This window comes from Ahaetulla prasina, chromosome 2 (genome assembly GCF_028640845.1).
Source record: "Ahaetulla prasina isolate Xishuangbanna chromosome 2, ASM2864084v1, whole genome shotgun sequence".
In the NCBI taxonomy this organism is placed as follows: Eukaryota; Metazoa; Chordata; class Lepidosauria; order Squamata; family Colubridae; genus Ahaetulla; species Ahaetulla prasina.
This window is the reverse complement of record NC_080540.1, coordinates 16,436,985-16,507,938: the sequence shown is the minus strand read 5'-3', so window position 1 is coordinate 16,507,938 and position 70,954 is coordinate 16,436,985. Positions and strand designations below refer to the sequence as shown.

Genomic DNA, 70,954 nt, shown 5'->3' with positions numbered 1-70,954 from the left:
TTGACTTTGCTTGGCAGAAGGTCACAAAAGGGGATCACATGACCCTGGTACATTACAACTGCCATAAATACTTGCCAGTTGCCAAGCTTCCAAATATCGATCACGTGACACAGTAATGCTGCGACGACAGTGCGGAAAACGGTCGTGTCACTTTTTCCAGTGCCGTTGTAACTTTAGATGGTCACTAAATGAATGGTTATAAGTCGAGGACTATCTGTATTCTCTAGATTAGAGTCCCTAGCTTAAATAGAGTAGAATGGGCATATTGGGTAACATTAGCTTTGTTGCTTTTATGGCAACAAAGGCCATACTAGCTGAATACCTGTGCTCTGCTACGAAACTAAGGGATCGGGCTTGATAAATCGACACTTAAGAGTTTGAAAATTAATGAGTGGTTACCATCGGCCTCTCCTCTCCCCTTGTCTCCCTCAGGCTTGCCCCACAGAAGCCTCTCCTCTCTATCCCCTTCTCTTTCTCAGGCTGGCCCCATAGATCCTTTCCTACCCCCTTCTCTCCCTCAGGCTGCCCCCACAGAAGCATCTCCACTCTATCCCCTTCTCTTTCTCAGGCTTGCCCCACAGAAGCCTCTCCTCTCTATCCTCTCCCTCAGGCTTGCCCCATAGATCCTCTCTTCTCCCCTTCTCTCCCTCAGGCTGGCTCCACAGAAGCCTCTCTTCTCCCCTTCTCTCCCTCAGCCTTACCCCACAGAAACATCTCCTATATTATCCCCTTCTCTCTCTCAGGCTTTCTAGCCCCTTCTCTCCATGAGGCTTGCCTCACAGAAGCCTGTCCTATGCTATCCCATTCTCTCCAGAGTTATTTTCAAGTTGGGAGGGGGAGTAGAACATCTAACTAATTAGCATCAGAGCATGTTATAATAATATAGGAAATACTAATGCTCTGATGGTCATTTCAAAAAATCCTTTCTTAGTGGGCACCTAGAAGCCAAGAGGAACATACATGGCAAATTTCAAGTTTGTAGGCTTTATGGTTCTGGAGATTTCATGATTAATGCGTGAGTGGTTTTCACTTTTACATATAAAAGGTAAATGTTCCCCTCGCACATAGTTGCTAGTCGTTCGCGACTCTAGGGGGCAGTGCTTATCTCCGTTTCAAATCCGAAGAGCCAGCATTGTCCGAAGATGTCTCCGTGGTCATGTGGCCAGCATGACTCAACGCCAGAGGCACACAGAACGCTGTTACCTTCCCACCAAAGGTGGTCCCTATTTTTCTACTTGCATTTTTTACGTGCTTTCGAACTGCTAGGTTGGCAGAAGCTGAGACAAGTAACTGTCGTGTCCCACTCCTCCGCTGACGGCCGGGTCAGGGAAATCCAAATCAGGCGTGCCTCTGCAGCTCTGCCAAAGTCCTAGCAAAGTTCTCAAGGCAGGCAGGAGACCAGAAAGTGATTTCAGAAAGATAAGGTAGACTTTGCCTGACTCAGAGAATGCCAGAAAGCAGATCCTTTATATAGGCCATGGGGTGTGGCTCCATGACTCAGCACTTATCCCAGCCTGCCCCTCCCTTCTGTTGACGCCGCTTATCAATTCTCCTGAAGCGAGGGTCACTCCAGTCTGCAGCTGTTGGTAATTGACCTTCCTTAGGCTCACATGCTGTGGGGGAGGGGGAGGGGTCTAGTTGCTCCGTTTGCCTGGGCATGGAGCCAGGGCTGGGGGCTGGAGGCGCTTCTTCCTCAGCCTGTCTGGGCATGGAGCCAGGGCTGGGGCCAGAGGTATGCTAGGACATTCCTCAGCGTTCGGAAGCAGATAAGAAGGCCCCGGCTGCGGGGAAAGCGGACGAGGCACAATAGTAACGGGAGCTCACCCCATTACACGGCACTAGGGATTTGAACCGCTGAACTGCCGACCTTTCGATCAACAAGCTCAGTCTTAGCCACTTTAACACTAGCAAGGAATGTTACATAAGGCATGGGAATGACTAAGGCCGAAAACAAAGGCTTTGTTTAAAAGCATTATCTGAAAACCTTGAGGGACCAAAATCATGGTGGGCAGCTCAGAGGCATAATTTTGGGCTGAGTTGGTAAAGACTATGACATATGGAAGCCTACAATGTGGAATGTAAAAAAGGATTACCGTATATACTCGAGTATAAGCCGATCCGAATATAAGCCGAGGTACCTAATTTTACCACAAAAACTGGGAAAAACTATTGACTCGAGTATAAGCCGAGGGTGGGAAATGAGGCAGCTACTGGTCAATGTAAAAAATAAAGATAGAGCCAAGTAAAATAACATGAATATTTATTTGAACGAAAAACAATAAAAGTGCAAAAGGGGGTCCCCAAAAAGAATATGGTATCAAAAATACAGTATCTTTAAAAGTAACAGCAACCAAGCTAACGAGAGCTAAAATCCCTCAAAACTGGAGTTCTCCTCCTCATCATCTGTTTGTCCAAACAGAGCTTCAGCTACTTCAGCTTCTGTGATGTTATCCGCATATACGTTGTCGTCATCACTGAGTTCACAGTCGTCATCATCACTGCTGTCACTCTCATACAATGCGCTGTCTTCACTGCCATCCATAGCATTACTAATGCCACATTTCTTGAAGGCACGTTGCACCATGTCCTCTGGAATATCTTCCCATGCATCACGAACCCACTGTGCTATTAGTTCTATGTCTGGCTTTCTCAGATTTCCAACTTTTGTCAGACGAGCTTGACCAGATGTCATCCATTCATGCCACATCCTTCGCACATGGTCCTTGAAAGGTTTATTTAAACTGACATCTAGGGGCTGCAATACAGATGTAAGCCCACCTGGAATAACGGCCAAAGTGACTTGAGATGACTTTGCCAATTTTTTTATGTCATCAGATGTGTGGGCTCTGAACATATCCCAAACTAACAGTGATCTTCTAGTCCAGTCCCCACTCCTCAAGCAAGAGATCCTATACTGTTTCAGACAAAGGATTGTCCAGTCTGTTCTTTAAAAACCCTCCAGGAATGAAGTGTCCAATAAGGTTCAAATTGCAAGTACCGGTAGTCCTCAATTTAAGACTGCAATTGAGCCCAAAACATTGTTTTGTTATTTTCCCTAACCGTGTATGTATCCCCTGCCCCCATTTCGTCAGGCTGCCATCAAAGCGAAGCACGGCTGAATATTATTATTATTATTATTATTATTATTATTATTATTATTATTATTATTATTATTATTATTATTATTATCATTATCATTATCATCATCATCATCATCATTATTATTATTATTATTATTATTATCATTATCATTATTATCATTATTATCATCATCATCATTATTATTATTATATTATTATCATTATCATTATCATCATCATCATTATCATTATCATTATCATTATCATTATCATTATCATTATTATTATTATTATTATTATTATTATTATTATCATTATCATTATTATCATTATCATCATCATTATTATTATTATTATCATTATTATTATTATTATTATATGATGATGATGATTTTTTTGCATTGGACAGAGCGAGCTTCAGTTTACCAAACTTTGTATCTTTTAATGAAACGTGTTAGTCTGGAAGGGACTGTTTGAACTCACAAAACACTTGCAACTTTTAGTTCCGTGCTGAGGATTTTTGGAAAGCAGCCCAGCAATATTTATTTATTGCTCGGACTGCTCTTATTTTCACTCCCCCTTTTCTTTCTTTTCCTTCCTCCCTCCTTCTCTGCCTCTCTTTCGTCCCCCACCTCCCGGGATCCTTGCGGGTCGAAGGTTCTGCCCTGCCTTACACCAGCCGCCCACCTATGCCAAGGTCTCCCTGGCTCTTTCGCTCTCTGTAAGCAGCGGCTTCTCGGCAGCGTCGCCCCCCTCCCCTCCATGGATCGGCTCCTTCCCCAGCACTGAAGGCATCCTTAGGAATACACCTCCACCTCCAGGAAAATAAAAAAGGCAGAGAAGGTAAATCGCCCGCCCCGTTCGGAAAGGAAGGGGAGAGGACTCCAATGGAAGAAGGGAGAGGAGAATTACCAATAACAAACACAAAGCGCTGGGTTAGAGGTGCCTTGTCATGTACAAGGAGATCAGAGAGGGCAACCACCGCGAAACAATAATCAGACTCAAAACGGGCTGCTTATTTGCCATTTGCTCTGGGTAGAACGGGTTTTTTTTTAAAAAAAAATTGGTTTGGAGAAGGAAAGCTAATTTGCTGATCTGCGAGGTCGGTTTCTTTTGCCTCCCTTCTTCTTCCTCCTCCTTCTTCCCACCCTAGCTTGCAATGCCCCCATCTCTCCTCCTCCTCCTCCTCCTGCCCCCCTCTCGGGGGGAGAAATTGTTTGTTCTTGCCGTATTTCTCCGCTTTCCAAGAGGCTTTTCTTTTTCACCTCTTTCTCCCCACCTCCCCAATTTCCATAGGGGGGAAAAAAAACCCTAGGAAAACTTGGCAAAAATAAAATAAAATAAAAAGTACTGAGTGCAAATGTTTTTTTTATACTGTAGTTGGAGTTTTCCACGTTTCTTTTCACATTCAAGGCAGCATTCTCCCCCATCCTCGCTGCTTTTCCAAAACATGCTTTGAAACCTTTGCATTTTATTGGGATGTATTCAGTGACAACGCCCCTCCGCCCCTCCGAGGCGAGAGGAGGCAGTAAGAGGAGGCGAGTGACAAACAAATAAAGAGAGTTCTTCTCGCCTTGGCGTTTGACACACTCGCCGTCCTCTCTCCGGCGAAATTGAGTGCGGCGGCAGTGGGGGTGGGTGGGTGGGTGGGGAGGCCGCCGTGAAGTGCCGGCTGGGGAGCCGGGATTGAAGTGCCGGCATGCTTTGCCAGCTCGGCCGGCTCGTTTTGGCGGCGGCTGGCCTCCGGCGTTTTCTTCCGCCGCTTTTGATGGCGGCGGCGGTGGTCGGCGGAGGCGGAGGGCGTTGACATTTCGCCTCTCACTCGTCCTCCTCTTGCCCGCGGTGGGGGCGGAGGGCGTTGTCACCTCGCCCTCCTCTCCGAAATTGAGTGCGGCGGCAGTGGGGGTGGGTGGGGAGGCCGCCGTGAAGTGCCGGCTGGGGGCCAGGGCCAATCCCGGGCTCCCCAGCCGGCACTTCACGGCGGCCTCCCCACCCCCACTGCCGCCGCACTCAATTTCGGCTGGAGAGGAGGCGAGTGACAAACGCCAAGCGAAGAACTCTATTTGTTTGTCACTCTCGCCCAGCGGAGGCGTTGTCACCTCGCCCTCCTCTCCGGCGAAATTGAGTGCGGCGGCAGGCCGCCGTGAAGTGCGGCTGGGGGCCGGGATTGGCTCCCGGGCTCCCCAGCCGGCACTTCACGGCGGCCTCCCCACCCCCACTGCCGCCGCACTCAATTTCGCTTTTGAGGCGAGGTGACAACGCCCCTCCGCCCACCGCGGGCAAGAGGAGGGCGAGAGTGACAAACAAATAAAGAGAGTTCTTCTCGCCTTGGCGTTTGACACACTCGCCGTCCTCTCCGAAATTGAGTGCGGCGGCAGTGGGGGTGGGGGGGGGGGGGGGGGGAGCCCGCCGTGAAGTGCCGGCTGGGGGAGCCCGGGATTGAAGTGCCGGCATGCTTTGCCAGCTCGGCCGGCTCGTTTTGGCGGCGGCTGGCCTCGGCGTTTTCTTCCGCCGCTTTTGATGGCGGCGGTGGTCGGCGGAGGCGGAGGGGCGTTCGACATTTCGCCCCTCTCACTGCCTCCTCTTGCCCGCGGTGGGCGGAGGGCGTTGTCACCCTCGCCCTCCTCTCCGAAAAGCCGAAATTGAGTGCGAAGCGGCAGGGGGGGGGAGGCCGCCGTGAAGTGCCGGCTGGGGGAGCCCAGGAGCCAATCCCGGGCTCCCCCAGCCGGCACTTCACGGCGGCCTCCCCACCCCCACTGCCGCCGCACTCAATTTCGCTGGAGAGGAGGGCGGGGGTGACAAACGCCAAGGGGCGAGAAGAACTCTATTTGTTTGTCACTCTCGCCCGCGGAGGGGGCGTTTGTCACCCTCGCCCTCCTCTCCGAAAAGCCGAAATTGAGTGCGAAGCGGCAGGGGGGGGGGGAGGCCGCCGTGAAGTGCCGGCTGGGGGAGCCCGGGATTGGCTCCCGGGCTCCCCCAGCCGGCACTTCACGGCGGCCTCCCCACCCACCCACCCCCACTGCCGCCGCACTCAATTTCGCTGGAGAGGAGGGCGAGGTGACAACGCCCTCCGCCCCCACCGCGGGCAAGAGGAGGACGAGTGAGAGGGGGCGAAATGTCGAACGCCCTCCGCCCCGCCCCTCCGCCGACCACCGCCGCCGCCATCAAAAGCGGCGGAAGAAAACGCCGGAGGCCAGCCGCCTAAAACGAGCCGGCCGAGCTGGCAAAGCATGCCGGCAGCATTTGGGCTCGTCCTGCCGGCCCAGCTGTTCCCGAGGGCAAAAAACCCTCTCCCTGGGTCGGCTCTGCAAGGGTAGACTCGAGTATAAGCCGAGGGGGCGTTTTTCAGCACAAAAAACGTGCCGAAAAACTCGGCTTATACTCGAGTATATACGGTAAATGACAAGATGTTTCAATGAATGAATAAATGAAAACTAGAATGTTGTATTTTGCAAGAAATAAATGACAGAAGAAAAAAATTGAGAAGATGAAATAATTGGAGAAAATAGTCTCTTCCTCCAAACTGAATGGAGAGCAGACAGGAAGGAAGAGGACAAAACTGGTTGAAACAGGGAAAGAATTGTGTTAGAACTCCAGGGATGCTTGGTGGAGGAGCCAAGAGTGCTGCAAATAACGAAGATAGGAAAAATACATGGATATATATAAGAGCTGCAAAGAATATAATTTGAGAGTAAGAAATGGTTAAGATTCAAAGAAACCTATATTTTTTTTTGCAATTTTGTAGGACATAAGGTAGATAAAGTCTAAACCAGGAGCCTTTAGCCAAGTGAACCGTGTTAAAAATAAATGGTGAAATAACTTGGGGTGAAAATGAAATGAAGGGATGCTGGAAGGAGTATATTTATTGATAAAATTTATAGGCCGCCCATTTTCCCTTAAGGTAACTCTAGGCAGCTTACAATCATAACAATATTTTGATATTGATATGGGAATAATAGCAATATGTCAAAGAAATGGGATTAAAACGGTTCCTACAAAAGCTAGTGCCCCAGGGAAGAAAATATTGGAAGTCACAAATGTGAGAATGGTGAAAACTGGAGGATATGACTGGGGAAATGTTAAAATGGGTGCGGTTTGCAAAATGAGAAGGGTACAATTTTAGTTTATTGTCATTGCACCTCGTACAACAAAATTAAATGCCATCTTCATGGCACGTACATTATAAGTATAATAATAAAACACAAACATACTTCCTTCACATTCTTATACCAGGGGTCTCCAACCTTGGCAACTTTAAGACTTGTGGACTTCAACTCCCAGAGTTCCTCAGCCAGCAAAGCTGGCTGAGGAATTCTGGGAGTTGAAGTCCACAAGTCTTAAAGTTGCCACGGTTGGAGACCCCTGTTCTATACAATTGAATTGAAAACCCCTAATATTGCATTAATATTGCACTATACAGTAGAATTTATTTTATTTATTTTATTTTATTAAATTTTTATACCGCCCTTCTCCCGAAGGACTCAGGGCGGTGTACAGCCGAAATAAAATACAGAGTATATACAATTAAAAGAAATTAAAATAAACTATTACTAAATGGCCGATAATTAAAAGATTTAAAAATTTAAAATATTATTAAAACCCCAATTTAAAAACCACTATTTATGCCAGTCCTGCTTGAATGAATAAATATGTTTTTAGCTCACGACGAAAGGTCCGAAGATCAGGCACTTGACATAAGCCAGGGGGGAGTTCGTTCCAGAGCGTCGGTGCTCCCACAGAGAAGGCCCTACTCCTGGGGGCCGCCAGCCGACATTGTTTGGCGGACGGCACCCTGAGAAGGCCCTCTCTGTGGGAGCGTACGTGTCGATGGGAGGCATAAGGTAACAGCAGGCGGTCTCGTAAGTACCCGGGTCCTAAGCCATGGAGTGCTTTAAAGGTGGTAACCAGGATCTTGAAGCGCACCCGAAAGACTACAGGAAGCCAGTGCAGACTACGGAGCAGTGGTGTTACATGGGAGCCACGAGCGGCTCCCATTACCACTTGCGCAGCTGCATTCTGGACTAACTGGATTCAATTATGGTTCTGGACTAACATTCTGGATTCAATTATGGTTACTGCCCTGGGATACTGCCCTGTTTTTCAGCCTATATTGTCCTTGTTTTTATTATCCTGAACCGTCTGCCAGATGGTAATAGTTCAAAAAAAGGGTGCCCAGAATGAGATGGATCTTTAAGGATATTTTGAACTTTCTTAAGGCAGCGGGAGCTATAAAGCTCTTCCAAAGAGGGGAGAGGGCAACCAATGATCCTCTGGACAATAATGTTGACCCTCTGGAGTGCTGTCCTATCTGCCACTGTGCAATTGGCAAACCACACACAGGTGCAGTAAGTTAAAACACTCTTTATGGTGCAACAGCAGAAGGTTGTCAGCAGTTTTATATTCAGTTGTTGTTTCCCCGAGGACATTAAATTTCTTTCATGTGGGCATGAAGACCCAATTGTTGCTGGCTTTAGGAAGAATTTTCTTTGCAAAGGGAAAGGTAGCAACAAGTCATTACATAGCAATTAGTTTGACAAGTGCTTGGGAAGATGTTTAGCAGAATCCTGGTCAACAGGGGACAAGTGGGGACAAGGGAGGACAATGCAGCTTTACGAGAGCCAGTTTGGTGCAGTGGTTAAGGTCAAGGTTCAGGAGACCCGTGATTTCTTATCCTGCAGGAGGCAAAGCCAGCTGGGGTGTCCTTGGGCCAGTCCCTCCCTCTTAGCTCTAGGAAGGAAGAAGCCAAGGCAAACCGCTTCTGAAATCTTGCCAAGAAAACTGCAAGGACTTGTTCAGGGAACCATTGACGTAAAAGCTCTCTCTCCCTGTAACCCCTGCAAATAAGTAAGATAAAATAAAATCAAGCAGTTTTATGCTGGGGTTGAATTGTCAAAACAGTCTGTTTCTAGTGAAGGAGGAGCCAAGAGGGTTGCAAATAATGAGGATAGGAAAAATACATGGATATGTATATGTATGTTTTCTGAGGTTTTCGCGGGTGTTTGTATGTAGGTCTTTGGTTATTCGGGTTTTCTCCTGCGTAAAATTGGAAGTGTCTTGGCAACATTTCGACGAAGTCTCAATCGTCATCTTCAGGCTTCAGCTTCGTGCTTCTGGGAGCAATGTGTGATTGCTCCCAGAAGCACGAAGAGGAGAAAACGGGAGAAAACCCGAATAACCAGAGACCTACATACAAACACCCGCGAAAACCTCAGAAAACAAATACATACATACATATATACATATATATGTATATGTGTATGTATATGTGTGTATGCATGGAGAGCTGCAAAGAATATAATTTGAGAGTAAGAAATGGTTAAGATTCAAAGAAACATATTTTTTTTGCAATTTTGTAGGAAATAAGGTAGATAAAAGTCTAAACCAGGAGCCTTTAGCCAAGGACAGTGTTAAAAATAAATGGTAAAATAACTTGGGGTGAAAATGAAATGAAGGGATGCTGGAAGGAGTATATTTATTTATTAATAAAATTGATAGGCCACCCATCTTCCCTTCACCTGAACAGGGGTGTCAAACTCAAGGTTCGGGGGCCAGATCTGGCCCATGGGGTGCCTAGATCTGGCCCATGGGGCCACCCTGGAAACAACGGACTAGCCCGCGGTGCCTCTGCCAGTGAAAATGGAGCTAGGGACAGCTGCACACGGCCCCCCCAAGGTCCATTTTTGCTAGCAGGGGGTTGCAGGAGGCTGTCGCAGCCAAAAATGGAGCTTGTGAGCTTGTTTTCTCTGGCAGAGTGCTTGGGCCACCACAGGTGCCCCCAGCATGAGTGACGTCATGCTGGCCACGCCCACTCCAGCCCCCCCTCCCCCAGGTCAAACACAACCCTAATATGGCCCTCAATGAAATCAGGTTTGACACTCCTCCCCTAGAGCCCTTAGTCTTTATAGGAATTTGAGTTAAAACATCTTTAATAAAAATGATTTTTCAGTGGAAGCTGGCATACACCCATATTTCTTTGCAGATGGCAGCACAAAGTTAATCTTCGAAAGAGTCATAAGAAGCCTTGAGGATTTTTTGACCGAACAACAGAAAAAGAAATATTTCTAAAACTCAAATCGAAATGTGAACGGCTTACTAATAAAAGCCTAGGAAGGGGCAAACTAAAGCTGGCGTACTGTCTTATTATTTCTTTCTCTCTGCAAGCCGTCTTTGGTCAAATGAGTGAGCTGTGGGTGGTGCTGTTTCAACACTCAGAGCCATTTTATGGTCTCCCATCAGGATGTCTTGGGAATGAGCAGATTGCTATAAAAAGCCCTTTCTGAACAGTTAAAGTCATATTTGATTGCATGGATCCTTTCCCGGCAATTTAAGTGCATTACTGCAGGGGTCTCCAACCTTAGTAACTTTAAGGCTTGTGGACTTCAACTCCCAGAGTTCCTCAGCCAGCTTTGCTGGCTGAGGAACTCTGGGAGTTGAAGTCCACAAACCTTAAAGTTACTAAGGTTGGAGACCCCTGCATTACTGATAGAAATCTCTTCCCCACTCGGAACATGCTGTCTTGTAGGAGTTTATGCATGCAAAGTGGGCTAACTTTTCATTGATGGCTTTTCCACAATCTATCATCTCCAGCTTGCAGGAATTTGTTTGTGCACAAGGATGTACAATTGACACCCTAAGTAAGCTCTGCAGCCAGAAGAGATTCTGGGTTTTAGTTTTGTACAAATCATGTTTTAAATGATGGCTGAGCATTTCCTAGAGTTTAAATACTTATGCGTTGTATAACTCCACTCATGTTGGATGACGTAATCTCTGGTTAAAGTAATGTGTCTTCACCTCTTCACTGTTAAACCGTGTAGACTTCAACTCCCAGAATTCCTCCAGCTAGCAAGGCGGGTTGGCTGGGAGAATTCTGGGAATTGATGTCTGCAAAAACACTGGGTTAAAACATTTCATGTTAGCACTCTGAAGATTTCTGCTACCTCAAGGAGTTTTGAGAGCCAGTTTAGTGTAGCTAACTAAAAACCAAGAGACTGAATTTTAGGCCTCTCAGGCATTCAAGCCAGCTGGAGTGGTTTTGGCCCAGTCACATTTTCTCAACTCAATTCTCCTCCCAGGATTGTTGTTATGGGAAAAATAAGAGGTACAATTAGGTATGCTCGCTGCCTTGAACTGTGTACAAAAAAAGTGGGATAAAAATATCTTTCTTTCAGTTCAGATTGACAGATTGATTACTGTCCAGCTCCTCTTTTCAATAATCAACAATTCTTCAGTTCCCACAACTCTATGGGTTTTTGTTTTCTACTTTCAGGATTTCTCATTTCCGTGAATCAAAGACAATAGTTCCCCATAAGAATTTTTCTCCATAGAGATACGGCATTGCAGCATTACAAAGGATTCTCTGTCATCATGAATATCGTTTTAATTTCCAACTCCAATACTGGGTTTTCTCAATTAGTTTATTCCTCTTCATTCTGCTAACGATTATGCTTCTTTAAAATAGCCAACATTTTCAGTATTGCCAACCAGGATACAACCAGCCAAAGGTGGGCTAGTTCACTTTGCACCATAATTGGGAGTTGTACTTTATCATGTCTGAAAGTTTTTCTCGAGGATGAGACTTATAGTCTAACACAACCATGGAGCACTAGCTCCGCGGATGATAGTAGCTGTAGTCCAGAGCCGCTCGACACCATCAGATTCAGGATGATGGGAATTGCACCTACAGATCAACTCACTTGTTCAGTTCTTCGATTCAAGAGTTGCAATACTTTACTCCCACCACTAGAAGGCAGTCGACTGTTCCCTGTGCAGGGAATGTCCTCGGTCACAGGCGGGAGTGTTAACTCGGTTGCCAAAACGCAGCTGCAAGCAGTTGTGCTTTCTGCTGTCCAATATATGGACCCACAACTGTGGAGTTATGCATCGCAATCGCAACTCCGTACTGTAATTTAAATCTGAATGGACCTCCAAAGAAGGACTTCGCCGGAAGTCCTATCGAGTTTCTCGGCTTACCGGAAGTTCAAGTGCGAAACCTTCTATTGACGTCGAAGCGGCTTTTGATGCTCTCTATGATCATTCGAGAGGGTTGCTCGATTTAAGAAAGAGGACCCTTTTGGGGTTTGCCTAATCAAGTGCCTGTGTAAACTTGGTTAAACTGCCTGTGGTGAACGCTCTGAAGCATGTTGATGGTAACTTTGTGCAGGAAGAGTATTTATTTATGCATTTATTATTTCAGTTGATATAGTTACCATGACTCTGGGAGGCTCACTGCAACCAAAAAATATAAAACATCCTCAGCCAGAACATGATATGATGTATAAAACCCATTTAAAAAAAAAAACCCTAATACAATCAATAGCAATTCTTTAGATGCAGGTGGGAAGATGTGATTTAAAAAGAGATGGGTGAATAAGGAGGAAAGAAATAAGTAGGATATTTTTAACAAGATTGTGTAGTATGTGGGATACGGTCCTGACTCATTCATAGAAGTCCCAGATCTCCTGCATAAATTAAATTTGCTTTGGAAGAACTTTACCCTCCAAATATCCTCCTGTTTGCTGTCTTTTGTAGGTATCTGTCAAGTAGTTGGAAACAGAATAACAAACTCTGGTTATAATCCTGTTACTGCATTCACACAATGTTGTCATTATTTGGGTCTAATGCACATAAGCATTTTTTTTAAATCGGCAATTTTTTAAAATTAATATCTTTAATACTTCATCACAACCTGACTCTTGGAATCTTTTATTGCTCTTATGAATCTTTTGAGTTCTTAAATCTTATTTGCCAATAAGATTTTTAGTTTATTTTTTCTAATCAATGGTTGGCCGATATTTAGAGAAGTCAAGACTTTCCAAAATTATCTTTACCGAATAAGAGAACATTTGATTATTTGGCTTGGCCGTAATGTACTTAACTACACTAAATGGATGGAAAGTGAACAAGGAGAGATTCAATCTGGAAATAAGGAGAAGTTTTCTGACAGTGAGAACAATCAACCAATGGGACAGTTTTGCTTTCGGAAATTGTGGTAGCTTCATCATTGGAGGCTTTTAAGAAGAGACTGGACTGCCATCTGTCAGAAATGGTATAGGGCGTGGTGTGGCTTGGCAGGGGAAGGATACTGCAAAATCCCCATTCCCTTCCCACTCCTGGAGGAAGGATATTGCAAAATCCCCATTCCTTCCTCACTCCAGGGGAAGGATACTGCAAAATCCCCATTCCCTCCCCACTCCAGGGGAAAGATACTGCAAAATCCCCATTCCCTCCCCACTCCAGGGGAAAGATACTGCAAAATCCTCATTCCCTCCCCACTGCTGGAGGAAGGATATTGCAAAATCTCCATTCCCTCTCCACTCCAGGGGAAAGATACTGCAAAATCCCCATTCCCTCCCCACTCCAGGGGAAAGATACTGCAAAATCCCCATTCCCTCCCCACTGCTGGAGGAAGGATATTGCAAAATCTCCATTCCCTCTCCACTCCAGGGGAAAGATACTGCAAAATCCCCATTCCCTCCCCACTGCTGGAGGAAGGATATTGCAAAATCTCCATTCCCTCTCCACTCCAGGGGAAGGATACTGCAAAATCCCCATTCCCTCCCCACTCCAGGGGAAGGATACTGCAAAATCCCCATATCCTCCCCATTCCAGGGGAAGGATATTGCAAAATCTCCATTCCCACCCCACTCCTGGGGCCAGCCAGAGGTGGTATTTGCTGGTTCTCTGAACTGCTCAAAATTTCCACTACCGGCTCTCCAGAACCTGTCAGAACCTGCTGGATTTCACCCCTGGTGTAGGGTCTCCTGCTTGGGTGCGGGGGTGGATTAGATGACCTACAAGGTCCCTTCCAATTCTGTTAGGCTAACTCCTGGGGATTGGTCAGTTCGGAGCAGGCTCTGCCGCGGACGCCTGTCGGGGTGGGTCCTTCGCGAATGTGAAAGTAGCACGTGGGGAGAAGCGGCAGCTTCGGCAGAGGCGGCGGCTGCAGCCAGCTGGAGTGGCAGGTAGGGCGGGGAGACTCTCCTCCCCTTTCTCCCCCGGGGTACTGGAGTCCCGGGTCAGCCAGCCCCCAAAGCCCCTTATTCCTTTCCTCTTCCAGAAAGCTTTTGTGCTTATGGGGGGGTAGATTTTCCTGTCCCCTAAAAAAAGCAGCGATTTTCAAACTGGGATGCAGCTCGGTGCTTTATTGGTGGGGGGACCCAGGAGGAGCATTTCCGAACGTCTCCTTTTCGTTTGGGCTCAGCTTAAAAGAATTTAAACTATGCCGACATTGGATCTGCTGCTTGTTGAAGATTCCCCACCCCCCGTCTTAGATTTGGGGCATCCCATTCCCCGCCCTTAGTTGCACCCCAAAAAGTTGCAGGATTCTTATAAGTTGGTTCGCAAGTTCTGTAACCCGCCCCTCCCCCCCCGGACAGAACTCCTGTTCTTAAAGAATTGAACGAAATTTAAAGAACTGTTCTTAAATAATTGAAAGAAATCCTTAAAGAATTTAAACTATGCCAAAATTTGACCTGCTGCTTCGATTTGGGGCATCTCATTCCCCCCCCTTCGTTGCACCCCCAAAACTTGTAGTATTCTTATAGGTTGCTTCACATGTTCTGTTGTTGCCTCCTGTTTTGGGTTCTTACAAGGAGGTGAATTTATTTATTTCTTTAGTAAAAATTATATGCCCCATCTTACCTAGAGGACTAGCTGTGTATCGCCCAGGATTTGATGCCCTTGTATATACACCAGTTTTATTCACACCAATACTTTTTCAAACTTGGCAATTTTAAAATACAGCTCCCAGACATTTTCCAACTGGCATGCTGTCCACATATCTTAAAGTTGTTAAGTTTAAAAAACACTGATATACACTGTTGGGCTCCTTTATAGGAAAGAAAGGCAATTTCCACATAAGGATGATATTTCAAGATATTGTTGTAACTTGGATAGAATAGTAGCAGATATTGTGGTACAGTGCTTTAAAAGAAGTTGCAATATTTGTTAAGCGTTGCATAATCCAATACCTATTTACTTGCTATCCTATGAGCCATTTTTCTCTCTCAGCCCAACCCTACCCCACAGGGTTGATGCTTCAAAAAGGGAAAAAAGGGATGAATAACAAAGTTGGAAGGGACTTGGAGGTCTTCTAGTTGACCCTCGCTCAAGTAGGAGACCCTACCATTCCAGGCAGGTGGGTTGTCCAGTCTTTTCTTAAAAACTTCCAGTGTTGGAGCATTCACAACTTCTGGAAGCAAGTCCTTCCACTGATTAATTGTTCTCACTGTAAGAAAATTTCTTCTTAGTTCTAGGTTGCTTCTCTCCTTGGTTAGTTTACATCCATTGCTTCTTTTCCTGCCTTCAGAAACCTTGGATGAGACATGTAACCTTGATCTTCTATTTAAAAAAAAGTGAATTCAAGGAATGACTGACCAGAAGTTCTGAGGGAGTTTTACATTCATTAAAGCCAAATAAATGGTACGTGGCTTTGAATGTATGGGTCTGTATGGAAGGAAATATATCAGAAATCATTTGACCTGACCTGGGTCATTGAAAGCTGTACCCATCCAAAAAAAAGCTGATGAAACATTGAAAGTTTGCAGTGGATTGCATCATGTAAATGAATTCGTAGAACTATCAAGGGCATTCTAAAATTAGGAAATTCTTTTACCTGTCGTTGCTCCATTATAAAGCAAGTGAGTCCCGTGTTTAGACGTCTTGTCGCTAACAGGTTAGTTTGAGTGTGGCGTTTGATTATCTATTTTGTAAAAAAAGCATTTCTTCTCTTTTCTGCCTTGAGCAAAATAATTTTTAGATATTTGTGCAAGGAAACTATTGCAAACTGAAAGAAAATTGATTCTTTTTTTTTTTTGAAGTGGCCAGGCTGTTGCTAAGCTATTAATGAGTAATGTAGATAGGCGTAACATCAGATATTGCTATGAAAGGTGACAATGTTATATATGATGGATTTGTTTGTTTTACTTCAATTTCCCCCCTCCCCAAGTTTTGGACTGTGAATTGCATGGTGTACCTCAAAAATTGAACTGGATAAAAGTAAATGATACTTTTAATTACCTGAGTTTAGATTTAAATATAATTTAAATGGAATCACAGTTAGTTCTCGACTTAACCATTCATTAAAAAAAAGTCTGCAGCTCTTAAAGTTGCCAAGGTTGAGAAACATAGTTGTAAGCCTTCTCTCCCTCTCCTTCCTTCCTTCCTTCCCTCCTTTCCTTTGTTCATTCGTTCTTTCCTTCCTGTCACCCTGCCCTCTCCTCCCTCAAACCCCCTCCCTCCCTCTTCCTTCCTCCCTCCTTCCCTCCTTTCCTTCGTTCCTCCCTTCCTCTCATCCTGCCCTTTCCTCCCTCCCTCCCCTCTCCTTCCTCCCTCCCTTTGCTGTTCATCTGGCCTCAAGGCCACTAGAAATGCCATTTCTCTTCCAACTCTGTTCAAAGTTTATTACTAAACCATTGTTGTAGAGATGCATCGTGTTAGCAGACTGTTTGTCTTCACCTTCCTTCTTGTTCTTGATTCCCAGGTCTCTCTGCCTTCTCATCATCATCATGCCTACCCTCTACATCTCTCCCCATCCGGATAATTTCCAGAACGCCCGTGTGTTGATCGCAGCCCGTTACAGCCAGCAGCAGCTCACGATAGTTGAACTGCCTCCCAATGCCGAATTCAAGCACCGTTTTTTTTCTCTGCCCAAACTCCCAGCTCTGGAAACCAGAGTGGGTGTCTACGTATCTGGTGCTACAGCTGTGTCTTACCTGCTGTCTCCAGATGTTATGAGAGGGCACAATCCCGAAACAAGAGCTTTGGTGCGGCAATGGATCAGCCTCGCGGACATGGAAATAGCTCCCGCTGCCTGTTCTGTCACATTCTCTGCGCTGCATATTTCCGGCCAGAAAAAACAGGTGAGGTTCGGTGACTGTGCTGGGGTTGATAAGCCCAAATCAGAAAGTATCTGGTAGCGTGAAAACTTGTGTCTTTTGAGGAAATGTGCTACAGGCCAGGGGTCTCCAACCTTGGCAACTTTAAGACATGTGGACTTCAACATGTCTTAATGTCTTTAAGACATGTGGAGTTGAAGTCCACAAGTCTTAAAGTTGCCAAGGTTGGAGACCCCTGCTACAGGCAGTCCTCAAATTACGACCACAATTGAGCCCAAAATTTCCATTGCCAAAGAAGACAATTAAGAGAACGTTCCCCTGTTTTACAACCTTTCTTGCTGCAGTTGTTATGTGAATCACTGCAGTTGTTAAGTTAGGAATGCGGGTTGTTAAGCAAATCTGACTTATTTATTTATTTATTTATTTATTTAATCGCATTTTTATACCGCCCTATCTCTCGAGGGACTCAGGGCGGTTTACAGCCTAATAAAAACATACATATAAATACAAAATAAAACACCAATTAAAAAACTTATTAAATAAGGCCGAATATTAAAAAATTGCGATAAAAATAATAAAACCCCGTTAAAACCAAATTTAAAATTTAAAATTCTAGTCCAGTCCTGCGCAAATAAATAGATGTGTCTTAAGCTTGCGGCGAAAGATTCGAAGGTCAGGAAGTTGACAAAGTCCTGGGGGAAGTTCGTTCCAGAGGGTGGGAGCCCCCACAGAAAAGGCCCTTCCCCTGGGTGTCGCCAGTCGGCACTGCCTGGCTGATGGCACCCTGAGGAGTCCCTCCCTGTGAGAGCGCACGGGTCGGTGGGAGGCAATCGGTGGCAGCAGACGGTCCCGTAGGTAACCCGGCCCTATGCCATGGAGCGCTTTGAAGATAATTACCAAAACCTTGAAGCGCACCCGAAAGGCCACAGGTAGCCAGTGCAGTCTGCGCAGGAGAGGTGTCACATGGGAGCCACGAGGGGCTCCCTTTATCACCCGCGCAGCCGCATTCTGGACCAACTGGAGCCTCCGGGTGCTCTTCAAGGGGAGCCCCATGTAGAGAGCATTGCAGTAATCCAGACAAGATGTCACGAGAGCATGAGTGACCGTGCATAGGGCATCCCGGTCTAGAAAGTGGCGCAACTGGCGAACCAGGCGAACCTGATAAAAAGCTCTCCTGGAGACGGCTGTCAAATGGTCTTCAAAAGACAGCCGTCCATCCAGGAGAACGCCCAAGTTGCGCACCCTCTCCATTGGGGCCAATGACTCGCCCCCAACAGTCAGCTGCGGCTGCAGCTGACTGTACCGGGGTGCCGGCATCCACAGCCACTCTGTCTTGGAGGGATTGTGCTTGGGCCTGTTTCTCCCCCTCCAGACCCCTTCGGCCTCCAGACACCGGGACAGCACTTGATAACCGTTGGGGTGGCCCGGTGTGGAAAAGTACAGCTGAGTATCATCAGCGTACAGTTGGTACCTCACACCGAAACCACTGATGATCTCACCCAGCGGCTTCATATAGATGTTGAACAGGAGGGGTGAGAGAATCGACCTCTGAGGCACCCCACAAGTGAGGCGCCTCGGGGTCGACCTCTGCCCTCCCGTCAACACCGTCTGCGACCGATCAGAGAGATAGGAGGAGAACCACCGATAAACGGACTTCCCTCTTAGAAAGTCGCCAAATTTTCTGGGGCCCTGGGACGCTGCAGCCATCTTAAATACGTACCAGTTTGTTCGTGGGGGTGCTGCAGTGGCCGTAAGTGTGAAAAACAATCCTAAGTCACTTTTTAAAAGGATGTTCTAACTTTGAACGGTCATTAAATAAATGGTTGTAAGTCAAGGAGTACCCAGACTCTTTCTGATTTTTGGCTGCCATAAACTAACATGGTTGTTAGTTTAAGAGCCGCGGTGGTGCAGTGGTTAGAGTGCAGTACTGCAGGCTGCTGCTGCTGCTGCTGATCACTGGCTGCCAGCAGTTTGGCAGTTCGAATCTCATCAGGCTCAAGGTTGACTCAGCCTTCCATCCTTCCGAGGTGGGTAAAATGAGGACCCAGATTGTTGGGGGCAATAGGCTGACTCTGTAAACCGCTTAGAGAGGGCTGTAAAGCACTATGAAGCGGTCTATAAGTCTAAGTGCTATTGCTATTGTCCTATATAATCTCTACAACAGACTGGATAGAGTAAGCCAGTTTTCTTCAACCTGGTACCCTTGGATGTCCTAAAATGGCCATCCTGTTTCTAATGTTCTTTTCTTCGACTAAATACAAAAAAGAAGAAAAATGTACGCAATAATAAAATAAGGAGGGAAATCTGAAAAAATAAAATAAAAATAAAAACATACATATTCACAAGCATACATATATCCGTAAATTTTATGATTCATTTATAGTCGTTCGTGATTGAGGTGCATTAATCAATTCAAAGACCCTGAATAGTTGGAACCCTATTGGGGCAAAATTCACTTAACAACTGTCTTGCTTAGCAAAAGAAATTTTAGCTCCATTGGGGTTGTAAATTGAGGACTACCTGTACTACATTACACCTTAAAACGATGTTGTGTGCATGGGAGGATGAGTGAAGATGTTTTCTTGTCTCTTGGAGCCAATAATAACGATTAACAGTAGCCCTTAGACTTCTATACCGCTTCACAGCCCTCTAAGCAATTTAGAGTCAGCATATTGCCCCCCAACCATCTGGGTTCTCATTTTACCGACTTCGGAAGGATGGAAGACGGGGTCAACTTTCGGGTCTTTTCCTGTGTAAGGTTGAGAGTATTTTGGCGATGTTTCGACGAGGTCTCACTTATCGTCTTCAGGCTGGTGCTTATGATGATGAGTGAGACCTCGTCGAAACGTTGAGACTCTCAACCTTACACGGGGAAAGACCCGAATACACCAAGACCTACATACCTATATAAATAAATATAAATAGGGAGAAAAATGTATTTTTAATCCTATCGGGGAATCTCTTAGGAACTGCTTTCAGATGACACCTTACTCTCTTCTCCTACTCAGGGGCTGGATCGTGCTGTAGCCGAATTGCAGCATCTCCTTGGGGTGCTGGACAGTCACCTGAAGGTTCGGACGTATCTGGTGGGGGAAGCCATAACTCTGGCCGATGTGACAGTCGCTTGTTGTCTTTTGTTGCCGTATAAATATGTGAGTTTTCCTGCATCATTGTTCTTTTCTTCTTTTTTTGTTCTTTTGATAATTTGGCAGTACATTTTGTACCCTTTATGTAAAGTGACCTCTTCTTTTTCCACGAAGGGAAGAAAAATCAACATCTGTAGTAAGGTCATTTACACAATCGTGGGCGACTTTTTCACTTTCCACCTTTTAACAGAATTTAGTTTATGCCAACATCATATCTTTCTGTCCTTGGCAATCAGCTCTTGATTCCAGCTCACTTTATACATTGCTTTTTTCTTTCTTTCTTTCTTTCTTTCTTTCTTTCTTTTTTATTGTTCTTTTTTCTCTTGTTCAAGTTTTCGCCTAATTTATTCAGCCGTGGTTTTCTTAGACGACTTCTTCTCAATCCTCTCATTCATTCATTCTTTTTTGAATACATTTTAATTTTATTTGGGTAAAATGCAAACTCAAAATAAAGGAAAAAGAAGTTTTACCAAAACAAAACGAAGATAGACAAAACAATTCATCATTCTAGCCTTTGTCTAGCCACTGCAGGATAAAGGCGGAATGCTTTGAAGGCAAAACATTAGAAAAGGAAAAAATGTGTATTGAAAAAGACAGAGGACAAAACCACATATACATATAACAACAGAACAGAATAGAGTAGAATTTTTTATTGGCCAAGTGTGATTGGACACACAAGGAATTTGTCTTGGTGCATATTCTCTCAGTGTACATAAAGAAAAGGTACATTCATCAAGAATTCTAAAGTACAACACTTAATACTAGTCATAGGGTACATATAAGCAATCAGGAAACAATATCAATATAAATAGTAAGGATTCAAGCAACAAAGTTACAGTCATACAGTCATAAGTGGAAGGAGATGGGTAATGGGAACAATGAGAAGATTAATAGTAGTGCAGATTTAGTGAATAGTTTGACAGTGTTGAGGGAATTATTTGTTTAGTAGAGTGATGGCATTCGGGGAAGAAACTGTTCTTGTGTCTACTTGTTCTGGTGTGCAGTGCTCTATAGCGTCGTTTTGAGGGTGGGAGTTGAAACAGTTTAGGTCCAGGATGTGAGGGGTCTGTAAATATTTTTACAGACTTATATATATATATATATATATATATAGACTTAGACTTGTATATACCACTTCATAATGCTTTACAGCACTCTCTAAGGAGTTTACAGAGGTTGCATATTGCCTTCAACAATCCGGGCCCTCATTTTACCGATCTCAGAAAGATGGAAGGCTGAGTCAACTTTTGAGCTGGTCAAGATCAAACTCCTGGGAGTTAGCAGAGTTTGTCTGCAATGCCACTGCACCACCATATTTCCTACATAATATATTGCATATATTATTGCTCTCAGTTGAATACCGATAAATATATTGGAACAAGGAGGGTAAAGGTTCGTTCTCTGAGCTTGTGGGTTGGTTTCCGAATATTTTGTTATCTAGCTTGGTACCGAAAAGTTCGGAAACCAATCCACAAGCTCAGAGAATAAAACTTCATCTTCACTCAAGCTACAAATATTCACCACTATTTCAAATATTGGAACAATATTAATTTTCCCGTTTCCAAAGCAAACCCAAATATGTAAATGTCTACTTCTATTTATAACCAATTTGACCTGTCATCTATCTACTATATATAAAGGCAAAATATTTAACAGACGAACTAATAGCAAAGTTAAACTTTAAAGCCTTCTGTTAACAATCTATTATTGTATTTCTTAGAAAGTCTGTAACGTTTTTTTATCTACCATAAATCACCACAGTTATTTTCTCTGTCCCATCCAGGATCAAATACCCTCCTTTGATTCTTAATAATAAAACTTCTCCTTAAGGCTTTGGTTGAAAACTTTCCCAGCAATTTTGTCTTATTCCCCAAAATTATACACCTCTTTTGTCGATTTGTTTTCCCAAAAAAGTCCAGTCCAAATTGATTTGCAGTTAGATCTACTAAGTCCATTCCCCAATTGCCATCAATCTTCTATAGAAAATCTACTTCATCACTCACTGATTCTGTTAATTCCAAATTTGTAGAATCTATTTTCCCTTCAGCTTTTGAGCAGTTGTTAAGCAACCAGTCCTAAGTTGAGGACTACCTGTATATTATATAGAGCAGGGGTCTCCAACCTTGGTCCCTTTAAGACTCGTGGACTTCAACTCCCAGAATCCCTCAGCCAGCAAAGCTGGCTGAGGAACTCTGGGAGTTGAAGCCCACAAATCTTAAAGAGACCAAGGTTGGAGACCCCTGATATAGAGTCCCTTGGGTAACTGCGGCAGCTAACCAATGGAATAAATAAAATAGCATGAATAATTAACTTCCTTCTCTTCTAGGTCCTCAACCTAATCCTTCGCACTTATTTTATCAACCTTACTCGATGGTTCCTGACATGTATCAACCAACCAGAATTCCAGGCTGTTTTGGGCACCGTGAGGTTGTTTGAAGAGGTCTCAGGAGGAGGTGTTCTAGAAATGGACTTTACATGTAAGCCTTGCCAGTGCATGGCCTCTTTTCAAATCCTCGTTAGTTGGCAGAGTCACAATCAGGCTCCAGCTTAAGTGAAGCAGTTTCATTAAGCAATCGTTTCATCTAACTGCCGAGTTGCCAGTCCCAATTGTTGACGCTAAATGAGAACGGCCTGTATTTTGCAAATCATTGTACCCAACCATGGAGGACCCATGGACCCAGCTCCCACTGAATAGAATAGACTAGAATAACAGAGTTGGGAGGGACCTTGGAGGTCTTCTAGTCCAACCCCCTGCTTAGGCAGGAAACCCTACAACATTTCAGACAAATGATTATCCAACATCTTAAAAATTTCCAGTGTTAGAGCATTCACAACTTCTGGAGGCAAGTTGTTCCACTGGTTAATTGTTCTGTCGGAAAATTTCGCCTTAGTTCTAAGTTGCTTCTCTCCTTGATCAGTGTCCACCCATTGCTTCTTGTTCTACCCTCAGGTACTTTGGAGAATAGCTTGACTCCCTCTTCTTTGTGGCAGCCCCTGAGATATTGGAAGACTGCTATCATGTCTCCCCTAGTCCTTCTTTTCATTAAACTAGACATACCCAGTTCCTGCAACCGCTCTTCATATGTTTTAGCCTCCAGTCCCCTAACCATCTTTGTTACTCTTCTCTGCACTCTGATCTATCTCTGTGTAAGTAGGGCTGTGACTGGCATACCAGCCTAAAACAGAGTCTTCATACAGTGTGAGGAATAACTTTATGGCAGAGTTGGAAAGGACCTTGGAGGTCTTCTAGTCCAGCCCCCTGCCCAAGTAGGAAACACTATACAATGGCACCTTGCTGAAAACAAACCAGGTTTGTAGGTTACCGAGGACTTTTGCCATGTCGCCTGCCTTAGATTCACTGAATAGCGGGCAGCTCTGAGTTCATTCATTTGTATTTATCCTCCTCCTTGCCCTGCAAACCAACCAGTTTCCTCTGATGCTGAGTTGCCGGAGACCAAGGAGATAGAAGAACCCCCTCCCAAAAGCGCGTCGCAGCTGAAGAAAGAGGCCAAAAAGAAAGAAAAAATGGAGAAGTTTCTTCAGAAGAAGGAAAAGAATCTGCAGCAACAGGGAGAGGTAGGCATTGTAGATAGAAGGAGAAGAGAATTCAGTAGGCCTGCATCCAGGGGTGGGCTTCAAAATTTTTAGCAAGGGATTCTCTGCCCGGTTGCTGGGTGGGCGTGGCCTAGTCTGCCTCCTGCACCATGGTGGGGTGTGTGTGTGTGTTATTTTGCCCTCCCCGGGCTCTGGAAACTTTCATCAAGCCTCCAGGAGGGCGAAAACAGCCTCCCCAGGCTCCAGAGGCCCTCTGGGACCCATTTCTGGCCTTTCCGAACTCCCTGAACTTCCGGTAGGCCTGGTTTTCACCCTCCCCGAGTCTCCACATGCACCCTGCATCCAAAACGTGCCGTGTGGGGACTCCTGGGAGGGGCAGGGCAGGATGGGCAGGGCCAGCCAGGAGTGGGATTTGGAGGTTCTCCGAACTGCACAGAATCTTAGCTAGAGGTTCTCCCGAACCCCCAGCAGCCTACCCCTGCCTGCATCCACATAAAAGTCAGACTCAAAACACTTTAGCTGTGTGTGAGTAGGTAGGTCGCATGCAACTTTTGGGCTTGAAATACATTGCCTTCTCAGCAAAGCAGCCGTGCTGGGTAGAGATTCCGCTCTACTTGCTAAATTAGCATTTCTCCACCTTGGCAGCTTGAAGTTGTGTGGACTTCATTTCCCAGAATTCCCAAGTCAGCAAGGTTGTGTATTATCATATGGGAAGGAAATTAGACGAAGTGCTTTTTTTTTTTTAATTTTCTGCAGCAGAGACAAAGGAATTGTTTCCACACACACCCCACCCAAGGATTGGGACAATACGGATAGTCCTCAATTTATGATCACAAGTTAGTTAGTAACCATGTTACTAACTTAACAACTGCAGTGATTCACTTAACAACAGTGGCAAGAAAGCTTGTAAAATGGGGCAACTTTCACTTAGCAACAGAAATTCTGTGGTCATAAGACAAGGACTACCTGTACTTAATATTTACCCGTTTCAGTCATTTTAAAAGAATTTTAGAAATCGCAGATTGTATTTCCCAGCCCTAGAGAAATACTGTAGCTTAATAATAACATGGAGAATTTGAAGACTATTTTTCCCCAAATGATTTTTAAGAAAAGGAAGTGCATATTGTATCAGATAAATGCTTTTCTTAAGATAACGTGCCTGGAGGGAAAAAAAACCCCACCCCAGAATATTTTTTTAATCTTTCCATTCTGCCTGCCAGTCTCTCTGCCTATGTATTTTATTTTGCAATAAATTCTCATTCCCATGGATCAAATTCTGTTAGAATAATTATCTGATAGATATCCATTCCCCACTATCCAGTCAGAGCTGAAGAAGCTTCTTGGATGAGAAGCGGAACGTCTTCAAAGAAAAACAACAACAGAAAGTCCAGTTGCCTCTTGAAATAAACACCTTTGGGACAACCATGACTTGAATGACTGAGAAACTCCATAGACAATCTGATAGAGAAATTTTTACCTCAACTGATGTTCTTTTTCATCTGTGTTTGTTTTCTGGGGGTTTTTTTTTTGTTTGTTTTTTGTTTTGTTTTTTTGCGGAACCCAGTTTTCTTTTGTCCCCATGTCATTTTGTTGTCGGGTTTAGTAACCTGATGTAACACCCTGATTCTTTGTTAGAAGAAGCCAAAAGCTGAGAAGAAAGAAAAGAAGGATCTTGAGGTCATCACCTATGATATCCCCACCAAACCAGGAGAGAAAAAAGGTATGTTATTGCAGATAAGGGATTGGAGAGTTTGCAGTGCCATTGTAACTTCAAATGGTCACTCAATGAATGGTTGTAAGTCAAGGACTATCTGTAGCCGGTATCAAACTGATTCAGAATGCTTTACAACCATGGTTATTGAACCAAAAGGGTGGTGAGACTTGTAGTAGATGATAGCCATTCTCCAGGCCTGTGGCAAAGACCATAACTATCTTCTTCATGAGATCCTTTCCTTTTTCTCTTCTACTGACCCTGATGTTCTCCATATGTTTTGGATTATACTTCATAGTGGCTCACAGTGAATGGTGGGCGCGCACACTCTACCTGCCTTGAACTCAGAACTTGTTTTGCTTTCTAGATGTGACGGGTCCAATGCCTGATTCTTACAGCCCACAGTATGTCGAAGCAGCTTGGTACTCATGGTGGGAGAGCCAGGGTTTCTTTAAACCAGAGTATGGCGTAAGTATGTGCTGGAGTTGCTGTAACCTGAGATCTCTTCATGAATTACTTTGCCCAGATGGCTTGGACATTTATTACAGAGCTGAGCTGAGCTTCATTAGGGCACCAGCCTAATTTAATATAACCTGAGCACCAGCGGGAACATAATGCTTTGCATATAGGCAGTGTTCTTATGTTGAACCTCAAGTGAAATTGTAGAAGAGCAGGCAGAGCTGGGGGTGGAGTTAAACAAGTCTTTAGCCTAGAGTCCTTACGTTCCCACAAAAGGTCTAAGCCCAACCCTTCTTGAATTCTTACCTGATGCCAAATTAGAGTTGAAATTTAGTTGGCCAAATTGTGTATAGGTTTGAGTAATAACTCTTCTGAACTGCAACTTAACATCTTGTCCTGATTCTTCACAAAAATTGCCCAAATGGGGATCTTAAAAATACCTATTTGTTTCTGAGCATCACAGAATACATGAGGTGGAGGGAACTTTTGAGGTCGTCTAATCCAGAGTGCTGATCATTAGAGGAATCTCCTAAACCAGGGGTCTCCAACCTCGGTCCCTTTAAGACTTGTGGACTTCAACTCCCAGAGTTCCTCAGCCAGCTTTGCTGGCTGAGGGATTCTGGGAGTTGAAGTCCACAAGTCTTAAAGGGACCAAGGTTGGAGACCCCTGTCCTAAACTATTCCTAACAGGTGGCCATCCGGCCTTCATGTACGCACTTCCAGTGTTTGTGGAGGATTTCAGCACTGCTATACTAAGATTCTGTTCCACCACTTTGCAGTATTATATCTGCTAACAACCTACATACACCTGGTGGGACCCAGAAGAAGGACCTTCTCTGTGGTGGCTCCCTCTCTCTGGAATATCATTCCCCCCCAGAGATTAGAATGGCCCCCACTCTAACACTCTTCTGGAAGGCGATGAAGACCTGGTTCTGCCAGCGGGCCTGGGGAACCCAGAGCGGGATGGAGCCCATTAAATGATTCATGTGATCTGTTGTCAGGGCGGAGGGGTGGGTGAGAGGTGTGTGGGTAGGTGTGTGATTTTGTTATATTGTACTATATTGATTAATTTGTTTCTTTTTGTTAGTGTTTATTGTTTTAAATGTGGTCTTATATTCTGTAAGCTACCTTGAGTCGCCATGGGTGAATAGGTGCCAATATTAAATAAAATAAAATAAACAAACAAACAAATAAATACAGAAAAAATAAATACATAAATAAATAATATACAACTAAAAGTACTTCACACCTCTCCTGGATTTTGTCTCACTTTCCTAAGGGAAGTTCTCCCCACAGTTTGGTAAACCCTGGCCTAGAAGATCTTCCTTATCCCCTCAGATAGTAAAACCTTGCACGCTTTCAGCATGCTCACATACCGTATTTTTCAAAGTATAAGATACACTTTTCCCCCCCTAAAAGGGGGTGAAAATTTAGGTGCCTCTTATACACCAAATGTAGCTCCGCCTACCCACTGGCCCCCACCCTTTGGCATCTGCCTCCCAGCAGTTTACCTCCTTGTAGCAAACAACAAGACGAAAGAGCCCGTTTCAGCTCCAGCACAGCCTAATTAGCACAAGTTGATTGTCCGTTGGATCGGCCTCCTGACTTTCAGCTGTTTTGCAGGGGCCTCTGCTGCTTGCTGCAAGGAGGTAAATTGCTGGGAGCAGATTTTTTTTTTCTTGTGCTAATCAAGCTATGCTGAAAACGAAAATGAAAGTAAAGCAGGCTGTTTGCTGCAAGGAGGCAAAATTGCTGAGAGGCAGATTTCTTTTTCTTGTTTTCCTCACCAAAAAAGGTAAGTACCTCTTATAGTCCGGAGCGTCTTATACTCTGAAAAATACGGTATCTCTTGTGATTCTTCCCGTTGTGAATGTGCCAGGGTAAACATGTTTGGGATAAACACATGCCTAACATTTAACAAAAATATATATTTTTAAAAAAAAGAAATAAAACCCTCAAAGGGCAGACTCGATGGACCTGCCATGGTCGACTTGCTGTGCACTTTTGCTCGCGGCCAGACAACAGGGAGGAGGGAAGGGTATGATTGGAAGGTACGGGTGGCTGGAAGGGAATTGAGGAATTCATGTGTTCCGCCTGTAACCTGAAGGAGCCTCGACACCTCAAGGTCAAATGCTGAGAGCTTTCTGAACTGAGCAGACCGTTTCCCAAAACAAAGAGGTTGCACTGGATTGGTGGACAATGGGCAGCGGTTGGCCCAGGGGAGGGAAAAGGGGAATTTTAACTATGCAGTTAAGTTTTGGCGGGAAAATTTCAGAACTGGCTTCGCTTTTTTTTTTTAAATTGAATTTATATCCCGCCCTTCTCCGAAGACTCAGGGCGGCTTACACTGTGTTAAGCAATAGTCTTCATCCATTTGTATATTATATACAAAGTCAACTTTTATTGCCCCCAACAATCTGGGTCCTCATTTTACCTACCTTATAAAGGATTGAAGGCTGAGTCGACCTTGGGCCTGGTGGGACTTGAACTTGCAGTAATTGCAAGCAGCTGTGTTAATAACAGACAGACTTAGTCTGCTGAGCCACCAGAGGCTTCTTCTGTGTTTGTACGGATCTATCAGTAAAGTGATACTCTTGCTAAAATAATGTGGCAGGAGGTTTTTTGTTTTTTGTTTGTTTTTTGGCTACATATGCCAACAGGGATGGTTGACAGCGCCATTAGGTTTTTTCTGCTCTCAGTTTTCTGTGTTTCTATTAATGCCAGCCCCTGATCCCATGAGGTAACTTCCCCCTTGGCAGATAAATTTCTTTACTTGCAAGACCCTCCTCACTGCAAACCTCACCCGCTAAACAATCTTTTCTCTTGTTTCCCAGCGCCACAGCGTCTCTCAGACAAACCCCTATGGCATCTTTATGATGTGTATTCCTCCACCCAATGTTACCGGATCGCTCCATCTCGGCCATGCCCTCACCAACTCCATTCAGGACTCTCTGACAAGATGGTGAGATCTGTCTGCCTTTCTGGGCCCACACACACACACCCTTTCTGGGTTTATCTTGGGCCTTCTCCATCTTCCTCTAGATTTTTGGGAGCTTCCCAGTCTAAATATATCTTTTCCAAGCACAAATCTTGTAGCGTTTCTCTTTGGTGAAATTAATAAGGATGAATAGAAGGGGTTACAAGAAGTACAGTAGCTGTACTGTTTTCTTGAACAGGGGGGTGTCCAAACTTGGCAACTTTAAGACTTGTGGACTTCAACACCCAGAATTCCTCCGCTAGCGCATTCTGGTTGCAGAATTCTGGGAGTTGAAGGCCACAAGTCTTCAAGGTCGGAAACTCCTGTTCTTGTACATTGTGATGAAGAATTTTTGATTCTAACAAGTTGCTTATGATTTGGTGAGGAAAAGGGGCTTTGTGTGATTCCCTTGCTGTAAAATCAGTCATGAAATCATCACGCCAATTCCTCAATTTATGACCCTCATGACTTATCACTAAAATGTTGATCCCAGTTGAGATCATAAGTTGAGGAAATACCTGTACATAATGCTGTCCTGAATCTTGATCGGTGTGGGAACCCACTTCTAAATCCTCTTTACTTTCTCTGGAATTATTTGGCCACCGGTGTGGTTTGATTCCAACGGATTACTGATAAGGGTGCAGTGTCCCAAGACCCTTGTTCTAGGAAGCTTCCTGCTACTTACGCTTGTCTTGCAGGCACAGAATGCAGGGGAAGACCACCTTGTGGAACCCCGGCTGCGACCACGCGGGCATTGCCACTCAGGTGGTGGTGGAGAAAAAACTTTGGAAGGAGCAAGGGAAAACACGGCATGACCTCGGCCGCGAGCGATTCATCGAGGAAGTCTGGAGATGGAAAAATGAGTGAGTCATTTTCCTGTGCCTCTTTTTTTCCCAAGCGTCTTTGGCAAGATGGGTGCAATATAAAATAGATTAGATAGATTAGATGGATGGATGGATGGAGAGACAGATGAATAGATGGATGAAGGACAGACAGTGTTGTGTCTTGTCCGCTCTCACCGCAGCCGGGGTCTGCTTATCTGCTCCCGAACACGGAGGAATGTATGCCTCCCGGCCCCAGTTCTGGCTCCATGCCCAGACAAGCTGAAGAGGAGGGGACACCTCCCGGTCCCAGCCCTGGCTCCATGCCCAAGCAGGCTGCAGAGGAGGGAGCATCCCCCGGCCCCAGCCCTGGCTCCATGCCCAGGCAAACGGAGCAGCTAGACCCCTCCCCCTCCTCCACAGCATGTGAGCCTGAGGAAAGTTTACTTCCAACAACAGCTGATTGGAGTGACCCTCGCATCAGAAGATTGGATAGGCAGAGGCAACAGAAGGAAGGGAGGGGCAGGCCTTAATGAGTGCTGAGTCATGGAGCCACACCCCATGGCCTATATAAAGGATCTGCTTTCTGGCAGTCTCTGAGTCAGGCAAAGTCGAACTTACCTTGCTGAAGTCACTTACTGGTCTCCTGCCTGCTCTGAGGACTTTGCTAGGACTTTGGGCAGAGCTGCAGAGGCAAGCCTGATTTGGATTTCCCTGACCCGGCTGTCAGCGGAGGAGTGGGACACGACAGATAGATAAAAATAAAGTTAAATAAATAAAGTGAAGTGAAATGAAACTATGATGGTGATGATGATGATGTTATCCATTTAATTATGTCCAACCCGTGGCGATTCTGTGAGCCAGGTTTTTCCACCCCTTTCCAATCTTGCACTATTTCTTTGAGTTTTTCTATGTTCTAGCTCCATGATGGTGAACCTATGGCACGCGTGCCACAGGTGACATGCGGAGCCCTCTCTGCGGGTACGCGAGCTGATCCACCGCGCATGCGTGCATGCCTCCCGCCGGCCAGCTGATTTTCGGGTCTCTGGCACGGGAACGAGGTGCATGCGGGAGACCCGAAATGGGCCACAGGGGAGTGCACACATACGTGTGTGCGTATGGGGAGCACGGAGGGGTCATGCATGGGGGTGGGGTGTGTGGGGAGGCATTGCCTTATGGGTGTGGGCACACGCGCACGCGATCCCCCTGCGCTCCCCCCGCTTTTGGCACGCGAGAGCAAAAAGGTTAGCTATCACTGTTCTAGCTGATGTCAGTCACTGTGTTCTTTGGTGGCCTGGTTTCTTTTTTACCGTTAACTCGTCCGAATGTAATTTCTTTCTTCAATAAATTCTATCTGTCGCATTAACCACATCACCTCATTCCTCGGATATAATGCATTCTGGCATACAATTACTTATTTTCTCTAGATTTTGTAGACCGTTGGAAAAGATATAATAATCAACCTTGTGCCTTTCCGGTGTGTTGTGTCTTGCCCGCTCTCACCGCAGCCGGGGCCTTCTTATCTGCTTCCGAACGCTGAAGAATGTCCTAGTATGCCTCCGGCCCCAGTTCTGGCTCCATGCCCAGACAAGCTGAAGAGGAGGGACACCTCCGGTCCCAGCCCTGGCTCCATGCCCAAGCAGGCTGCAGAGGAGGAGCATCCCCGGCCCCAGCCCTGGCTCCATGCCCAGGCAAACGGAGCAGCTAGACCCCCCCCCCTCCTCCACAGCATGTGAGCCTGAGGAAAGTTTACTTCCAACAACAGCTGATTGGAGTGACCCTCGCATCAGAAGATTGGATAGGCAGAGGCAACAGAAGGAAGGGAGGGGCAGGCCTTAATGAGTGCTGAGTCATGGAGCCACACCCCATGGCCTATATAAAGGATCTGCTTTCTGGCAGTCTCTGAGTCAGGCAAAGTCGAACTTACCTTGCTGAAGTCACTTACTGGTCTCCTGCCTGCTCTGAGGACTTTGCTAGGACTTTGGGCAGAGCTGCAGAGGCAAGCCTGATTTGGATTTCCCTGACCCGGCTGTCAGCGGAGGAGTGGGACACGACAGATAGATAAAAATAAAGTTAAATAAATAAAGTGAAGTGAAATGAAACTATGATGGTGATGATGATGATGTTATCCATTTAATTATGTCCAACCCGTGGCGATTCTGTGAGCCAGGTTTTTCCACCCCTTTCCAATCTTGCACTATTTCTTTGAGTTTTTCTATGTTCTAGCTCCATGATGGTGAACCTATGGCACGCGTGCCACAGGTGACATGCGGTGCCCTCTCTGCAGTGCAGGCTGATCCACAGCGCATGCGTGCATGCCTCCGCCCGGCCAGCTGATTTTCGGGTCTCTGGCACGGGAACGAGGTGCATGCGGGAGACCCGAAATGGGCCACAGGGGAGTGCACACATACGTGTGTGCGTATGGGGAGCACGGAGGGGTCATGCATGGGGGTGGGGTGTGTGGGGAGGCATTGCCTTATGGGTGTGGGCACACGCGCACGCGATCCCCCTGCGCTCCCCCCGCTTTTGGCACGCGAGAGCAAAAAGGTTAGCTATCACTGTTCTAGCTGATGTCAGTCACTGTGTTCTTTGGTGGCCTGGTTTCTTTTTTACCGTTAACTCGTCCGAATGTAATTTCTTTCTTCAATAAATTCTATCTGTCGCATTAACCACATCACCTCATTCCTCGGATATAATGCATTCTGGCATACAATTACTTATTTTCTCTAGATTTTGTAGACCGTTGGAAAAGATATAATAATCAACCTTGTGCCTTTCCGGTGTGTTGTGTCTTGCCCGCTCTCACCGCAGCCGGGGCCTTCTTATCTGCTTCCGAACGCTGAAGAATGTCCTAGTATGCCTCCCGGCCCCAGCCCTGGCTCCATGCCCAGACAGGCTGCGGAGGAGGGAGCACCTCCCGGCCCCAGCCCTGGCTCCATGCCCAGGCAAACAGAGCAACTAGACCCCTCCCCCTCCCCCACAGCATGTGAGCCTGAGGGAGGTTTATTACCAACAGCTGCCGATTGGAGTGACCCTCGCTTCAGAAGAATTGATAGGCGGCGTCGTCAGAAGGAAGGGAGGGGCAGGCCTGGATAAGTGCTGAGTCATGGAGCCACACCCCTATATAAAGGATCTGCTTTCTGGCAGTCTCTGAGTCAGGCAAAGTCGAACTTATCTTGCTGAAGTCACTTTCTGGTCTCCTGCCTGCTCTGAGGACTTTGCTAGGACTTTGGCAGAGCTGCAGAGGCACGCCTGATTCGGATTTCTCTGACCCGGCCGTCAGCGGAGGAGTGGGACACGACACGGTGATAGCCGCCAGTACCCTTCCTTCTTTTTTCTCTGCAGAAAAGGGGATCGGATCTACCATCAGCTGAAGAAACTGGGTTCCTCCATGGACTGGGACCGAGCTTGTTTCACTATGGATCCTGTAAGATTTTGATCAAGAGGGGAAGGGATGTGTGGAGTAGCAATAGCACAATAAGCACTTAGACTTATATCCCACTTCACAGTCAATGCTTACTGCCTTGACTAGCTCGCAGTCTTTGCATGTCTGAAAGTACAGTTCTCTCTCTCTCTTGCCAATGACCGCGACAACAATACCATTTAGACTTCACAGCGCTTTTACAGCCCTCTCTAAGCCGTTCACAGAGTCAGCCTATTGCGTGTCCCCCCCCCCCACACACACAATCTGGATCCTCGTTTTACCGACCTCGGAAAGATGGAAGGCCGAGTCAAGTTTGAGCCGATCCGTATCGATCTGCTGGCAGTGGGCAGAATTAGCCTGCAGTACTGCATTCTAACCACTGCGCCACCACAGCACAGGAGTAACTGTTATAACTCCTACTAACATTACTGCTTCTGTCATATACACTTAATCTTGGGTAATTCTCAAGGATTGGATTTCAGGTAGTCCTCAACTTAAGAGCATCCAAAATTTACAGTGGCATTGAAAAGAGTAATTTAGGATTGGTCCTTGCACTTAATGACCATTGCATCATTCCCACGGTCATGTGATCAAAATTTGGTCAGTATGTATTTACGATGTTTGCAGTGTCGGAGTCATGTGATTCCCTTTCGGACTTTCCCAGCTGGCTTGCAACAAGTAAAAAGTCAATGGGAGAAACCTGATTTGCTTAATAATTCACTTAACAACTGCAGTCATTCACTTAGCAAGTGTGCCAAACAAGGGTCATAAAATTGGCTGGGACTCGCTTAACGTTTTCCTCACTTTGCAACAGAAACTCCGATCCCAATTGTGGACGTACAGTTTGTTGGAAGTCCAGTTGTACTGGGAGAATGTCTTAAACGCATGTTTTTACCAGGGCAGGAAAGGATTAAGGGAGGAGGAGGAGGAGGAGCGGAAGATCTGTTAAATGTTTTCATCTGCTTTTTGCTGAACTTGGGGGCTTGTTTTAAGGGCAACAATAGGAATGTTTTATTGCTTGCTTGGCCATTCCCACTCTCTCACGTACACACCAAACAACTACAAATTGGAAGTTGGCCTTTGCTACCAATTTTCAACAACGCCATGTTTGCTTCTGCTTTGGAAGTCACTGGGACTTCTATACCAGGGGTCCCCAACCCCCGGGCCATGGCATGCCAGAAACCGGCCCACACAAACAAGCAAAGCCCCATGCAGGATGCAGGCAGCAATGCAAAACCACGCCCTCTTCGGTCCATGGGAAAAAACCTTTCTCCCTGGTGCCCAGAAGATTGGGGACCGCTGTTCTATATGGCCCATATATGGTGCATTGCCATCCCCCCCCCCCATCTCAGAGAATGGAGAAGAATAATTGCCATCCTAGGATGGAAGGGAAGGCCAGATTTCACCCATTTTTCATCACAATGTGAAAGCAACCATTTTTGCAATCTGGACCACAGGAAAACCATGGGATGCTTATGTCCTACTGATAGAACCGTGTTCTTTGTATCGCCAACAGAAACTCTCCTATGCGGTCCAAGAAGCTTTTATCCAGTTGCACGAGAAAGGGATCATCTACAGAAGCAAGCGCCTCGTCAACTGGTCCTGCACTCTCAACTCAGCCATTTCTGACATAGAGGTGATTAGAATAGAACAGGGGTCTGCAAACTTGGCTCTTTTAAGACTTGTGGACTTCAATTCCCAGAGTTGGCTGAGAGTTGAAGTCCACAAAGTCTTAAAAGAGCCAAGTTTGCAGACCCCTGGGATAGAATAACCTGTTTCCTGTACCAGCGTTTGGCCTAGGGATCCAAGTCTGACGATGCAACTTCCTGTCTCCTTTCTCCCAGGTGGATAAGAAGGAATTAATGGGCCGGACGCTGTTGCCCGTCCCGGGCTACAAAGAGAAGGTTGAGTTTGGGTTGCTGATCTCCTTCGCTTACAAGATTGAGAACTCAGGTAGAGTATGAAGTTCTTAGCTGATGATTCAACAGTTTAGGGTCTGGAGTCTTGACTCTTCGTTGTGTCTGCTCATCTATGAACCTTGTCCATTTTCTTTGATAGATGAGGAAGTGGTGGTGGCTACTACCCGTATTGAGACCATGCTGGGAGACACAGCAGTTGCAGTCCATCCCGAGGACTTCCGATACCAGGTGTGAAAAGCGTGACACTATAGTGTTTGGTTGGGACAGGTGACTTCTCAGATGCTTTAAAGCATCGATCACCAACTGGTGGTCCATGGACCACTGGTGGTCCGCGAGAAAATTTTTGTGGTCCAGAGAAAAATTATTGGCATTTTTTATATTGCATTAAATCAGGGGTCCTCAAACTATGCCCCCTGGGCCGGATACGTGCAGTGAATGTTTGTGTTGCTGCAGAGAGTCTCCTCCTTCAGGGTCTTTTTTTGTGGGTCGGAGGGAGGCAGAAATTCCAACTCGGGGTCTGCTTCGGCCTCCTGGTGTGGGGCTTTGGGCGAAGGCTGGAGGGAAGTGCCGCTGGTGGCAAAGAACCAGAGGGCTTTGTTCCAGTGGGACTGCATCATGGCCTGGAACTGGCTGATCATCTCAGCCCACTGAGCCTCCAGGCGCCGGTACCTGGCCTTGCACTCCCGCAGGTCTTGCCTCTGCTTGGAAAGCCTATGCTCCTAGTCCTCAATGAGGTGCTTATACTGAGCCTCCTTCTCGGCCAGATCCAATTTGAACTGAGCTGTTTTGCCAACGCTTTCTCATGGTGGCTGCTTAGCTCCAACAACTGCTTCCTGTTGGGGCCCTAAGGAGCCCGGGCGGGCAGGCGAGGAATGATTGGGTGGGGCAAGTAGAGGCTGGCAAAGCGCTCCTTGATTTGGGTGACATTGAGTTGGCCACACCCACCCAGTCACATGACTACCTAGCCACGCCCACCCAGACAGTCATTAGGCAGATCATATTAGTGGTCCACGGGATTTAAAATTATGAATTTAGTGGTCCCTGAGGTCCGAAAGGTTGGTGACCCCTGCTTTAAAGGACAGTCCTAAAGGTGCTTTTCAAAAGGCAACTGGGCTTTTTTTTCCCCCCCCTTGGAAATGTTTTGCTTCTCAACCAAGAAGCTTCTTCAGTTCTGAATTAAACTTCCAGGCGGCCTCAATGACTCTCCTAAAAGAATGCAAACATCCAGCTGTCTGCAAGGAGTAAAAATCCTTCCATTCCCCACCATCTAGTCAGAGCTGAAGAAGCTTCTTGGATGAGAAGCGAAACGTCTTCAGAGAAAGACAAGAAAATCCACTTGACTCTTGAAAAAGCACCTTTTGGGGCAACCATGACCTGGAGGACTGAGAATTTCCAGAAGTCCAGAACTGAAGAAGCTTCTTGAATAAGAAGCGAAATGTCATCAAGGAAAAACAGTTGCCTTTTGAAAAAGCACTTTTGGGACTATCAGACTGTTGCTTATCTGGGTGATTTTGGAGTCTCTTCCTTTACAAGTGGTGCGGTGGCCTAGAGGTAGAGCTCTCGCCTTACAATCAGGAGGCTGTGAGTTCAATCCTAGGGAAGAGGCAGATTTTTCTCTCTCTGGGCACAATAAGAATATATCTGCTGAATGTAACTCCACATTGGCGACAGGAAGGGCATCCAGCTAGTAAACACTCAGCTCCATTCAATTGCCCAGACTCCACCCCGCAAGAGATTATGGGGTCATTAAAAGATGATGATTAAGCCTCTTCCTTTGATCTGCTTTGTCTTCCAGCATCTGCATGGCCGGAAAGTCCAGCATCCCTTCACAGGACGCCTCCTACCCATTGTCTGTGATAATTTTGTAGATATGGCGTTTGGAACTGGTATGTTCTGGGCTATGGGCTTCAAATCTTTTAAGATTTGTTGACTTCAGCTCTGGGAGTTGAAGTCCACAAGTCTTAAAAGAGCCAAGTTTGCAGACCCCTGGACTAGGTAAATGCAGCAAGTCCTACATGAAAGGATGGATTTGTTGATGAAGAGCTAGAAGGGAGAGTCTTTGAAGTGGGTGGAAGATAACAGGTGACCTAAATTATAGAAGTAGAATAAAATGAGAAAACTCTGAATAAAAGAAATGTATGTTAGTTAGGTTCGAATCCTCAGCGGTTCGAATCCCTAGTGCTGCCGTGTAACGGAGTGAGCTCCCGTTACTTGTCCCAGCTTCTGCCAACCTAGCAGTTTCGAAAGCACGTAAAAATGCAAGTAGTAAAAATAGGGACCACCTTGGTGGGAAGGTAACAGCGTTCCGTGCGCCTTTGGCGTTGAGTCATGCCGGCCACATGACCATGGAGACGTCTTCGGACAGCGCTGGCTTTTCGGCTTTGAAACGGAGATGAGCACCACCCCCCTAGACTCGGCAACGACTAGCACGTATATGCAAGGGGAACCTTTACCTTTACCTTTTTATGTTAGTTAGGATTAATGAGAGAACAGTCCAAAGGAACCAAATGGACAATTATAACTCCACATTCCCCAACTTGACTTCTTGGTTGTGTTGGATAATTTTTGGGATTGAATGCCAACACACATGAAGGGATCACTTGAAGAGGTCCAAAGTACCTAGCAAAGACTTCCATCAGAAAAAAGAACGATATCCGATGAAGCTTTTGCTGTGTGCAATAAATCCAGAATCAAGGCAGTTCAAATGAATATAGGTTTAATTGTATGCCTATGCTCTACAAGAATCTGAACTACTGTATTAACAGTCAAAGCCAATTGGCGGTAGGTAAGGATCAATAGAATTCAAGGAGGGCTGGACTAAGATCTCTGATGAGCGCAAAGGGATTTCAAACTGATGACGCGCTTCACCCCTCCTCTCTCGGGCTCAGCCTGGTTATACAGCTACAGTTTTAGATCTTCAGGTCTTCCTTGAATCAACAATGTAGGGGCATAAAGTAACTCCGAAGACCACAAAACAGATTCTAACAGGAAACATCGGGCCATGGCAAGAACTGAAATAATCTTCTCCCCCTTCTCGCTGCTTTCAGGTGCCGTAAAGATCACACCGGCTCATGATCATAATGACTATGAGGTTGGCCTGCGTCATGGACTTGAGTTCATCAACATTATGAACGAGAACGGCTGTCTCATCAACGTTCCCCCGCCCTTCTTGGTATCGTTGGGATGTGGTTGGGAGGCTGGCTGGAATTCAAGGGATCCGTTCTGTTTTCTCTCTTGTTTTTTTTTTCCGAGTGGAATGGGCTTTAGCCTTAATTGGAACAGTAGGTTCGCTAGTACAGGGCTGTCCAACCCTGGCAACTTTAAGACCTGTGGACTTCAACTCCCAGAATTCCCCAGCCAGCATGGGATCCATGGTGCTCTTCGAGCATGGTTGTTTCCTTGCAGACGTTTTGTTACCCAGCTAAGTAACATCATCAGCTCCATTAGGGAGTAGGGCTTGCTAGCTCTATATAGACTAGTGCCATGATGATGAACCTATGGCACATGTGCCACTGGTGGCACGCAGAGCCATATTGGTGGGTACACGAGTGTTGCCCTAGCTTAGCTCCGGTGCGCATGCCGGGCAACTGATTTTCAGGCCTTCTGGGCCCATCAGAAGTCTGGAAACGGGCTGTTTCCGGCCTCCAGAGGGCCTCCGGGTGGGTGGGGAAGGCGGTTTTCGCCCTCCCCAGGCTCCAAGAAAGCCTCTGGAGCCCAGAGAGGGTGAAAAATGGGCCTACCAGGCCCACTGTGCCATTACATGCCAAAAACGGGGGGATTGTGTGTGTGTGTGGGGTCACATGTAGCACCAGGGGGACGGAGCACATAAAATTATGGGTGTGGGCACACGCATGCACGACCCCTTGTCCTCCCCCAGCTTTTGGCACGCGACGGCAAAAAGGTTAGCCGTCACTGTACTAATGGCTTGCCCTGTCAGTGTTGGTAAGACTGTCCTTGGTGGTTTCTTGACTAAGCTGTTGTTTATTGTTAGCTTGTTTGTCTCAAGAGGCCTTTCTCTGCTTTCCGATTTTTCACTTTCATCTGCTTCTTCTACCAGGGCATGAAGCGCTTTGAAGCCCGTCGAGCAGTGCTGGAAGCGTTGAAGGAAAAGAAGCTCTTCAAGGGGGTGAAGGACAACCCCATGTTGGTACCAGTGTGCAGGTAGGTAGTAGTTGCAAAGTAAAGCAGCTTTCCTCAGAGGTATTTAAACCATGATTCCCAAGGGTTGGCTGAAAATGAAATAAGGCCCACTGTTTTCTCCTCAGTTAGGGAGACAGACTGTTGTGTCTTGTCCGCTCTCACCGCAGCCGGGGTCTGCTTATCTGCTCCCGAACACGGAGGAATGTATGCCTCCCGGCCCCAGTTCTGGCTCCATGCCCAGACAAGCTGAAGAGGAGGAGCACCCCTGGCCCCAGCCCTGGCTCCATGCCCAAGCAGGCTGCAGAGGAGGGAGCACCCCCTGGCCCCAGCCCTGGCTCCATGCCCAGGCAAACGGAGCAGCTAGACCCCTCCCCCTCCTCCACAGCATGTGAACCTGAGGAAAGTTTACTTCCAACAACAGCTGATTGGAGTGACCCTCGCATCAGAAGACTTGATAGGCGGAGGCAACAGAAGGAAGGGAGGGGCAGGCCTGGATAAGTGCTGAGTCATGGAGCCACACCCCATGGCCTATATAAAGGATCTGCTTTCTGGCATTCTCTGAGTCAGGCAAAGTCTAAACATATCTTGCTGAAGTCACTTTCTGGTCTCCTGCCTGCCCTGAGGACTTTGCTAGGACTTTGGGCAGAGCTGCAGAGGCACACCTGATTCGGATTTCCCTGACCCGGCCGTCAGCGGAGGAGTGGGACACGACACAGACTTTGTGAGAAAAATGATGCTTTTTTTTTTTTTTAAGATGACCGCTTTAGGAAACTTTGGAGTGAAGCCTTATATCTTCTGGGTGGTGGAAATAGCTGAGTGTTTCAGCCCCTTACGGGACCCCAAATTGCATGTCAGTCAATCAGAATAGAGCTAGAAGGTCCTCTAGTCCAACCCCGGCTCAAGCGGGAGACCCTACACCAGGGGTCTGCAACCTTAAACACTCACACTTAAAACAGCCATTTGGACCCGTTTGTTGTGTCTTGCCCGCCCTCAGAGCAGCCGGGGCCTTCTTACCTGCTCCCGAACACTGAGGAATGTATGCCTCCCGGCCCAAGTCCTGGCTCCATGCCCCCACAAACTGCAGAAGAAGGAGCATCTCCCTGCCCCAGCCCTGACTCCATGCCCAGGGAAACGGAGCAGCTAGACCCTCCCCTCCTCCACAGCAGGTGAGCCTGAGGAAAGTTTACTTCCAACAACAGCTGATTGGAGTGACCCTCGCACCAGAAGATTGGAGAGGCGGAGGCAACAGAAGGAAGGGAGGGGCAGGCCTTAATAAGTGCTGAGTCATGGAGCCACACCCCATGGCCTATATAAAGGATCTGCTTTCTGGCAGTCTCTGAGTCAGGCAAAAGTCGAACTTATCTTGCTGAAGTCACTTACTGGTCTCCTGCCTGCTCTGAGGACTTTGCTAGGACTTTGGGCAGAGCTGCAGAGGCAAGCCTGATTCGGATTTCCCTGACCCAGCTGTCAGCGGAGGAGTGGGACACGACACCGTTTCCCACAGAAAAGAAAACCGCGGGAGCCACAGAAACCTTCCCGTGCCTGACTATTTCTTGAGCGGCCACAAAACTAGCATATGTAGTTGAATTAAATGTTTTTTTTTTCCTTCTGAAACTTTTCTTGCAATTTATCCATGGTTGGCCTACCGGGGGTTGAAAAGCTCAATAAATCGCGTGCTGGCAGGTGTCGCACATTGGCGGTTGTGATGCATATTTTGAGTGACAGGGAGCCACAGCAGAGGGGCGAAAGAGCCACATGCGGCTCCAACGCCGCAGGTTGTTGACCCCTGCCCTATTGTTGTGTCTGCACCCCCTGAGCCGGCCCTCCTGCCAGAAAGTGACTTGGAGCCGGGCCTGCTGCCAGAAAGTGACTTGGAAAGTGAGGGGGAAGGGCCATCAGGACTTACCTCGGGAGCACCGGCTTCCCTGGCTCAGCTCCAGGAACCAGAAGCAGGCCAAATGGAAGAGATAACGAGGCCTCCGTCCCCTGACTCTTCCCCCCCCCAGGCCACGCCTTCAGACCCAGCTGATGGCAATCAGGCCTGGCTGGACCCTAGGTTTTTTTAGGCAGGAGAGGCGGGAACAACAGAAACAGGTGGGGCAGGCCTAGGAAGTGCTGAGTCATGGAGCCACACCCCACAGGATATAAAGGCAACAAGCACTGCTGTGTCTCTTCATAGCAGGCAAATCAACTGATTAATTAAGAGCTGAAGTTTGTTTCTGAGTTACTCGCCAGCATCGAGGGAGAGAACTTGGCAGACGTTCACTATTCTGCTGCCAGAGCTGATAGTGCCGGCTAATTAAGCCATCACTCTGACGGAGGCAAAGGGGGGACAGAACACCTATACCATTTCAGATAGATATCCAGTCTTTATAACCCTAAACCTGTTGCTTTTTTCGGGGTTTCAGCTAAACGTATCTTTTCGGCTTTCTCTCCCCGATACTCTTAAGCCGCTCCAAAGACATAGTGGAACCCCTGCTGAAGCCCCAGTGGTACGTGCGCTGCGACACGATGGCCCAGGCAGCAGCTGATGCCGTACGCCGCGGTGATCTGCGCATTGTGCCAGATTTCCACCTCAAAACCTGGTTTATTTGGCTGGATAATATCAGGTGAGATGCCTGCATAAACACTTATCGCTCTGACCCTACCACTTCATGCACCCTCGTTAATCCATTCTGTGATTTGTTTGGTTTTGGGCTCGGTGAACCCGTGTGAATTCACCTGCTGCTTCTTAATATTGTGAGTGAGTAAAGCTACTGTTGAAGGAAGCAATTTTTTTTTTTAAAAAAAATGTGGGTTTTTAGCAATGCGACGAATGTGTAGCAAACGATTGGAGGGATAAAGCCATCTCCAACTTCTGCATTGCAAGCTCCCCCTCTTGTATACATCATTGCAATGCCATTGGTGGCACAGTAGTTAAAGTCCTGGAGATATAACTGGAAAAAACTCCGACCATAGCCTGGAGTTCGATCCTGATGGGTTAGCTTTCCATCCTTCTGAGGTCAGTAAAACAACCCAGGTTGTTGGGGACAACATGCAAATAAGGCTTCTACATGTAAATCGCCTGGAGAGTGCAGTAAAGGCAGTGGTGAAATCCATTTTTTTTATACTACCTGTTCTGTGGGCGTAGCTTGGTGGGCATGGTGTGGCTTGGTGGGTGTGGCTTGGTGGGCGTGGCAGGGAAAGGATACTGCAAAATCTCCATTCCCACCCCACTCCAGGGGAAGGATACTGCAAAATCTCCATTCCCACCCCACTCCTGGCGGAAGGATATTGCAAAATCTCCATTCCCAATCCATTCTGGGGCCAGTCAGAGGTGGTATTTGCTGGTTCTCTGAAGTGCTCAAAATTTCCACTACCGGTTCTCCAGAACCTGTTAGAACCTTCTGGATTTCAACCCTGAGTAACGGGCTATGGGGCAGTAAAAAAGTAAAGGTAAAGGTTCCCTTCGCACATATGTGCTAGTCATTCCTGACTCTAGGGGGCGGTGCTCATCTCCATTTCAAAGCCGAAGAGCCAGCGCTGTCCGAAGACGTCTCTGTGGTCATGTGGCCGGCATGACTCAACGCCAAAGGCGCACGGAACGCTGTTACCTTCCCACCAAAGGTGGTCTCTTTTTTTTCTACTTGCATTTTTTACGTGCTTTCGAACTGCTAGGTTGGCAGAAGCTGGGACAAGTAATGGGAGCTCACCCCGTTATGCGGCACTAGGGATTCGAACCGCTGAACTGCCAACCTTTCGATCGACAAGCTCGGCGTCTGAGCCACTGAGCCACTGCGTCCCCAATATGGGGCAGTATATAAGTGTTAATATTATTGCTATTGTGTGCATTCAGAACAGGCTACGTTGCATTGCACCGCACAACACCCCTTTTGCCATTTGACACTTCCTGAGATGCCCTTGAAGAAGGCGGTACAGCTAGTCCTCGACTTACGACCACAACTGAGCCCAAAATGTATGTTGCCAACTGAGAAATTTGTTGAGTGAGTTTTGCCCCATTTTACAACTTTTCTCGCCACATTGGTTTGGTGAATCACCTCAGTTCTCCCGAGTGTGAAATACGCTCGTAAGTCACTTTTTTCAATGCTGTTGTAACTTTGAATGGTCACTAAACGAACTGTTGTAAGTCGAGGACTAGCTCTAAAGTATTGGAGAGAACAAAGGGGGAAATGAGAAGGGAAAGGGGGTGTAAAATCACTGCAAATAGGAAATGGAGTGGGGTCTGGGGTGGGACAGTGTGGGTTGCTAATTTCTGGCAGGTGTCATCTATCTTTTTCAGTATTTTGCTTTCCAGCCACAGGGGAGTTTTTGTACTTTTTTTCCCTCCCAAACGACATGCAATAGAATCATTCTGCTTTAAGCCAGAGGTCTTCAAACTTGGCAGCTTTAAGACTGGTGGACTTCAACTCCCAGAATTCCCTTTAATTCAAATTTCCTGCTTTGAGCAGGAAGTTGCACTTGATGGCTTAAAATAGGGGACCCAAACTTGGCAGCTTTAAGACTTGTGGACTTCAACTCCAGAATTCTCCAGCCAGCTCAAAGCAGGAAATTTGAATTAAAGGGAATTCTGGGAATTGAAGTCTGCACATCTTAAAGTTGCTGAGGTTGGGAAACACTGGTTTATAGTTTAGCGTGTCATGTAAATGCTGTGAATTGTGACTCATTTTCTAAATAGTACAAATGATATGCAAGCAGTCCTCGATTTATGACTGCAATTAAGACCAAAATTTCTGTTGCTAAGCAAGACAGTTGTTAAGAGAGTTTTGCCCTACTTTACCAACTTTCTCGCCAGGGTTGTTAAGTGAATCACTACGGCTGTAAAGTTAATAACCCGGTTGTTGAGTGAATCTGGATTCCTCACTGATTTTGCTTGTTGCAAATGGAGATCACATGACCCGTCATAAATAGGAGCCAATTGCCAAGCATTCAAATTTTGATCACATGATGTTCTGTTTCCCTCCCCCAATACTCCCAACAAAGAGTCAGTCAAAGGCCTCCTCTTCTACTTTATTTACATAGATAAATGTCCTGGCCACGTCTACCCACGGGCCTGCCAAGTTTCTGGAGATAACGAGGAAATTATAGATAAGGCCAGAATTACTCACGAATATATTCTTCCCTCCATTGATACAGTTTGCCCGCGCAAATTCATTGCTTTGTCCAAGACAAAAAACCAGGAAGTCCCGCCTCCTATTTATAGTCTCTGCAGATGTCACTGCATGACAATCATTCCTTGGCTTTATCCCAACGCTGTTTCTGCTGCGCGCGCCGGTCACGCCTGCGCAGTCTTGCATCACTCCAAAACTGTTCTTGGGGCGTTGCCAAATCAGAAGAAGGCTCGAGAGAATCAGGCCTTGCTGGCCCCTCCTCCTCCCTTTGAGTGGGTGCCAGGGAGGGAGAGGGCCCAAGAGAAGCAGGGCTTGCCAGGTCTTCTCCCTCACTTTCTGAATCATCCAGGTCCAGGAACCTGGGTCACAACACATGACCATGAGGATGCTACAACAGTCATAAGTGTCAAAAACAGTCATAGGTCATTTTTTTCTGTGCCGTTGTTACTTCAAATGGTCACTAAACGAATGGTTGTAAGTGGAAGACTATCTATAATGTTAAATGTAATTGGAAACCGAGAATGGTAGTGATTTGATTCTTGCTACAGTCTTTCCAGCTTCTTCTTCACCTTTTCATCCTGCCTAACTTCTCTTCCATGAAAGGAATTGTTTATTTGTGTGCGACTGGACTTTTTTTTCCTTTTCACTTTTAATCTGTGTTTGTTAAATCACTAAAACTTTTGAGTTAATCTCGGACTGCGGCTTTGCTAATTCTTTTCTTTGTTGTAGGGATTGGTGTATTTCTCGACAACTCTGGTGGGGCCACCGTATTCCAGCATATTTTGTGACTATCGATGACCCTTCTGTGCCAGCGGGAGAGGTAGGATTTTCTGGGCCACTTGGGGGTACAAACTGGTGGAAAAGCCCTGATTTCCAAGTAAAAGAAGTTTAATTCTCTCCTTCGGGAGAAGGGCGGTATAAAAATCGAATAAAATAAAATAAAATAAAATAAATAATGAATATTTTGGACACTGAAGTGTAAATACAGACATCCATGTGTTCATAGAATAGAATAGAATAGAATAGAATAGAATAGAATAGAATAGAATAGAATAGAATAGAATAGAACAGAACAGAACAGAACAGAACAGAACAGAACAGAACAGAACAACAGAATTTTTTATTGGCCAAGTGTGATTGGACACACAAGGAATTTGTCTTGGTGCAGAATGCTCTCAGTGTACATAAAAGAAAAGATACGTTCATCAAGAATCATAAGGTACAACACTTAATGGTAGTCATTAAATGATAGGGTACAAATAAGCTATCAGGAAACAATATCAATATAAATCGTAAGGATACAAGCAACAAAGTTACAGTCATACAGTCATAAGTAGAAGGAGATGGGTGATGGGAACGATGAGAAGATTAATAATAGTGCAGATTTAGTAAATAGTTTGACAGTGTTGAGGGAATTATTTGTTTAGTGGAGTAAAGGCACGTCTTCTTGTGTCTAGTTGTTCTGGTGTATGGTGCTCTATAGCGTTGTTTTGAGGATAGAAGTTGAAACAGTTTATGTCCAGGATGCGAGGGGTCTGTAAATATTTTCACAGCCCTCTTTTTGACTCGTGCAGTATGCAGGTCTTCAAAGGAAGGCAGGTTGGTAGCCATTGTTATTTCTGCAGTTCCAATTATCCTCTGAAGTCTGTGTCTGTCTTGTTGGGTTGCAGAACCAAACCAGACAATTAGAGGTGCAGATGACTGTCTGAACTCATAGAAAGGGTAATAATGTGGGAATAGTGCTGACTAAGATTTTTTTTTTCATTCTTTTCCCTTAGACTTCTAGACGAGACTTTAAGAATTAACATAAAATGGTCAATATTTGTAAAATTAATTTCTGATTTTGCATACACTTAACACAAATATACACAAACCTTTATTTTTATTATTTACCATAGTTTTCGGAGTATAAGACGCACCTACCTTTTTTGGGGAGGAAAACAAGATATACGCTAGTCCGTGGATATGGGAAATAAAATGAAATTTTACCAGTTTGGAACAGTTTGGAAGTTTTTTTTTCTTTGCATAGATTGGTACTGTAATCAGAATCAGTAAGTTATTCGGCATTCAATCTGTTAGATATAAAGCTTCCCCCCCCCTTTATTTTCCTTCAGGTAACTTTTTTTAAAAAATTTGAATTTATATCCCACCCTTCTCCGAAGACTCAGGGCGGCTTACACTGTGTTAAGCAATAATCTTCATCCATTTGTATATTATATACAAAGTCAACTTTTATTGCCCCCAACAATCTGGGTCCTCATTTTACCTACCTTATAAAGGATGGAAGGCTGAGTCAACCTTGGGCCTGGTGGGACTTGAACCTGCAGTAATTGCAAGCAGCTGCTGTTAATAACAGACTGTCTTAGCAGTCTGAGCCACTCAAGGATCCTTCATTATAACTTCATTTTAATTAAGTTAGTGAAATGCTTTTTAAATTCCAGCTAATTGTTGTTTCTAGACAGAAATTTTACAACAAAAGGGCAGAAAGAAGAAAATAAGACTCATAAAACACTCTCAATGACTCTGACTCTGCCTCCTAGTTTGCCTCGTTGCAGCAAACAGCCTGCTTTAGTTTCATTTTCAGCACAGCCTGATTAGCACAAAGAAAAAAAAATCTGCCTCCCAGCAATTTGTCTGCTTGCAGCAAGCGGCGGAGGCCCACGTGGCAATAGGCAATGGCAATCCCTGCAGCCTGAAACAGCTGAGGGTTGGGAGGCCGAGCCAACTGACAATCAACTGCTTGTGCTAATCAGGCTGTGCTGAAGCTGAAATGGGCTATTTTGTTGTTTGTTGCTTGCTGCAAGGAGGTAAATTGCTGGGAGGCAGAGGCCAAAGGGTAGGGCCGGCGGGTAGGCAGGGCTACATTCAGAGTATAAGACGCACCCAAACTTTCACCCTCTTAGAGGGGGAAAAAGTGTGTTTTATACTCTGAAAAATACGGTACTTGTATTTCCCCTTCAATATTTTCACATATTCTGTAATTCAAGGTGAATATTCTTAATATTCCTTCTTCCTCCTATTTTCCCCATAACAACAACCATGTGAGGTGGGTTGGGCTGAGGGAGAGAGAGTGGCCCAAAGTCACCCAGCTGGTTTTCATGGCTGAATCAGGATTCGATCTCATGGTCTCCCGGTTTCCGGCCTGGTGCCTTAACCACTAGGCCAGGGGTCTGCAAACTTGGCTCTTTTTAAGACTCGTGGACTTCAACTCCCAGAGTTCCTCAGAGTTCCTCAACCAGCAAAGCAAAGCTGGCTGAGGAACTCTGGGAGTTGAAGTCCACAAGTCTTAAAAGAGCCAAGTTTGCAGATCTCTGACCTAGGCCAAACTTGCTGTCCTTGAAGCAAGATATTTAGGGTGACTACGAACGGTGAACTATAATGGATATTATTTTTTTTAGAGTCTGTGCAGCTTGGAAAATCCAGAAGGATAATTTTATTGGATAATAATTTTGACATTATTTAACATCGAACAAAACTTTGGTTGGTGGGTTACTTACCTTCCCGAATTCTGCAGGATGTGGATGGCAAATACTGGGTGACTGGTCGGAGCAAGGAAGAAGCAAAAGAAAAGGCAGCCAAAACCTTCAACATCAGCCCGGATAAAATCTCCCTCCAGCAAGGTAGGGAGACCGGAAATGGGAAAAGTGTGGGCAAGGAAATTATGAAGCAATGAATGTCCCCCATCACATTTCCTGTATTGCAACCTTGAACAAAAGGGTTACCCCCTACTATATGCGCCCTTACAGGAAAGAGGGTGGACAGTTCTAATTCTGTTGCTAATTCAAGGTCAGCATTTATTATAAGAACACTGCGCTGTAAGAATGTATAGGTAGTCCTCATTTAGTGACCACCATTGTTCAGCAAAGTGGTCACTAAGTGAAGGATGAACAGAAAGACCCAAACACCTCTTCTCTAGCAATCAACACTCAAATAAGCAGGGATTAACACCAGGATTAATAGGCAACCAACAATAGATAATATTGTTTACCAGCAGTAAATAATGCCCCAATCAAGGTTGTCCCAAAGATGCTTTTTCAGGAGGCACCTGGATTTCCTTGTTTTTTTCTTTTGAAGACGTTGCTTCTTCAGCTCCGACAGGATAGTCAGAGCGGAAGAAGCTTCTTGAATGAGAAGCAAAATGTCTTCAAAGAAAGAAAAAACCAAGAAAGTCCAGTTGCCTCCTAAGAAAGCACCTTGGGGAGAACCGTGACCTGAATGACAAGAGAATCTCTACAGACTTTTTGCTTTACAATTTGAGATGAACCAAGAACGCCGGGGAAATTCCCAACTTTGGTTGCCTCAGCGAACAGCTGACGAGCAGCTGTGTTGCCTCTGCAACAGCAGCAGCCGCCATGAAGTGGCCATGCTCTCCACCTCCTGTATCCCCAAAAGAATAAGACCCTCTGATAATAAGGCCAACCCCTTATTTCAGGGTTCAAAAAAATATAAGACAGGGTCTTATTTTCGGGGAAACACAGTAGTTGGGTATTGTAACCCAACATCTCTGGAGGGCCCCAAGGTTGGGAAGCTAAGCTATGAAATACACTTTTCCCTTGGAAAAAAACTAAGCTACTACGTATGTAGAAGTTTAAACATGGAAAGTCAAATACGACTCTAATCTCTGTGCCTTTCTTATGTCCCTTCTCCCAGATGAGGATGTCCTGGACACGTGGTTCTCCTCTGGCCTGTTCCCTTTCTCCATCTTTGGTTGGCCCAATTCAGTAAGTGAACGTGAGGTGAAGATGTATGTGCGCATTTCTTTGCTCTTCAAATCTTGCTCACCCTTTCTGTCTTGTTCTTTCAAGGGTGAAGATCTTCGGGTTTTTTACCCTGGAACCCTCCTGGAGACCGGACATGACATTCTGTTCTTTTGGGTGGCCCGTATGGTTATGTTGGGCCTCACGCTTACAGGAAAGCTACCCTTCAGAGAGGTGAGAAACAGACATTTGTTCCTGCCAGGTTGTATGAGTTCTGTCGTGTCCCACTCCTCCGCTGACGGCCGGGTCAGGGAAATCCGAATCAGGCGTGCCTCTGCAGCTCTGCCAAAGTCCTAGCAAAGTCCTCAAGGCAGGCAGGAGACCAGAAAGTGACTTCAGCAAGATATGTTCGACTTTGCCTGACTCAGAGAATGCCAGAAAGCAGATCCTTTATATAGGCCATGGGGTGTGGCTCCATGACTCAGCACTTATCCAGGCCTGCCCCTCCCTTCCTTCTGTTGCCTCCGCCTATCAAGTCTTCTGACGCGAGGGTCACTCCAATCGGCAGCTGTTGGTAATTGACCTCCCTCAGGCTCACATGCTGTGGAGGAGGGGGAGGGGTCTAGTTGCTCCGTTTGCCTGGGCATGGAGCCAGAGCTGGGGGCTGGAGATATTTCCTCCTCTTCAGCCTGTCTGGGCATGGAGTCAGGGCTGGGGCAGGGAGGCATGCTAGGACATTCTTCAGTGTTCGGAAGCAGATAAGCAGACCCCGGCTGCGGTGAGAGCGGGCAAGACACAACAAGTTCTTCTCCGCTTTTCCATCCCCCTGTTGTGGCCCGCTGGCAGCCAGCAGAGTCGGACAATGAGGAGGTTGGGAAGGAACTTGGGCTAGTCCTGACAGCTAAGGAAAGCTCAGACGAGGGCTCTGCGTTGGTGGCAGAGGGGGAGTTACACAGCAGCGAGGCAGAGGAACAGCTGGAGCCCATTCCCAGCGTGCACATGCGCAGAGCTGCCAAAAGATGAGAAGAACTGAGGAAGCAGGGTCAACTCGGGAGTAAAGCCACACCTTGGAGGTGATTGGCCCCTCCCATAGGAAACACAAGAGGAGTGAGCAGGGAGTGTGCTTTTGCAGTTCGTTCGTTCCGTGACTCTGAGAGACTCTGTGCCAAGTTTTGCCTTGTACCATGGTTGGAAACAAGTCATGTGGCAGCTTGCCAAACGAGATAAGGGGTGTTGAGAAATATTCCTTTGAAAAACTGTTTGGACAAGCCTTGCTGACTATGAATGAACGTAATTCACAGTCGTGTAAGTAATAGTCGTGTAATACCTGCCTCCTGCTTGTTAAGGGAGCCTAGGTCAGAACACACGCCTTTTGGCTGTGGCCTAATCAGGGAGGCCTTCACTGCAAGAAGGCCAATTTCACCCCCAATAGAATGGGATGTCCGGTCTAAATCACAAGGGTCTAGTCCTCCTTGAGGCAACCCAAAAAACCTTGAGTCAACTGAAGCTCAGGTAAACCTACAGGATGAGTCTCGCCACATTCTTGAGTTGAACTTTGTGTCTGTTGTGCTGTCCTGATGGCCTGTGACACAACACAGGAAGATGTGTAGTTGTTGTTCGTCAATGGTCGTGCTTAACCCTGTGTTTGGAGCTCTGAGCTTGGTTTCCTAACCACATTGCCCGTTTCCAGTCTACCTCAAAATTTTAACCATTTTCCGTGCTTCCTTTCCAGGTTTACCTCCATGCTGTCATTCGGGATGCGCATGGCAGGAAGATGAGCAAATCGCTGGGAAATGTCATAGATCCCTTGGACGTGATCACCGGCATTACTCTGGAGGTGACCCATTGTTTGTGGCTGTCAGAAGATGGAGCTGCAAGACGGTTTAGATCCCTGTTGCATTGACTATTTGTAGCTCAAGAGTTGAAACGAGGGGGTCCTTGGTGCTCTCTGAGCTTGGTTGTTTTCTTGCAGACGTTTCATTACCAAACTAGGTAACAGCATCACTGCACTGATGAAGTGATCTACTTTGGGTAATGAAATCTCTGCAAGGAAACAGCCAAGCTCAGAGGGTACCAAGGACCCCCTCGATTCCTGTTGTGACTGGCAGCCAAGAGGCCTGTCTTTCCCCCTGAGAATTGGAAACTTGGTTCTTTTTCCAGATCAGTTAGGAACGTATGAATGGCGGCAAAGAGGAAGCTGAAGGGAGCAGTAGTCAGCTACGGTTAACAGCCAGACGTCTGTTTCAACTTTTCACCCCAGTTGTTGTGGCCTCAATCTCAGTTGCTGCAAGGGCTGTGGTGGGCTGCGGCTGCCTTTAGCTTTGTCACAGTTCAGTAAGACAGACGTGGGTAGGTTTCTTGAGGCTACTTTGTTCGACTTCCGAAGGCTGCAAGGAGTGTGGGCAGGGATATATTGAGATTACTTGGGAACCAACTAGGTTCATGTTGTTGTTGTTGTTGTTCCTTTTTTTCTTCTCCTCCTCCTCTTCCTCTTCTCCTCCTCCTCTTCTCCTTCTCCTCCTCCTCCTCTTCTTCTCCTCCTCCTCTTCCTCTTCTCCTCCTCCTCCCCCTCCTCTTCTTCTCCTCCTCTCCTTCCTCCTCTTCCTCTTCTCCTCCTCCTCCCCCCTCCTTTTCTTCCTTTTCCTCCTCCTCCTCCTCTCCTTCTCCTCCTCCTCCTCTCCTTTTCTTTTCCTCCTCCTCCTCCCCTCCTCTTCTTTTCTTCTTCTTCTTCCTCCTCCTCTTCTCCTCCTCCTCCCCTCCTCCTCTTCTTCTTCTTCTTCTTCCTCTTCCTCTTCCTCCTCTTCTCCTCCTCTTTCTCCTCTTCTTTTCTTTTCCTCCTCCTCCTCCCCCTACTCTTCTTTTTCTTCTTCTCCTCCTCCTCCCACCTCACAGATTGGAGAAAGATGGCAAATGAGGTTTCTCTTGGCATAGCCTTATACACATCTTATGAAAGATGCATAACACTATACTGTAATATACACCACCATTTTTTCCCTCTGTCTCCGTAGGGTCTACACGCTCAGTTATCAGACAGCAATTTGGACCCACTTGAGCTGGAGCGAGCTAAAAACGGGCAGGTATATAGTTTTCTATTGTCTTTAACCTTTGCTTCATGTTGATAAGACCTCAAACAGATGTTTCTTTGGTTGCATTGGATGGTGGCACAGTATGGCGTCTCTCTGAATGTATTCCCTCTTTCCTTCAGTAGCTTTAGGTTTAAATAGCATTCACTACTATTAATCTTCTCATCGTTCCCATCACCCATCTCCTTCCACTTATGACTGTAACTTTGTTGCTTATATCCTTACAATTTATACTGATATTGCTTATTTGTATCCTATGATTATCATTAAATGTTGTACCTTGACGAAGGTATCTTTTCTTTTTATGTACACTGAGAGCGTATTCACCAAGACAAATTCCTTGTGTGTCCAATCACACTTGGCCAATAAAATATTCTATTCTATTCTATATGTCATACTCATCCAGAATATAGTATACAAATACAAATACATTTGTACATCTTGGCTGGAGGTCCACGGAATTTCCTGTTTGGGGTTTGAATGTAAGCATCAGCTTTGGAAGCCATATTAGGCCGGAAGCTTCCGTGCTGCCACCTTCTCATGTGTGGGAAAGTAGAAGGGGGGGGGGATATAGTAGTCTTTAGACATAATTGCATTCTTCCTGTCGGTCAAGCACAGGCCGATCCTGCATCTGGAGAAGGAGTGGTTGGAGTGCTGTCTCGAGATGGGATGGATGGTGATTGGAGCATGTGATCGACTGAGGAGTGAGGGGATGGTTTTGGGGTTTTGATTTACTGAGGGAAAACCCGGACATCTTAGATTCAGGTTTTCCCAGATTTGCCAGTTTACCTATCCTAGTAAATAGAACTTTGAAAGATGCTTGCTTCTGAGTTTTTACTTGGAGTTGGGTTTTTTTCTGGAACGCTGACAGTAAAGGTTGTACGAGTACTCCTTGACTTGCAACCATTCATTTAATGACCATTCAACGGCACTGAAAACAGTGACTTAATGACCATTTCTCACATTGACAACCGTTGCAGCACCCTCACAGTCACGCGATCAACGTTTGGACACTGGGCAGTTGACTCATATTTATGACGGTTGCAGTGTCCCGTGATCATCTTTTGTGACCTTCTGACAAAGAAAGTCAATGAGGAAAGCCAGATTCACTTTACAACCGTGTTACTAACATAACAGCTGCAGTGACGCACTTAACAACTGTGGCAAGAAAGGCTGTAAAATGGGGCAAAACTCACTTTAAGAACCGTCTGGCTTAGCCATGGAAAATTTGGGCTCAATTGTGGTCGAAAGTCAATGACTACCTGTATACGTTTTTAGAGAGAAGACTTTGAAACTGGAGCAAAAAACTTACAAGATCAAACGTGTATCTTGGTACTTGTTTTGCAGAAGTCAGATTACCCCAGCGGCATCCCAGAATGCGGGACGGATGCCCTTCGGTTTGCTCTCTGTGCTTACACAACTCAAGGTAGGTTTCTGGCCTCCACTTGAGAGCCTGGCTCAATGTCGTGACAGAATTCCTCACCTTGCTTCCATGTTGGCTTCTCCCATAATGTCTTTTGGTTTTCCCTCTTCAGGCCGTGATATAAACCTGGATGTGAACCGGATTCTGGGCTACCGGTATTTCTGCAACAAACTCTGGAACGCCACCAGATTTGCCATCCGTGGTCTTGGGGAAGGATACCAACCACCCCTCACCTCAGAGGTAAGCCTGTTCTTCTAGATTCTCCTTTCCATTTTTGTAGAAGAGGAGGCGATGCTGGGGTGGGCGGAGTTAAATGTGTCATCAGCTTAGAATCCCCTCCGTTGAATCCCATTGACCTTTATCTAGTGCCAGTTCATATTTCAACTCAGTTGACGAGATTCTGGTCTATAGGGTTGAGCGATAAATATAGTCCTCGACTTACAACTATTTGTTTAGCAACCATTCAAAGTTACAACAACACTGAAAAAAGGGACATATGACCAGTTTTCACGCTTAAGAGCCCCGGAGGCGTAATGGTTAGAGTGCAGTACTGCAGGCTACTTCTGCTGATCAGCGGCTGCCAGCAGTTTGGCAGATCCAGTCTCACCCAGGCTCAAGGTCGACTCAGCCTTCCATCCTTCCGAGGTTGGTAAAACGAGGACCCAGATTGGTGGGGGAAAATATGCTGACTCTAAACCGTTTAGAGAGGGCTGTAAAGCACTGTGAAGGGGCCGGATAGCTCAGGCTGGTAAAGCCTGTTATTAAGAACACAAAGCCTGCAATTACTGCAGGTTCAAGCCCGGCCCAAGGTTGACTCAGCCTTCCATCCTTTATAAGGTAGGTAAAATGAGGACCCAGATTGTTGGGGGGGCAATAAGTTGACTTTGTAAAAATATACAAATAGAATGAGACTATTGCCTTATACACTGTAAGCCGCCCTGAGTCTTCGGAGAAGGGCGGGGTATAAATGTAAACAAAAAAAAAAAGCGGTATATAAGTCTACGTGCTATAGTGCTATTGCTATTAAAACCATTGCCGCATCCGTACAGTCATTGATCAGAATTCAGGCACCTGGCAACCAACATGTATTTATGACGATTGCCGAGTCCTAAAGTCATCTGATCAACATTTGCGACCTTCCCAGATAGCTTCCAACAAGCAAAGTCAACGGAGAAAGCCAGATTCGTTTAATGACCATGTGATTCACTTAATAATTGTAGTGATTCAGTTAACGATTGTGGCAAAGGTAAAATTGGGTGCGACTCACTTAACAAGCCCTTTGCTTAGCAACAGAAATTGTCCCAGTTTGGTCGTAACTGCTTGTACTTCTGAACTGCAACTTAACTTATGGTCCTGATCCTGTGTGCCTGACAATTTTCCTTAGATATTCTCCATAGGGGGCCATCCATGGTATAGAGCGGGTCCTTGGTGCTCTCTGAGCTTGCTTATTTTCTCATAGACGTTTCATTACCCAACTAGGTAACATCATCAGTGCTAGTCTCAAACATCACCAACATAATCAGGACTAGCACTGAATGAAATGTCTGCAAGAAACCAAGCAAGCTCACAGAGCACCAAGAAACCCTTCAGTTCAACCCTGAACTACAAATACCGTATTTTTCGGAATATAAGACGCACCTTTTCCCCCCAAAACAGGGTGAAAATCTGGGTGCGTCTTATACTCCGAATGTAGCCCCGCCCAGCTTCTCAAACGGAGGTTTCAGAGGGTGAAAAAAGCATCAGAAACGAAGCTTCAGAAAAGAAGCCCCCAAACAGAGCTTCAGAGGCTTTTTTTCTGAAGCTGTTTCGGAGGCTTTCAGAGGCAGAAAAAAGTATTTTCTGAAACCGAGTTTCAGAAGTTTTAGAGGCAGGAAAAAAAGCAAGGCACTGAGCTCACCACCAAGGAACCTGTTGCTAAAATACACCTCTGGGAACAGCTGATTGGGGATATTCCGGGAGGCCAATCTACCTGCCAATCAGCTTTTTTCTTACTTTCCTCCCCAAAAACTAAGGTGCATCTTATACTCTGAAAAATGCAGCATTCTTTAATGGTACAGAGCGTTTATTATTCTGGATTTTGCAAAAGTTCTTCTTTATTAATCCGATTTGTTCGTTGCAGCTCAGTGGCCCTGAGAGCCTGGTAGACCACTGGATCACGAGTCGCCTGAGCCACGCCGTGGAGTTATGCGATACGGGATTTCGGACCTATGACTTCTCTGGCATCACCACCGCAGTGTACAATTTCTGGCTGTATGAGCTGTGTGACGTCTATCTTGTGAGTGAGACTCCTGAGCCGCCAAACTCTCATCCCCCTTCATCTTGGGAGGCGTAATATTTCCATTACACCCCATTACAAATATTGCACTATTACACATAAGGTGTAATGCCTTGATCAGTGATGGCGAACGATTTGGTCTCCACGGGTTAAAAAGTCAGGAAAGGCCTAACTTGACTCAGCTGGTGTGTCACTTGCCCCTTCCAAACAAAAGAGAAACAATTCTTTTGCTTATTTATGTATTGGCTGAACAGACTAAAGCAGTCTGTTATTAACACAGCTGCTTGCAATTACTGCAAGTTCAAGCCCCACCAGGCCCAAGGTTGACTCAGCCTTCCATCCTTTATAAGGTAGGTAAAATGAGGACCCAGATTGTTGGGGGCAATAAAGTTGACTTTGTATAATATACAAATGGATGAAGACTATTGCTTAACACAATGTAAGCCGCCCTGAGTCTTCGGAGAAGGGCGGGATATAAATTCAAATTAAAAAAAAAAAATTGGGAAAAAAAATACAATCCAATTGTATCCATATAAAGATTTGTCAGATAATTACAAAAATGAAGAATGAGTAAAACAGATTTGTTTTTGGAGAGTCCAGAGGCTGTGTGAGAGCACACCCCATTCTCACGCAGCCTTGTGTTGTGACCCAGGCCCAAGTAGGTAGTAATAAACTCAGTCTGTGGAAAAACAAACTTTATTCGAACAGCTGGGAATTACTTCATGCCCAGCGTCGTTCAACTCAAAGTAAAACAAATGCCTCCCAACACAAATTCCTCAGTTATCTCACAAACCTTAGTCCAATTAGGCAAACTGCCAAAGGCCCTTCCTGGCAAACGTCCAGAAGCCACAAAAACAAAGACATATACGAAGCAGAAGACGCAGCAGAAGACACAGATACCAGCGTTGTTTTCTGGCAAAGGCCAAACGCCGGTGCTGGTCTGTTTTAAGCCTTATGGGAAGGGCCAATCATCTCTTGGCCCTACTCCTGAGTTGTCCTCTCTGCTTGAGCTGCTCTTGCCTTTTGGCAGTTCTTCTCATGCGTGCATTAGGAACAGGCTCCTCCTGTTCCTCTGCCTCACTACTATCAGTCTTTGGAGGCTCTGGAGTCTGCGCCCCACTTCCCGATGGTCCGGGCCTCACCTCAGCCTCATCACTGTCCGATTCCGTTGCCAGCTCCTTAGGCTGCTGATGGACCACAACACCTTGTAGCCTCCAAAAATAATGTGAAAATGGGGCGTGATTTCAAGAATAGTTGGGTATTGGTCACCCAAAACTTCATGGTGTGTCTCCTTTGACACACATGACATAGGTTTGTCATCATTGGCCTTCAGTAATTTCCCAAGGCTAGTGTCTCTTGGACTGGATGGGATCAAGTGCACCTTAGGGCCAGGACAAGAAGAAATGGGTGGAAGCTTGTCAAAGAGAGAGCCAGTCTAGAAGTAAAGAGAAATTTCTTGACAGAAAAATTATTCAACGGAATAGCTTGCCTCTTAGAGTTGTGGGTGCTCCATCCCTGGAGGTTTTCAAAAATAGACTGGACAACCATTTGACTGGGATGGTGTAAGGTCTCCTGCCTTGAGCAGAGGGTTGGACTAGAAAACCTCCAAGGTCCCTTGCAATTATTCTGTGTTCCATCATTGCCAGAATTCCTAACTAGCTGGGATTCTCTCATTCATTGTCCCATTATATTTGGGAGATCCCCTGATCAGGGGTGAAATCCAGCAGGTTCTAACAGGTTCTGGAAAACCAGTAGCGGAAATTCTGAGTAGCTCAGAGAACTACTCTGGTGGGCCCCAGGAGTGGGGAGGGAATGGGGATTTTGCAGTATTCTTCCCCTGGAGTGGGGTGGGAATGGGGATTTTGCAGTATTCTTCCCCTGCCATGCCACCAAGCCATGCCCACAGAACCAGTTAGTAAAAAAAATTGGATTTCACCACTGCCCCTGATTAGTTGAAAGTTATCTCTGATTCTGCTACAGAGTCAATTCCTGAAGCCATACTTATCCATTTAAATTTATCCAAGGTTGATTCAGCCTTCCGTCCTTCCGAGGTGGGTAAAATGAGGACCCAGATTGTTGGGGGCAATCAGCTGACTCTGTAAAACCGCTTAGAGAGGGCTGTAAAAAGCACTGTGAAGCGGAATATAAGTCTAAGTGCTGTTGCTACTTAGTAGTTCTGATTAAGTCGCAACAAAAGATAGTACGAACTTATTTGCGACCGCTCCACAGAATTGTTCTGAGTTTGTAACTCTGTTGTGAACTCCTAGTGTTAAGGCAGTGCAAAATTTAGTAAATAAGTAAGTGCATTATTATTATTATTTATTCGATTTTTATACCGCCCTTCTCCTGAAGGACTCAGGGCGGTGTACAGCCAAGGTAAAACAAACGGTACAATATACAATTAAAATACAGATTAAAAAACTTATTAGATAATTGGCCTAAAAACTTTAAAATATATAAAACTTAAAAAAACCCTTAAAATTAATAATAGAAAATTTAAAACCAATAAAATTTAAGCCAGCCCCGCGCGAATAAATAGATGTGTTTTCAATTCGCGGCGGAGGGTCCGAAGGTCAGGTATTTGGCGTAAACCCAGGGGAAGTTCGTTCCAGAGGGTGGGAGCCCCCACAGAGAAGGATCTTCCCCTGGGGGCCGCCAGCCGACATTGCTTGGCGGACGGCACCCTGAGAAGTCCCTCTCTGTGAGAGCGTACGGGTCGGTGGGAGGCATGAGGTAACAGCAGGCGGTCCCGTAAGTACCCAGGCCCTAAGCCATGGAGCGCTTTAAAGGTAGTGACCAAAACCTTAAAGTGCACCCGAAAGGCCACAGGTAGCCAGTGCAGTCTGCGCAGGAGCGGTGTTACACGGGAGCTACGCGAAGCTCCCTCTATCACCCGCGCAGCTGCATTCTGGACTAACTGAAGCCTCCGGGTGGACCTCAAGGGGAGCCCCATGTAGAGAGCATTACAATAATCCAAGCGAGAGGTAAAAGTGCATCATGAAATCCCAGGTTTTTTTTTTTATTTGCATTTATATCCCGCCCTTCTCCGAAGACTCAGGGCAGCTTACACTATGTCAAGCAATAGTCTTCATCCATTTGTATATTGTATACAAAGTCAACTTATTGCCCCCAACAATCTGGGTCCTCATTTTACCTACCTTATAAAGGATGGAAGGCTGAGTCAACCTTGGGCCTGGTGGGACTAGAACCTGCAGTAATTGCAAGCAGCTGCTGTTAATAACAAACTGCATTAGTCTGTTGAGCCACTGTCTGGTTATCACCGTGATGGCGAACCTATGGCACATGTGCCACAGATGGCACGCAGAGCCCTCTCTGTGGGCACACCAGCCATCGCCCCAGCCCCGCCTCACCGCGCATGAGCGCGCGCCTCCCACTGGCCAGCTGGTCTTCAGGTCTCTGGCGCACATGCACGGGGCGCGGGGCCTTCCCCAATCTCTGCAGGTTCCATCTTCCCAGCGCGCCCAACTTCTCTACTCCATTTCTGCCGCCCGCACCAACCTGGAAGCCAAAACGGGGTGCAGGGAAGCCGGGGCGCATGCATGGGGGGGCCAGGGCACATGCGCAGGGGATGAGCGTGCATGTGCAGGGGGCACTCTCATTGCATTTTTTTTTAATTTGCATTTATAATAATAATAATAATAATAATAATATTTTAATTTGTATACCGCCCTTCTCCCAAAGGACTCAGGGCGGTGAACAGGCAGATAAAATACAAATACACACAATAATTAAAAACATCCCTTAAAAAACTAATTTAAATGCCCAAATGTTAAAAAACATACTCCCCCATAAAATCACAAAATTTTAAAAACCCATCCAATAAAGATAAAAATCAGGCTAGTCCAGCCATACGAAATAAATAAGTTTTAAGTTTTAAGTTTTATTTATATCCCGCCCTTCTCCAAAGACTCAGGGCGGCTTACACTATGTTAGCAATAGTCTTCATCCTATTTGTATGTTTATATACAAAGTCAACTTTTATTGCCCCCAACAATCTGGGTTTTCATTTTACCTACCTTATATAGGATGGAAGGTTGAGTCAACCTTGGGCCTGGTGGGACTAGAACCTGCAGTAAGTGCAGGCAGCTGCTGTTAATAACAGACTGCATTAGCAGTCTGAGCCACAGAGGCCCAGGGATTTGGGCACGCGCGCATGTTTTGGTGCGCTCGCAAGCGCGCTTTGGGCACTTAGCACCAAATAGGTTAACCATCACTGGGTTATCATAAGGGGACACAAGCATTTTGTGAAGGTGAGTTTAAAAGACAGCTCATGGCTCATTTTGGCCTTCATTCATTAGCCTTTTTAATACAAGACTCTTTAAAAAAAATCCACAAGTTTGCTAATAAGTTGGAAGTCAGTGTTTCAAAAATGGGCGTAAAAGAGGAGAAAACCTTCTCTGAGACAGTGTGGAAGTATAGGCTACTCCTTTCTGAATGGAATAGTAAAAGATGCATAGCAGAATAGGGTGGCTAATCAATTCAAATAAATACGAGTAGTCCTCGACTTACAACTGCTTGTTTAGTGACCGTTCATAGTTACCGTCATGGGTCATGTGGTCCCCATTGGCTCCCCTTCTCAGCCGGTTTCTTGACAAGCAAAATCAATCGGGGGAGGTTGGATTTGCTTAATGATTGCGATTCACTTAACATTTGCTTAACCGTGGCCAAAAAAAAAAATTGGTAAAATTGGTAAAATCCAGCATGACTCACTTAACAGCCGTCTTTCTTGGTATGTGGTCATAGGCCGAGGACTTATTTATTTATTTATTTGTTCATACTTTTATACTGCCCTATCTCCCTAGGGACTCACGGCGATTTACAGCCACATAAAAACATAAATATATACAGAATAAAACATTAATTTAAAAAACTTATTCAATAGGCTGAATATTTAAAATAGAAATATAAATAATAAAACCCCATTAAAACCAAATTTAAAAATTCTAGTCCACTCCTGCGCAAATAAATAGATGTGTCTTAAGCTCGCGGCGGAAGGTTCGAAGGTCAGGAAGTTGACGAAGTCCTGGGGGAAGTTCGTTCCAGAGGGTGGGAGCCCCCACAGAAAAGGCCCTTCCCCTGGGTGTCGCCAGTCGGCACTGCCTGGCCGACGGCACCCTGAGGAGTCCCTCTCTGTGAGAGCGCACAGGTCGGTGAGAGGCAATCGGTGGCAGCAGACGGTCCCGTAAGTAGCCCGGCCCTATGCCATGGAGCGCTTTGAAGATAATTACCAAAACCTTGAAGCGCACCCGGAAGGCCACAGGCAGCCAGTGCAGTCTGCGCAGGAGAGGTGTTACGTGGGAGCCACGAGGGGCTTCCTCTATCACCCGCGCAGCCGCATTCTGAACTACCTGGAGTCTCCGGGTGCTCCTCAAGGGGAGCCCCATGTAGAGAGCATTGCAGTAATCCAGACGAGATGTCACGAGAGCGTGAGTGACCGTGCATAGGGCATCCCGGTCTAGAAAGGGGCGCAACTGGCGAACCAGGCGAACCTGGTAAAAAACTCTCCTGGAGACAGCCGTCAAATGGTCTTCAAAAATCAACCGTCCATCCAGGAGAACGCCCAAGTTGCGCACCCTCTCCATTGGGGCCAATGACTCGCCCCCAACAGTCAGCCGCGGCTGCAGCTGACTGTACCAGGATGCCGGCATCCACAGCCACTCTGTCTTGGAGGGATTGAGCTTGAGCCTGTTTCTCCCCATCCAGACCCGTACGGCTTCCAGGCACCGGGACAGCACTTCGATAGCTTTGTTGGGGTGGCCCGGTGTGGACTGTCCGTAACATAACGTTTAGTAAGGTTATTTGCTTGGCTGGATAAGGATCACCTACGTTTTTACTCTTTTTTTTTTTTTAAATCCATTTAGGAGTGCCTAAAGCCTGTGTTTGCCGGATCAAACCAGACCGCAATCCGGGTAGCCCGGAATGTTCTTTACACCTGCTTGGATTCTGGCCTTCGCCTCCTCAGTCCCTTCATGCCTTTTGTCACTGAGGAACTGTTCCAGCGGCTGCCCCGTCGGTCTCCTTCCTCTGACCCTCCCAGCATCTGTGTCACCCCTTACCCTGCTACTGAGAAGGTAAGTGAGTAACAGAATCTGAAGTTTGTGGCTGGCAACATACAATGCCTTGGTAAGATTATGCTTGGAATATTGAATTCAGTTCTGGTCACCATGATACCAAAAGAAAGAGTGCAGAGAAGAGCAACAAAGATAATTAGAGGACTGGAGGATAGAACTTACAATGCACGGTTGCAGGAACTGAGTATGCCCAGTCTAACGGTCATCACCACTGGTCACCATGATACCAAATGGTGGCTCAGGCTATAAGATAGCCTGTTATTAAAACACAGCAGCCTGCAATTACTGCAGGTTCTAGTTCCACCAGGCCCAAGGTTGACTCAGCCTTCCATCCTTTATAAGGTAGGTAAAATGAGGACCCAGATTGTTGGGGGGGCAATAAGTTGACTTTGTAAATATACAAATAGAATGAGACTATTGCCTTACACACTGTAAGCCGCCCTGAGTCTTCGGAGAAGGGCGGGATATAAATGTAAATTTAAAAAAAATTAAAAATGAAAGAAAATATATTGATGAAAGCATGTAAGTGTTGTGTCCTCCTCGCCTCCGTCCGAACGATGGCTTAATTAGCCGGCTCTTATCAGGTCTGGCAGCAAAAGAGCCAGCGTCTGCCAAGAGCCCTCGATAGCTGCCAAGACGCTGGTGAGTCTCAACCTTCAGCTCTAGTCAGTCCGTGGATTTGCCTGATACAAAGAGACACACCAGCTCTTGCTGCCTTTTATATCCTGTGGGCTCCATGACTCAGCACTTCCTAGGCCTGCCCCTCCCCTGTTTCTGTCGTTCCCTTCTCTCCTGCCTTGAGCCAAGCCTGATTGCTGTCAGCTGGGTCTGCAGGCGTGGCCTGGGGGGGGGAAGAGTCAGGAGAAGGAGTCCTTGTTATCTCTTTCACTTGGCCTGCTTCTGGCTCCTGGAGCTGATCCAGGGAGGCCGGTGCTTCCGAGGTAAGTCCTGATGGTCCTTCTCCCTCACTGTCCAAGTCACTTTCTGGCAGCAGGCCCAGCTCCAAGGCACTTTCGGGCATGGGGCCAGGTTCAGGGGCGGGAGCCACAACAGTAAGATGTGTTAGAGAAGAACTAAATTTGCTATGAATATGTACCTGGCCGATATTCTGTTCAGAAAAGATGCATTGTATGTTGTTTGTGTGTGTAAAAAAAAAAAAAACTTTACAAAAAAACACATTTACGACGGACAGAGTGCTATATACAGTAGGCTGCCATACCTTCAAAAGATCATAAAATGTCCAGTTGTAAATGGAGAACTACCTGTTTTGAAACCAAAGAAGTTCTTCTCTTAGTCCGTTTTCATTATGGTCAGATGTTGAACTGAAAATTAAATAGAGCCGCTGATGCTTCTGCCTTCTTTTCAGTTCCTTTGGAGGAATGAAGACCTGGACCTCATTTTTGACTTCGCATTGAACATTGTCAAGGCTGTGCGTTCTCTCCGGGCGGACTACAATCTTACCAAAACCAAAGCTGACTGTGAGTTTTTTCACTGAAGGCTCTTCATGACTGAATGAGAGGATATGAATCCAGGTTCTGCTTTTGGCTTGAAATTCTGGAATCTGCAGGGCTGCCAAATCTGAACCGCCTTAAGTTTGTTGAAAGTTGCCATATTTTTTGGAGTATAAGATGCACCTCCCCCTCCCCCCCCCAAAAAAAGAAGGTGAAAATCTGGGTACGTCTTATACACCGAATGTAGCCCCACCCAGCTTCTCAAAGGGAGGTTTCAGAGGCTGAAAGAAGCTTCAGAAAAGAAGCCCTCAAACAGAGCTTCAGAGGCTTTTTTTCTGAAGTTCTGTTTTAGAGGCTTTCAGAGGCAGAAAAAAAACAGAAACAGAGTTTCTGAGGCAGGAAAAAAAAAAAAAGGAAGGCGCAGAGCTCACAACAAAGAACCTGTTGCTAAAATTCACCTCTGGGAACAGCTGATTGGGTGTATTCCGGGGGCCAATCCACCTGCCAATTAGCTTTTTTCTTATTTTCTTCCCCAAAAACTAAGGTGTGTCATATACTCTGGTTCATCTTATACTCCAAAAAATAAAGTAAAATGGGTTAGCAAACCAGGCCAACTTTTGGAAGTCACTTAGCTTGGAGAATCATCAGAGGAGGCGGAAGATCTTTAATAGTCGTGGTAGTGCAGTGGTTAGAACGCAGTACTGCAGGATACTTCTGCTGACTGCTGGCTGCCTGCAATTCGACAGATCGAATTTCACCAGGCTCAAGGTTGACTCAGCCTTCCATCCGTCCGAGGTGGGTAAAATGCGGACCCAGATTGTTGGGGTCAGTGTGCTGACTCTGTAAACCGCTTAGAGGGGGCTTTAAAGCACTTCACCATCCTATTTCCCCGGAAAAAAAATAAGACCTATCCCAAAATTAAGCCCTACTCAAGAGCCTGTGCAGCTGCTCGCCCGCCTGCCCGCCCATCCATTTAGTTTGGTTGCTTGTGGTGGTGCAGGCACGAGATGAGGCGGGGTAGTGGTGGAGGAGCTGCCCCACGTGCCCTGCTCTGGCTTACCTCAGGGCCCTCGCAGTCGGGCCATCCACACCCCAACACCTGCCTCATAGTGCCAGCAGCCATGTGCAGCAGGAGCCCACGTGGCCGCCAGCCCACTTCTTCCTCTTGCCGCAACAGAGCAGGGAGCCAAGTGGTGTGTTGGTGCTGCAGCTGTGAGGCGAGGCAGATGTCAGGCCATGGGTGTCCTGGCTGCGGGTTCCCTGAATAAGCTGGTGCAGGGCACATGGGGCAGCTCCACCCCCGTCTCACGGCAGCGGCACTAGTGCACCACGTGGGCTCCTGTCCCCCCACGAGCAAGTAGAAGAAGAAGGCCTCCCGTACATGGGGGAAAAAATAAGACACTCCCCAAAAATAAGTCCTAGTGCTTATTTTGGGGCATAAAAGAAAATAAGACTTGGTCTTATTTTCGGGAAAACATGGCTACGTCTAAGTGCTATTGCTATATCCCTGCAGCTACAAATCTTTTCCCCAGTATTGCTCTTAGCCAGGGGTGGGATTCTACCGGTTCGGACCGGTTCGTGAAAACCAGTAGCTTGAAGATCTGCTGGGAGCGAATCGGTTTGCTCCAACTATCAGGTCGGCCCACTCCTGCACTTTACTTACCTTTATCTTCTCAGCTGATTGGCGCGGCAGAGTGGATTGCTGCGCCTCAACTGTGTTACCCAAGTGAGTATTTGTAAAACTGCGCACGCAAAGCAAGCAATCACTGAACTGGTTGTTAAACTGACAGCATCCCACCACTGGTCTTAGCTTGGTAGTGGGAGATAATGATGATTTTAGTGATTTCATAGATTGAGATGGACCGGTAGTTTGCAACATCTCAGTTTCAGTGACTGGAGCCACCAATATTTCTCTCCCTGCAAGAAACGTGCTGCACAGAATTGCCACTTTTCCATAACACGATTTTGGATGGTCTCCCAAAATGCCGAATTACTGTTAAACCTCCACTAGCTTAATACCTTTTGTGTAGAGGGCTAGGAGCCGATGTGTAGTTGCAGACAACTACAGTCCTAAGACAAACACTGGAGCCCAAAGCAGTAGAAAGAAGGATTCATTTCTTCATATTTTCCCCTTTGACGCCGTGTTCTGTTGAATTATTCCACGAACTGACGCATCTAATTAAAGAGAAAGACACCTGAAAGGTAGAAGTTTCTGATTTGGGCCCTTGCATTTGCCTTCTTTTCGAGGGAATGGGTCAGTTCTCCATTAGAGAGGATAGCTATTTCATACCAGGGTTTTTTCAAATGGTTGGGTGAATTTAAAAGGTCTACTTGGAGAAAGCCAGTAGCGGTGTCTTCCACTTTTCTTTGAGCCATCAGCTTGAGTTTCTTCTCTATTTCTCAAACTTCCTTTTTTATTTATTTATTTATTTATTATTCAAATTTGTATACCGCCCTATCTCCCAAAGGACTCAGGGCGGTTCACAGGCATATAAAACATCTATATACAAATTAAAATAATCATTAAAAAACTTATTCTAATGCCCAATTATTAAAAATAGAAATATAAATATTAAAACCAATTTAAAACCCCTATAAATTTAAAATCTAAGCCAGTCCTGCACAGATGAATAAATGTGTCTTGAGCTCACGACGGAAGGTTCGGAGGTCCGGAAGTTGACGGAGTCCTGGGGGGAGTTCGTTCCAGAGGGCGGGAGCCCCCACAGAGAAGGCCCTTCCCCTGGGAGTCGCCAGACGACACTGCCTAGCTGACGGCACCCTGAGGAGTCCCTCTCTGTGAGAGCGCACGGGTCGGTGAGAGGTATCTGGTAGCAGTAGGCGGTAGTTTTCCCCACTCCCTCTTTGTAGCCTTTAAGTCATCAAGCACTGAGTCCGAAAACGCGGCTTCCCATCCTAATCAAGCTATGTTGGCCTCTAATCTTAGAATCATGACTAGACCAGGACATTAACTCCCTAAGAAAGCTAAGATAACTTTTATTGAGATTGGCTCTCATAGTAGAAATCTTGCAAATCTGAACCCACTTCTTTATATACTTCTCGGAATTAGAAAGGTGTCCGACGGAGCTGTTTTCAAATGTTATCTTGTCAGTTCTGAATGTAAAAAAAATGCTTCAGGCGCTTTGTCTGAATTTTTAGGAGTGTCGAATTTTGGCAATGTTTAGATTTGTGAACATGAACTCCCACAATTCTGGGAGCTATGCTGTCTAGGTCAGTGATGGCTAACCTTTTTGCCATCGCGTGCCAAAAGTGGGGGGAGTGCGGGGGGGGGGGTCGTGCGCGCACAAGCCCACACCCATTATTCAATGCGCCCCGCTCTCTGCGCATGCGTGCACACTCCACCCATGCTTCCCCCCCCCCCCGCTTTTGGCACGTGGTGGCACAATCGGCCCAGTAGGCCCATTTTTCGCCCTCCCTGGGCTCCAGAGACTTTTTAGGAACCTCGGGAGGGTGAAAATGGCCTTCCCCACCCTCCCGGAGGCCGTCTGGGGGCCTGAAACATCCTGTTTCCTGACTTCTGGTGGGACAGGAAGGCCTGAAAATCAGCCAGCCAGCATGCGCATGCATGCTGGAGCTGAGCTAGGGCGATGCTCGCGTGCCCACCGATATGGCTCCACGTGCCACCTGTGGCATATGTGCCATAGGTTCACCATCCCGGCCCTAGGTCTTACATTGCCAAGGATGGTCAGCCCTGATCTAGGCCATAGCTTCTGCATATTTCTGTCAAGAGCTTCCTTGCTCTCTATAATGTAACTACAGGGGGCAATATAAAGGAAAACAGGGAAATGGGCCACACATTCCTCTCAGCTTCCCTGACACTTCTTTCCTATTCATCTCTTCCCAGGTTACCTACAGTGCTTGGACCGTCAGACAGCCAGGAATGTGAAACTTTGCTCCGAATATATCTGCATTCTTTCCTCCTCCAAGCAAGTCTTGGTACTAGAACCTGGGAAGATTCCTCCTCCTGGCTGCGCTGTAGCTATAGCCTCCGACAAATGCATTGTCCATCTTCTGCTGAAGGTACTAAAAAATAAGCAGGGGGCGCAAAATGTTAACCGGCAGTGGAGAACCAGTGGGGTCCTTAGTTTTGGGGTGCAGGTTTCGTTTTTTTTCCGAAGGAGAGACAGGGAATTCTGAAGTGGGTGGGTGGCTCACCAGTGACTCTCAACTCATAGTGCTACCCATGAGGTAGCACTCTAGCATTGCTGACTGTCTGAATTCCTTGGCAGGGCTTGATTGATGCGGAGAAGGAAATAGCGAAACTGACAGAGAAAAAGGCAGAGCTGCAGAAACAAATCCTGCTGTTACGCCAGCGTATGGCGAGTAAAGATTACGCTCTGAAGGTACCAGCCAAAGTCCAAGAATTGGATGCAGCTAAGGTAACTCATACAGAACTGGCATTTGGGGGATTGCTCTGTCATAAATCAGTTTGGGGATGATGCTTGATCCGTTGCAACACACGTGGGTGCCAAGAGACCAGTGGTGGGTTGCCCCCGGTTCGGTCCGATTCTTACGTACTGGTAGTAAAACTGGCGGGAGGCTTCGCCCACCCACCCGACATCGTCATGGACAATCAGAAGCGAGTGCGATCCCGTCACGAACCAGTAGTAAAGGTAAGTAGAACCCACCCCTGCAAGAGACCAAATGTCCCAAAAAGATAGTTTCTTTTCTTTGTTTCTGTTTTCACTTTCTGAAAACTCTACGCTCATGAGACACTGAGATATTTTAGCCATTTGGGGACTTTAGCCAGTTCAGGACTTGGGGCCAGAAAAGTTGCTGGTTCCTTCAGAAGATCCTGAGTCAGGGGTGGACAATTTTGATCACTTTTAACATTGTGGTCCTTGCTTTCTTAGAATGTAGTGGGAAGGAGTTTAGAAGTCTGTGGTGATTCTCAGTCATCCAGGACATGGTCTTCCCGCGGGTGCTTTTCCAAAAGGCAACTGGACTTTTGTTTTTCCTTGAAGACACTTCGCTTCTCATCCAAGAAGCAGAACTTCTTCAGAACTGAAGAAGCTTCTTGGATGAGAAGCAAAACATCCTGAATGGGGGGGGAAAAAAGTAAGTCCAGTTACCTTTTGAAAAAAGTTTAGTATAATATAGAATTAGAAAAGTGGGATAAATTGTGGGATAGAAATTATAAATTAACAATGGCAGTAGCCTATAAAGAAAATTTGTATAAAATGTTTCATAGATGGCATTTGGCACTAGCGAGATTGGCCAAAATGTTCCCAAATTTACCACCGAATTGTTGGAGATGTGGGTACAAGCTAGGCACATGCTACCACATGTGGTGGATGTGCCCCAAGATAAAAAAATTAAAAATTGGCTAGAGGGAATTACCCAACTAAAAATGGAATTTAAACCGGAACTCTATTTATTAGGAATAATTAACCCCAAAATAGACAAATCTTTGCAATACCTAATACTTCATATATTAACAGAAGCAAGGATCACTGTCACATATGGATGGAAACAAAACAATGTTCCAGGAGAAGAAATAATAATCCAAAAAATCTTACAGTGTGCAGAAATGGACAAGATGACGCTAGAAATTAAGGAAAGGGAAGAGTCGGAATACTACAAAGGGTGGAATAAATTATATGATTGGTTAGAAAAAAGAAATCAAAGTAATAAATTGGAATATTAACCAAATTTAAGTTAAAATTAGGAAGTGTAAACCTCTGAATTGTGTTAACCGGATAAGGACGGACTGGTAAATAGATACCAATGTAAATAGAAGCATGTATCGATTGAATAAGAACAGAGAATATATATTTATGTCGCTACGGCAAGCTGTAAAATAATATATGATGTAATGTTATGTCCCAAAAAAAAGTGTTTTTTGTTTTTTTTTGAGTTTTACTTGCCTTTTAACCTGAGAGGCTTATTTTAGGCGGTTTTACTTTGTACATGCTTTTCATCACCTAAAAAAGGCAGGAAACCACACTGCTGAAATGAAAGGCCACAGAAAGACCACAGGAAAGAGGCTTGAGGGTCAAAAATTGCCCATTCTGCATATTTCTTGAGGGTAATCACAAAAAAGACCCTTCGGAACACGAATAAGAAGTGTGATGCAGATGCTTTTATTATTATTATTATTATTATTATTATTATTATTATTATTATTATTATTATTATTATTATTATTATTATTATCTTTATTCGTTAAACATGAAACTCAGTCAACTGAACATTCAAAAATACATCACAAATACCATTGACTGGTGCTAATGGTTGATACGGGTTGCTGCCAGCATCCTAGGTATCAACCAAGTACCTTCTTAAGATGTACAACGTTCCAAGTAGCGCAGTTTTTTGCAGTTCTGCTGGTGTTATTGCAGGAAGCTGCAATTTGTTGATGTATCTTATAAAATTCTTGGACATGGTACCAAGTGACCCGATGGCAATGGGTATCACTGTTACATGTTTCATCCATAGCCGGGTAGTTTCAATGGCCAGGTTGCGATATTTCATGATTTTTCCCAGTTCTTTTTCTTCGACTCTGGCATCTCCTGGTACCACAATGTCAATAAATTGACTTTTCGGTTTTCAACAACTGATATCTGGTGTGTTGTATTCCAAGTGACTATCATCTGTATTCGAAAGTCCCACAAGATCTTCACCTTCTCATTTTCTGTAACTTTTTCCACTTTATGTTCCCATGACTTTTTGGATACAGGCTTTTTGGATAAATTATTATTATTATTTTGATTCATCACACACTCAGCCAGATGTTCAGACTCGATCTGGCATTTTTATGCACCTATTGAGTCTTTTCCACGGATCTGGGATAGGCAGATGTTGATGCTTACTGGTGTTAGAGGTATCATCGCAGGATGTAAGCTGTTCCGAGTAAAGCTGCCTTTTGCAATTGACTGATAGTTATTATTAAATTTCTTTGCCGCCTATCTGGCTATGGGGCTATTCGAGGCAGCTCACAATCATTAAAAAAAATGAAGGAATAAAAAAGACGTTTAAACAAAATGAAAGTAAAATAAAGAACAATAAATTAAGTAAGGAAAAAGAAGCAAAGAAAATACATTGATATGACTAGTAAAATAGATGGAGAACGGGGTGGAGGGTGGAGTCAGCTGTCAATCTGAACTCCCCCATTGAGTCTCCCCAAGTTCCAGAGCCAGATGTTTAGGCTTATAAGAAAGGATACGGCATATCAACAACTTGATTTATCAACACATCTGTCTTGGTCATTTTTCCCCCCAGCTGAAACAAAGTGAGACAGAACTGCAGAAGGCAGATGAAGCTGTTCAGAATTTCAAGAAGATGATCTGAAATTGAAGGATGCACAACGTCGTTTGGATGGGCCTGTTCTACGTTTGAGGACCCGTTTCTGTTCAGCTGTTCTTAGTTCATTATATTTTCTGTGAAGACATTAAACTATTTTGCTCAGTTAGAAGACTGAATTATCCTTGGTGTTTGCAAAAAAAAGGGAGACCAAGTGGCCTCCAACGAAGATTAATCCTGCTCTCAAGGTGCAGGAATTAATAAAGTCGTAGAGCCATAGAATTGGGAAGTTGGAAGGGGCTATAAAGATCATCTAGGCTGCCCGACAGAAAGTCCATCCATCTTAAACCTGTCAAAGTTGAAAATCTCTGTCTTTGTCTGACCTGAACTCCTAACTTCTCCCAATCTAGACTTTGGAACAGTGGTGAGAAAAGGACAGAGTTCCATCTGGAAAATCTTAGATGTCCTTTAGACCAGGGGTCTCCAACCTTGGCAACT

At 45.8% G+C, this 70,954-nt stretch overlaps 1 protein-coding gene across 3 annotated transcripts; it reads left to right on the top strand.

Moving 5' to 3' along the window:
• Positions 1–13,971: 13,971 nt before the first annotated feature.
• Positions 13,972–70,628, top strand: VARS1 (valyl-tRNA synthetase 1). 3 transcript variants are annotated; one of them, XM_058169342.1, is made up of 31 exons: positions 13,972–14,041; positions 16,561–16,939; positions 19,924–20,067; positions 22,388–22,538; positions 23,489–23,637; positions 25,252–25,336; positions 25,695–25,795; positions 28,621–28,748; positions 29,462–29,626; positions 32,930–33,011; positions 34,525–34,644; positions 34,853–34,961; positions 35,067–35,155; positions 36,723–36,813; positions 37,975–38,099; positions 38,985–39,088; positions 41,518–41,676; positions 44,905–44,995; positions 47,690–47,795; positions 48,826–48,896; positions 48,981–49,106; positions 50,605–50,709; positions 51,881–51,949; positions 53,303–53,381; positions 53,491–53,618; positions 55,498–55,653; positions 61,536–61,745; positions 63,112–63,223; positions 67,059–67,234; positions 67,444–67,593; positions 70,436–70,628. In XM_058169342.1, exons 2-31 carry the CDS (start codon positions 16,586–16,588, stop codon positions 70,502–70,504), a joined length of 3,804 nt encoding a protein of 1,267 aa, XP_058025325.1. In that variant the 5' UTR covers positions 13,972–14,041; positions 16,561–16,585; the 3' UTR covers positions 70,505–70,628. The 3 variants fall into 3 exon arrangements, with proteins under 3 accessions (XP_058025325.1, XP_058025326.1, XP_058025327.1); XM_058169343.1 differs by lacking the exon at positions 13,972–14,041 and adding an exon at positions 15,734–15,753; XM_058169344.1 differs by lacking the exon at positions 13,972–14,041 and having other exon boundaries at positions 25,255–25,336.
• Positions 70,629–70,954: the final 326 nt, after the last annotated feature.

What these genes read in the sequence shown, in the direction of transcription:
- VARS1 (XM_058169342.1), top strand. Translation starts at nt 16,586, where the DNA reads ATGCCTACCCTCTACATCTCTCCCCATCCGGATAATTTCCAGAACGCC. An exon ending in TCTTTAAACCAGAGTATGGC is followed by an intron (nt 25,796 to 28,620) that starts GTAAGTATGTGC and finishes CTTGTTTCCCAG; the next exon opens with CGCCACAGCGTCTCTCAGAC. An exon ending in ATTTGGCTGGATAATATCAG is followed by an intron (nt 41,677 to 44,904) that starts GTGAGATGCCTG and finishes TCTTTGTTGTAG; the next exon opens with GGATTGGTGTATTTCTCGAC.